Source organism: Amborella trichopoda, chromosome 2, assembly GCF_054954075.1.
Source record: "Amborella trichopoda isolate Santa Cruz 75 chromosome 2, AtrichopodaSantaCruz75HAP2 v2.0, whole genome shotgun sequence".
In the NCBI taxonomy this organism is placed as follows: domain Eukaryota; kingdom Viridiplantae; phylum Streptophyta; class Magnoliopsida; order Amborellales; family Amborellaceae; genus Amborella; species Amborella trichopoda.
The window spans coordinates 17,644,676-17,716,764 of NC_142337.1; the positions used below are offsets into that span (position 1 = coordinate 17,644,676).

General features: G+C 37.9%; 1 protein-coding gene and 2 long non-coding RNA genes across 3 annotated transcripts in view; all 3 read left to right on the plus strand.

The window, feature by feature from the left end:
- Positions 1-30,058: 30,058 nt before the first annotated feature.
- Positions 30,059-33,765, plus strand: LOC148783135 (uncharacterized). The gene is made up of 2 exons (XR_016050452.1): positions 30,059-30,359; positions 32,834-33,765. It is a non-coding gene; the product is annotated as an uncharacterized LOC148783135 (long non-coding RNA).
- A 6,835-nt stretch (positions 33,766-40,600) lies between these two features.
- On the plus strand, positions 40,601-51,177 carry LOC148783136 (uncharacterized). Its single transcript, XR_016050453.1, has 2 exons — positions 40,601-41,810; positions 45,491-51,177. It is a non-coding gene; the product is annotated as an uncharacterized LOC148783136 (long non-coding RNA).
- Positions 51,178-70,485: 19,308 nt separating this feature from the next.
- LOC18445725 (putative membrane metalloprotease ARASP2, chloroplastic) overlaps positions 70,486-72,089 on the plus strand; it is a 2,270-nt gene continuing 666 nt past the window's right edge. Inside the window, exon 1 of the mRNA XM_011629306.3 lies at positions 70,486-72,089. This exon is cut by the window's right edge and continues 666 nt beyond it. Within this exon, the coding sequence (XP_011627608.2) occupies positions 70,804-72,089 (1,286 nt within the window). The 5' untranslated portion in view covers positions 70,486-70,803.

Below are 72,089 nucleotides of genomic sequence, written 5' to 3' on the forward strand. Positions count from 1 at the left end.
TTCCAATCTGTTTTATAAATTATCATATGCCTTAAGGTTAGCCTATTTTATTATTTGTTTATCATTCTTTTAGAAATTTTGTATCATTCTAAATTTTGATCATTTATATTACATTGCCAAGTTTATAGCACAATTGTCTTTCATTAGTGGCCTTCTGAATCTTATCACTCCACCACCAAGTTTCTTATCGAAATTTTCTCCTTCTAGTTTCTTCTAAACTTTCCACATAACATTGACCTTATGTCTAGAGTTCCATTTTCCTTCTTTAATTATCTTATCCCTTATGAAGTTCATTTTCTCATTTTTTAAATCCCACCACCTAATTCTTGGATACCTATTAATTTCACCCCTTCTCTTTCATCTCTTTATGCAAACTTCCACAACCACAAGCTTATGTTGTGTAGCAAACTCTCTCCTGGGATAACCTTACAACTTTTATATGATGGGTGATCTATTTTCTTAACTAGGAAGAAGTCTAACTGACTTTTATATGATCCATTTTTATATGTTATAAATGTTTATCTCTCTTTTTAAAGTAAGTGTTTGCTATTAATAGGTTGTAGGACATAACAAAACCTAGAACAACCTCACTCATCTCATTTCTTTCACCAGACCTATATCCCCCATGTACCCATTCATATCCTTGACTATCCTTCCCTACATGACTATTTAAGTTCCCTCCTAAAATGGTCATCTTCCATTTGGTATTTCTTTGACTAGACCATTTATTTCCTTCCATAATTGTTTCTTAATTCTATCATGTAGTCCTATTTGTGGTGTATAAGCACTAATTACAATAACTATCTCTTTCCCTAATACAAGTTTAATTAATAGTAGCCTATCACCTATACTACGTTTTTTAAAATTTGTCTATTAGTATATATATGCCATTTTTATTATTATATGTTTCTCTATACTAAAGTTTATACCTATCTATTTCCTAAGATTTTTTCCCTTTCTACTTAGTTTTTGTAGACAAGCTATATTTACTCTCCTTCGTCTTATTGTATCTGCTAACTCCATACTCTTTCCTATAAGCGGTCCTACTATATGTGTGGCTAGATGAATCCTATTATCTTGAAATAGCTTCTTCACCCAGAGTGTCACAGGAACTCATACCTATGTTCACTACAATTGGGCGGTGTTGCAACATGTTGCTTTTGAAGAACACTTTAGCTAACCCTTGCTAATTTCTCACTATGCCCAGGTTCTGGTACCACATGTCAGTTATGAGGAAAGCCTAGCATAAGCAGATCACGTAGCATTTATACTCGAAAATACAGGCAAGGGACTCCACTCCCACCTTGGTTTCAGGTGCAAAAAAATCTCAGAGTTGAAAGAGAATGGGTCTCGTCAAATTACGTTCCAAGGGAGAATCGGGTCCTAAGACCTTATCCCTCTCTGACCGACGACAACTTCCCTCCTGTTTCAACCTTGGAACTCAACAAGAAGGTCTTTAAAGCTATTTATCACCTCTTATTAACGGGGACCTTGTCAAAAGGGAAAAAATAAACTTGAGTTAGAGCCATGTAATTAATGCCATAATAATGACGGTGGTTAGGTGCCTCGATCTCACCCTCCGGATCCAGATGATTTGTCGGCACGCATCTCAGGTTTTGGGGCAACTCAGGACTTTGAGATCACTCTCTCGGGAACCTTGCTCAGGAGCAAGAGTAGATATACCAACCGATGAGAGAGGAATTTAAGGTGGGTTCGGGACTTACTCGGGCTGGCTCGTGTGAGTACCCTCTTAGATCACGAAGAAAGACTCCCAGTCCTACAACTAGTTCGGAATCGCCTCCCTTGGTTTGTATTCTCTTAATTCTACAATCACACACACATGGTTAATTTTACAAGACAAGTGGGCCGAGGGACCCGACCTTATTGTTTTGGGTGAATGTACACAAGGTGTGCACATTCCAAGGAGAAAAGAGAAGAAATGATGAGATGACGGTTGGGAGAATGAAGAAAAAAAGAAAGAGACATTTGACCAGGTGACTAGCCTAGCACAGTGGCTAGATTGGTATGATGATTGACGTGGTAGCAAGACAGGCACGGTAACGAGATCAACATGACGATTATACTACTCGATGACAAAACACGAACACCAACCAGTCTCGCACAATGGCAAGTTCGACATGACAACAAGATGGGCACGGTAACTCAGACCGACACAGCGGTAGTACTACTCGACGACGAGACTACCATGATAGTGCTAGACTTGTCCCTTAGTCAAATGAGAGCAGAAGAAGAAGAAGAAAGAGGGAGATAAGGGATAAGAAAAGCAGAGAGAGAGAAAGAAAGAAGAAGAGAGAAATAAGAGAGATAAAGAAAGAAGAGAGAGAAGAGAAGAGAGAGAAATGAAGAGAGAGAAAGAAGTGGGAGAAAGGAAGAGAGAGAAAGAAGAGGGAGAAAGGAGAGAGAAAAGAGAGAGAGAACATGGTAAGAGAAAATGAGGGAGAGAACATGGATGGCGATGGACTTTCGTCATCCATGATAGAAGAAGAGACAGGAATGAGAAAGACGTGTTCTGAGAAGCGATGAGCATCACCGTGCACAACATGGGAAAGGGAAAATTTGGACAGAGGCCCAGCCCACCACTCAGGTTAAGGCCCGACTCAATGTGCATATTTTCAGAAGATAAAAGAAGGCTAAGAACGTCATATGCGGCTATGACCCTCGCTGTGCACGACTGGATAGGAGAGAGAAAAGAAATCAGAGTGAAGTCAAGAAAGACAATGAGGGAGAAAGAGGATTTTAGAAAAGAGGAAGAGGAAAGGAAAGTAGAGAGAGAAGAAAGGAAAGAAGAGATGGCAAAGGAAAGTGAGGAGAGAAATTGGGAAAGAGCCGAAGGAGAAGAAGGAAAGAGAGAAAGAGATTAGGAAAGAGAGAAGAAGAAGAAGGAAAGAGGAGACGAAGGAGGTATGCATGGCGCTGCCACCGCCGTGGGTGTCAGGAGAGAAGAAAACGGAAAGAGAGATTCGTGCACGGCGTTGCCATCATCGTGCATGTTCTGACATAAAGAAATAGAGAGAAAGATATAGCAGAGAGAGAATAAGGGAAGGAGAAGAGGAAGAAGAAGAAGAGAGAAGAAAATGCACATGATGTTGCCATCACCGTGTGTGTGAGATGGAGAAGAAGAGAGAAGAGAACGCACATGGTGTTGCCATCTCCAAGTGTGTGAGATAGATAGAGAAGAAGAGAGAGAAGAAAATGCATATGGCATTGTGATCACCGTGTGTGTGAACTAGAGAAGAAGAGAGAGAGGAAAACACAAACAGCATTGTTGTCGCCATGTGTGCGAGATAGAGAAGAAGAAAGAGAAGAAAACGCACACGACTTTGCCATCGTCGTGCTTGTGAGATAGATAGAGAAGAAGAAAGAGAGGAAAACTCACACGGTGTTGCCATCGTCGTGTGTGTGAGATAGATAACGAAGAAGAGAGAGAAAAAAAGGCACATGATATTGTCATCGCCGTGTGTGTGAGATAGAAAAGAAGATAGAGAAGAAAACGCACACGGCGTTGCCATCATCGTGTGCATGAGACAGAGAAAAAGAGAGAGAAGAAAACGCACACGGCGTGGTTGTCACTGTATGTGCGAGATAGAGAAGAAGAAAGAGAAGAAAACGCACACGGCGTTGCCATCGCCGTGTGTGTGAGATAGAGAGAAAGAGGTTCGTGCATGGCGCTGCAATTTTCATGCACATTCAGTCAGAGAGAAACAGAGAGAAAGATCGAGAAGAAGAAGAAAGAGAAAAAGAAGAAAGAGAGGGAATGGGACACACACAGTGCTGCCATCGTCGTGTGGGTTAGAGAAAGAAAAGGAAGAAGATGACATACACGAATCTGCCACAACCATGCGTGTTCATAAAGAATAAGAGAGAAAAGCCAAGAAAATAAGAAGAAAGAAACGAGAGAGGAAGCAAAAGTGAGAAGAGGAGAGATAAAGAAATGAGATGAGAGGAGAGAGAAAAAAAGAGAGATGAGAGGAAGAGAGAGAAAATTACTTTATTGAAAGGTATAAGCCTTTTTTCTCTCTCCCCTCTCTTCCCAAGACGCACCCATGAACTCAAAGCAAAAACATGAACTCTATTAATCAATTGAAAATCTGAGGGGGAATTAAGCTAGCCAGGGAAGAACCAGCCAAGAGCTTTTTACAATTAGATTTAACATGTATTTATAGAATTGGGTCCAAACATGGGTGGATGGCCAAAAACTATCTCAATTGATGATAGTTACAATTACCAATGATAACCCTAGACCTTACGCACTCAATGAAACTGGTTTTATGTCAATCTGATACGCGACCCCTGTGATTTGGCCGCTCTAGCGATGTGTGTCGCTGCTAATTTTCCTGCAACTTTCTTCACGGATCAACAAATTCTCTCTAGATTTTCTTCTCGCTCAGGCGTGGTCATGGGACGTGCCACTTATCAAAACGCTCGTCTTGACGAGACGAACACGATCACAAAATTTGAACATGATTTGACTCAGACTAAGTGAGATATGGCCCCCAAAAGTCACTATCCGAGACAGTAAAAACAACCACCTTTAATGGTATTTGGTGCAGGGAGGGCATACTGGAATAGTGTGCGGCCTACCCCTTTTTGGTCTTTTGCCCATAACTTTGGTCCGATTAAGCCAAACCTTGACCCATATGGCTTTTCGATCGTGTCGGATCTAATGGCAGTGGCCCCATAGCAATTTGAAGCACTGAAAATAGATATCTAGTTATAGGGTCCGTTTCAAGGTGTTAGAGACTAATTTTTTCGAAATTGTTTCTTTGTCTACATTGCCTTAAACATGTCAGATTGCAACGAAACTTGGAAGGTGACCTTTTGAAGTGCTTGAGAACAGTCTGACTCATTCTTAGGTAATTCTAAGACTATCAAGAATTCCACTTTATGTCAAGGCTTTATTGACCGGCTTCTCTCTTTATTTCGCATCAGGGACCAAGGTGCTGAAAAATGTCTTCAAACAACTTGCCCCGCTGAATGTTGTGCTTCGAGAGAAGCAAGAAGGACAACAGTCAAAAAATTTTCTTCAACTTTATTACTTTTTTTTTTTAAACCACATGACCACGTGAACAATGAGGAGATTCACGCAATGTTGCAACTATGATGCTCAGACGTTTGGATGCAATGTACAGGTCCATCCCTGGAGACTTTAGGGGAGAAAATTTTTTTTTGGGGAATCTTGTCGAAGTCCTCACCCTCAAGGGATTAATTGTGATTTTGACAAATGAGGATTTTGTACGGACCTCATTGGTTTGAATCAGGCCCGTCTGGTGGTCGACTGCCATGCTGAAGGGCATGTTTTCCTATTTTGGTCTGAGTTTGTTTGTTGAGGATGGTGTGCTAAAGGACCTTTGATTGGTGACCGTTTGCGTGGTGCACTAGGATTGTACTCGGTGGGTAGGGTACCTCAGTTTATCGAGTTGACCGCTGTGGGTATAACCCCTACCCCCTGCTAGCAGTGTTGTTACATAGCAGGTCCAAGTTCTGGCTGACTTTGCCCTTCTTGGGGTGTCATTAGCATTTTTTAGTGTGTTTGTTTTGTTGTTGGTGGTGGATGGTGTGTTGAAAGGTCTTTGGTTGGCATTCATCTGCGTGGTGCAGCAAATTGCACTCAGTTGGGCAGGGTACCTCAGTTTATCGAGGTGACCATTGTGGGTATAACGCATGCCCCCTGCTAGTAGTGTTGTTACATAGAAAGTTCAATTTTTGGCTGACTTTGGCCTTCTTGGGGCGTCTTTAGCACTTTGAAGTGTGTTTGTGACCTCATGGGAATAATTCTCTTCCTCATGATACTTGTCTTGCCTTCTTGGCGAGTCTTCTGCCTTTCGAGTCCTTTTTGTAAATGGACTCAAGCTAACGGAATCTTGCTTGATGCTCAAATTTTTTTGTCCAAGTATTGTGACACCAGGTATTTTCTCTTGAATGTGGGCTGAAGCTGCTTGTTGAGGCGAGTGCTGCATCAACCTATTTATTGATCCAAGCATCCTTTGTAGATTTTCACTTAGACTTGGGAAGCGGTGCCGTGGGAACGGTTTCACCAACTTTCTTTTAGTTGGGGCTCTTTTACCCATGACCTCTCGACCATGTCCACCCTTATCTTCCATTTTTACTCACGATGCCCTTTTAAGGTTTCACAGTGCTCGGGTTTTTATTTACGAAACTCTTTTACTCATGGCTTTGTGACCATGCATGTCCGTCATTTTTACTCATGGTGTTCCCTTGTTCAAGTATACACCATGCCCGTTATTCTTTTCTTTTTTTTTGCAAAGGCGCGTTTAAGGTCATACCTTCAGAACCTGTGCTAAGCCTTTTAACATCAAGCGCCTAGGACGTGCACTACAGTTTAAGGTCATACATGTAGACCACAGTGGTGATGATTGGTAGCTGTGTAGGCGATGGAGTGAGTATGATGCTGGTTTGACTCACTTTGGGGAGATGGCACGAGGCTGCCTATGAAAGATGGATGATATATGAATGGAAGGTGAAAAGTGGTGACCCACTAGCTGACGATGAGTATGGGTGGTGGGATGGCTCGTCTTTTTGTGAGCATGGGTGAGACTCACTAGGGAATGATGAATGGTAATGAAGGAAAATGGATTTACTGAGGAGGTGATGCATGCATAAGGACAAGTCAGTTTGGGAAGACGTACATGAAGACTCATGTAAAGGGCATGTGCACATGTGTGGGGGAGTGTTTAAGGTCATGCCTCTGGGACTTGTGCAAAGCAGTTTATCGACTTGCAGCCAAGACGTGCACTATAGTTTAAGGTCATATAGCTTGGACCGTGGTTATGCAGTTTAGAGTCGTGAGACTAGGACCACGCAGTTTAAGGTCGTGCAACTAGACCTTCGCTACAGTTTAAGGTCATATAGTTTGGACCATGATGCTAAGCCTTTTAACATCATATGGCCAGGACGTGCACTATGGTTTAAGGTCATATAGCTTGGACCGTGGTTATGCAGTTTAAAGTCATGCAATTAGAACTATGTAGTTTAAGGTCGTGCAACTAGACCTCCGCTACAATTTAAGGTCATATAGTTTGGACCATGCAGTTTAGGGTCCTGCAACTAGACCTCCGCTACAGTTTAAGGTCATATAGTTTGGACCATGCAGTTGAGGGTTGTGCACCTAGATCAAGGCTGTGCAGTTTAAGGTCATGCAGCATGGACCATGGTGTGGGTCGCCCAGTAGGTGAAGCTTCATGGAGGGTAGGTCTGTGGATAGTGATTTGACTCCCTGGGGGTAAACTGATAGCATGGGTTTTAGATGGGAAGCAAGCTTCACTGGGGATTAGGGGACAAGTATGACTCCCTAAGAAACTCCATGGGGAATCGGCTCATGGAAGGTAACCCAACTCCTGGGGATAAGATAGCTTAGTACACTACTGACCCACGGGGGATTGAAGGGGTAAGCACGACCTTAACTCCGTTAGGGATCAATGAGCTGCAATACATGTGTAATTCCTACTGGGGATGAGGGACAATGACTTGGTCTTGACTCCATTGGGGATGACTAGTCATGGCCTAGGTGGAACGACTTGGATGCAACTCCACTGGGGATGACAAAGGTTACGGCTTTGATGCAACTCCACTAGAGATAGTGGTAGAGTACTCACAGTGATGATCAAGCTCAGCGCTAGCCACGGACAGCAGCAACATATGCGGTGATAGTCATTGGTGCACATAACACTAGCACGAGCAGCGCTGGCATGCGTGAGAGTGGTCATGAGCGGTAGTAGTACTGGCGCACACAGCGCTGGTTGCACGTGGCATTAGTCACGCACGGTGATACAGCCAGCCTCTATTTGAGCCTCGGGTCTGAGCCGGATCCGGTCCAGCCCATCTGAAGGTTGGTGGTCGATGTTGCACGGTCGGCAGTACGCCTCTGTTTTGGGCCTCGGCTCTAGGCCCGACTCGGTCCAGCCCATTACCGCTTGGCCTTCAGGGACCTGTCTGGTATTCGTGCTTTGTGAGGAGTACCTTGGGGAATCGTCTTCTATATAAGGGGGAAAGACCCCATTTTTACTGTACTACCGAAGATAAAAGAGTGAGAGTTTAACAGTGAGAGAGAAGAGACTTCCGGCGACAACTTTCAACGAGTCCACAGATATTTCGGCAAGTTTATCAGCTTTGGCAGGGTGTCCACAAGAGTTTGCCGGGGAGCGTCGAAGTTTCTTCTGAGGAATAGAAGGTTCAGGTGAAGAAGGGAGAATTCTGGTGGGTTACAAAGGTATTCCTGCAGAGGTTCTCAGTCACCGGAGTGGTGGGGAAAGATGCAAGCGAGAGCTGCCAGACATTTCCTTGAACGTTTCGTGGTTCCCGGTGGTTTTCCATCACCAGGGAGTAGTGGGAGAGTAGCAGTGATGAGCAGAAGTGTTTTCCAGCAAGCGGGAGTGTTTTCCCAGTGAGAAACCAAAGGGTCGTGGAGGAAAGCGAGCAGTTGCAGGGAGACGAAGGTTGTCGGGGATTCGAGTCGTCGTAGGAAAATGAAGAGTCTCGGGAAAATGCACAGTTGCTATGGAGACGAAGGATCATGGGGAGACGAAGAGTCTCGGGAAGGTAAAAGGTCACTGTCACGAGCGAACACGTGCAGCGACAGTGAACACAGCCCGCATTAGCCTTAGCTGGTGCTACCCCTTTGTTCAACAAAGTCGGCGTTACCCCTTTAAGTCACAGCTGGCGTTAGTCCTCAAGAAGTGCAACAGGCACTGGAATTTAGAGAAAAAAGGGCTTTATAGCCTCATGTGCTAGCCTCAATTGTGCATGGCCAGCAAGATGATGCATACGGTGTTGAACACTTGGGGCGGTGGTTGTTCACTTTACGATCCTTTCATGATTGGCAGTAAGTTGCTCCTGATTGTGGTTATGCTAAGCGAAGAGTAACGCACGACGATTCTCACACATGGCAATGGCTTGGGTAGCCAAAGGGTGATGGCCAATGGTAAGGTTGGGCTGATGATGTCTGTTAGAAGCCATGTCCTCTAGCACAATAGTGAAGTCCATGTTGTTTTGTGGAAGGGCACTTACGACGAATAGGGTATCATCTCTATCATAGGCCAGTTCCTTACCAGATAAGTCTTCTTTGTTTGTCTGATATACTTGATCAAAGCTCTTCCACCTTCTACTATTGTGCGAACCACTTTGGCCTGTAACCATCATCTTTTCCTCAGATACAAGAGCAGCGTTGTGGTTAGCTATCCTCTTTTCTTCTGATGTGAGAGGAATTTTTTTTTGCCCTGTAACCATCCTCCTTTCCTCAGATGCAAGAGCGACGCTGAGGGTCAACCGTCTTCTTTTCCTCGGATGCAAGAGTAACGCTTTAGCACAACTGTTCTTTTTTCCTCAAATGCAAGAGATTTTTGACCTCCCTAATAATGAGCTTTGATTGTAACTTGTAACTCCTTCCAATGCAATAAAAATAGTTAGACCTTGTTTGAACTGTCTTGCTGGTCTTCTTTTCACCATCCTTTTTAACTCCTTGTTGTTGCCCATTGAGTCTTTTTTAGTAGGCATCATGGGTAGTATTTCTTTAGGTATCGCTCATTAATAGGGGGCATTGCCTCCTCTCCATCAGGATGTGCCAATATGTAAGCTCCATTTGGCGAGACCTTTTTTACTATAAAGGGACCTTCCCATTTGGGTTCAAACTTCCCTTTGTGCAGTCCTTGCATAACAATCAGCCTTTTGACAGCTAGAACCAAATCCCCACTGGTGAATGAGTGGATCTGACTGACTTATCAAAGGCTCTCTTCATTCTCCCATGGTTGAGCTCAAGATTCTGCTGGACTTGCAATCTATTTTCATCAAGTGCATCTAACTCTCTGTAACAGAGGTTGACCCTCTCATCTTTGGTTAGCCCTTGATGTATAGCGACATGCAGTGAAGGGATTTGAATTTCAAGGGGTAGAAGTACTTCACACCCGCAGACTAGGGAATAAGGAGTGGAATCAATGTCATTTCTTATAGTAGTGCGATAGGCCCACAAAGCTTCAGGAAGTTTCTCATGGCAGTTCTTCTTCATCTTCGATACCGATTTCCTTAAAACGTTACATAGGGTCTTATTGAAAGCCTCAACTAATTCGTTGGCTCGTGGGTGGAACATAGTGAAGTAATTCCACTCGAAACTGAACTGGTTAACCAAGCGATTGATGTGATGACTTCTAAACTGAGGGCCGCTGTCAGATATAATCCGATCAGGCACTCCAAACCGGTATATGATGTTGCTTAAGGGGGACCGTTTCAACCCAATTAGAGAAATAATCTGTCGCAGCAAGAATAAAGACATGACCCATTGCTGAAGGAGGGTTAATAGACCTTACAATGTCCATACCCCATTGCGAGAAGGGCCTTGATGCCACTATGGGGTGCAAGGGCTCTGGAGGCTGATGAACATGACTCAAGTGTGTTTAGCACACCGGGCACTTCTTGGCATAGTTTAAGGAATCAACAATCATCAAAGGCCAATAGTAACCTAATCTGAGTATCCGTTCATAGAGTTTGGGGCCTGATTGATGTAATCCACAGATGCCTGAGTGTATTTCCTCCAACACCTTATTTGCTTCTTGTGCATCCACACATCTAAGAAGAATACCGTCAAATGACCATCTGAAGAGAGCATCTCCTTCAAGGAGGGTATACTTGGTAGACATTCGACGCATACTGTTGCACTCGGCACGATCTTTAGGGAGTCTACCATATTTTATAGAATTAGTGATGGGCTCTCTCCAATCTTCTATCAATTTCAGCGCAAATTGGGTCGAAGAACTCCAGTTCTTGGTTTTGAAATTTAGCTCCTTGACTCTGTGCCATTTCGTGTTCAGTCTTGATAACTTCTTTGGCTGATACAAGTGCTTCAAATGGATAAGGAAGGTCACTCAGAGAAGAGATTTCTCTCATCATCCGCATTTACCTCGGTTCTCAGTTCGATGTGTCTCCATTCTGTCACCCAAATAGACGTGGGCCCCAGTGACGACAATTAAATTGTAGCCCCGAGTTTTGCAAGCATGTCAACATGTGAGTTCAACCTCCTCGCAATGTGACCTAGGGATACATCATCAAACTGAGCCATATATGATTTTGCAGTATCGTGATAATGCTTGAGAGTGTATTTTCTCACGTTATAGATTCCTTTAAGCGGTCGTATCACCAACTCAGAGTCGCCATAGATCTTGAGCTACTCCAAGTCTAAGTCAAAGACTATCTCCAACCCAATTATAAGGGCCTGATATTCTGCCTCGTTATGGGAACCGGCTTCGGAGGGAGAGAAAGAAAGAGGTAGTACTGCTCCTTTCGGAGTCATGAATAACACTTTGATGCCTCCCTGATCAGATTGAAGGCTTCATCAAACTACATCTCCCACGCGTGAGCAAGTTCTGTACATAATACTTCTTCATCAGGGAGGTCGCTTGATAAAGGAGATTTTGCTGGTACTGGGTGTGCTGTGGGAAAATCAGTCAAAGCTTGGCCCTTGATGGCCTTCTATGGGACATATGTGATGTCAAATTCCATCAGCAATAATGCTCATTTGGTAAGACGTCCTGACAAGCAAGGGCATGTCATGAGAAACTTTACAGGATCTGCCTTTGATATAAGTTTTACTTCATGGCTGAGCAAGTAGTGGTGAAGCTTTTGTACTGCAAAGATTAGGCCAAGCACATCTTCTCTATAGGGGGATAATTCTTCTCGGCCCCTTGCATCCTATGGCTGAGATAGTACAGTGCGGTTTCTTTCCCTTCGTCATTGTTCTGGGCTAATAATGCCCCGAGTGACTCATTGAGAGCGGTCACGTACAGGATGCAAGGTCTTCCCAATATCGGTGTAGAGAGCATTTGAGGATTGAGTAGATAATGTTTGATGTCATTAAAGGCTGCCTGACATGCTTCATCCCAGATAAATGGGTTATCTTTCTTTAACAGGTTCATAAAGGGTTTATAGCGACCTAAGAGGTTCGAGATGAACCTGCTGATGTACGCCAGCTGCCCTTGAAGAGAGTGCAACTCTCGTAGTGTAGTTAGTAACGACATTTCTTGGATTTCCTTAATCTTGGCTGGCTCAACTTCAAGCCCTCGGTGTCTAACAATGTACCCCAAGAACTTTCTTGAGCACAAGCTAAAAGAGCATTTCATATGGTTCATTTTAAGCTAATGAAGGCGTAATCGCTCGAACACCTTTTCGAGGTCTCTCATATAAGTGTCTTTCTCTTTGGATTTTACCACCAAGTTATCTACATAACATTCTACCACCTAATGCATCATATCTTTGAAGATAGTTGTCATCGCTCTCTGATATGTTGCACCAGTATTCTTCAATCCAAAAGGCATCATTGTATAGTAGAAGACCCCGTTTGGAGTCAAGAATGAGGTGGCTTCCTCATCTTCTAGTGCCATCGATATCTTATTATACCCGGAGTATCCATCCATGAAGGAGAAGATCTGATAGTGAGCCGTAGAATCAATGAGCATCTCCATGAACGGCAACGGGAAGTCATCTTTGGGGCAGGCAGTATTCAGATCGTGGAAGTCGATGCAAACCCTGATTTAGCCATTCTTCTTCTTGACTGGAACAACATTTGCCAGCCACTTTGGATACTTGACTTCGCGAATGAAGCCTGATTGTCTGAGTTTCGTCACCTCGACATCTATCTGCATTTCGAGGTCAGGCCTCAACCTCCTTGATTTCTACTTGACCGATTTCACAGTTGGATCGATGCCAAGATGGTGAACTGTGACTTGAGCATCGAAACCAGGCTTCTCTTGGTAATGCCAGGCAAATACATCTCGATTTGCTCACAAGAAGGCAGGGAAATTTTCTCTCTCTTGGAGACATATTCACTGAGATGAAAGTGGGTCGTGGGTCTGGAGTCGGCCTCATCTCCTAGATTTATCTCCTCGAGCTCATCTGTTGTGGCTTGACCGCCTTCTTCCTTCTCTTCTGGGGTCTCTTGCAACTCTTCATCATTTGCCTCAAAGGCTTTCTCATTAACCTCAAGTGTAGAGACCCATGATCTTGACATCTCTACTTCCAATAGAGCTTTGGGGTAGGTCATGATTTCTACACCTTTCTCGAACTGGGGCACAGAAGAGTCGACCTCAACTATGGACGGCATATCAGGCTGCAAGAGTTTGATTTGAAATTTACAGGAAAGTTGAGATTCAGCGATTGTGAGGCCAAAGGCACCCTCATATGAGTCGCTTGATCTTTGCACATGTGTCTGCGGTGTTTGCCCCGTGCTAGCTGATACTTCATAGACTTGTACCATGTGGTAGGCCTCCTAAGAATAGGAGCTCTACCCCCTTGATTCTCTCAATCTCTGCTCAAAGTCAAGCTCAGGAGGCCACTAGGGTTTCTTTGACTTTGACTTCTTGTGCTTCCTTGTAGAAGAGGATGGCTCTGACTTAGCTCGAGCTGCCAAGGCATCAGCAACTGTTAAGAATCCAGCCGCCTGGGCTAACGTCTTTTTTAGTCGTTTCCGGTGCGTCCTGCTTATATTGGTTCCTTCGAGCTCTTTGTCAAAAGCCCCAAAGTCTGGACATTTCAAGATTGTACCTGCAGGAACCATATAAGACGAAGGATAAGAAGAAGAAGAATAGTAAGAGGAAGAAGGAGAGGGGTCAGTAGGTGAGGGACTTTTAAGGTCGTTCCCCTCATTAGACCGATCTAGGCAGCCTTTTAGGGTCATCATCAGAATTGAATGTGTGCAGGGAGTATTTTAGGTCTTTCCCATGTTTAGATCATTGGGGAGTGCTTTTAACATCGTCACCCTCAGTGGACGTTCCTCAAGTAAGAGATGACTCAGAGGTATCCTCTTGATGAGACGAAGGAATGAGGTCGGTGGTGAATGGAATGAAGTCTTTTAAAGTTGGCAGGGGAGGAAGACGCCTGAGGAATTCTGGCTCGACTAGTGGCTGAGGAACCCTGTTCTTCCGGTAAGAAGCCCTTGGTGCTCGTCTTCTTCTAGTCACCTTTAGAGGTGCTTGGTCTGTCTTGCTACCTTTGTGAATAACCTTAACTTGACGAATAACTTCTTGCTTTAAAGGCTTAAGCCTGCTCTGCCCGTGATGGACCTTGCATGGTTGGGAAGTCAAGGGTTCAGTGAGATCGAAGGCTTCATCATGGGAGTCTTGTACTGGGACAATCTTTTGAGTGCAAGTATCGAATTGTGGGTGTTTATCATAAGCAATGTGAACTGCCTGGACTTTTTCCGCAACCACAGCTTCGACCCATAACATTCGTTCAGCTCATGTCCCCCTTATCTGATGGCATGGGCACCAGTGATTCTCAGTCCAGTGGGCATGGTGTTTGGGCTGTCTTGCCGGCTTAGGAGTGACGAGCCTTTGTTGAAGCATCGCCTCAAACAAGTCTAGAAGAGGGTCCGAATTATCATTTCCCGGGTCTTGAGTCGAGGGCTCCTCTAGTGGAGGAGAGATTTGAGGATCTCTCTCTGGAGCGTCATCAACTTCTTGGCCTCTCTACATTTTCTTCTTTAATAACTCGTGGAAGCCAGAGCATTCGCTCTGGTCATGCCTCGATATCTGATGGTATGGACATCAGAAACCCTCGACTCCTTGAGTCTGGTGCTTGGGTTGTCTTGTTGGTTTCAGCACGATGAGGCCTTCTTGAAGAATCATGGAAAACAAGGCACGAAGGATGCTGGGTGCCTTATCTTCATCCTAAATGTCACTGCGTGGGACGCTTCTGCTGCCCTGAATGCTTTCTTGAGTTCCTTGAGCTTGATCTGACCTTTTTGGATCAAAGCCTTGATGAGATCTTTAAGTGTGTAGCATTCTTTTGTGGTAAACCATTCGATGATAAGCACAGTATCTTGCATGTGTATCGAAATCGGCTTGATCAGGAAACTTGATCTCGGGTAGCTCAATCATGTTTTGTTCCAGCAATAGTCGGAGCAACACAGGAACCCATTCCTTTTCAAAAGGACAAATCTTGTTCTGATGTCTGGTTCAATAGTCATCTCAATTAAGGTTTGCGGGTGGGGGTACCCAGCTATATGACGGTTGTTGTTTGCTTGTCTGAGGTATTGCCTTTGCTGTGCTTACCCCTTTGGAGAGGTCAAAGTCTGAGAGGCAGCCTTCTTTAGATCACTGACGGTAACAGCTGCACTGATTACCCCTTTTTGTTTGCTGCCCTAGGTGTTGGTTCGAGAACTACCATTGCCCTAGTTGTTTCCCAAGCTTGAGGACTGTTGTCGTGACCCCTTCGTGGTGGCATGACAGATTCTCTATTGGAACTGACTTAGAGATTAGCTCTGACATGGAGGTCGGTTGGAGGCCTCGCATTGCAGGTTGCAGGTTTCGCACATAGGTCTGAACTGTTTCCTTCTCAGGCATGGGATTGGGATGACGAACATCCAAATCTCTCCACCTTGCTATGAATTGATCTACGGGTTCATCTGGATCTTGGGTCAAGGTGAGAAGCTAGATGGTTTGAACCTCTCTCTCAACCTCATAGAAGTGCTGGTGAAACAGCTTCTCCATTTCCTCCCAAGTATGTAATGAGTTTAGGGGAAGCTGAGCCTACCACTGAAAAGTTGGGCCATCAAGGGTTTCAACGAACTGACTGAGTAGGAGTCTGCCGTCAGCTACTGTCTCTTTACATGCCGCCTGGAAGTGAGCGATATGCTGGTGTGGGGAGGTGGTACCATTAAACAGGGGAAACTTCCCTTTCTTGTAGTCTGAGGGAAACAACACCAGATCAATGTATGAAGGGTACGACTTTTGATAAAACGTTGCACCCTGTATTGTCGGGATTTGCATGTTCTTTAAGTTGAGTTACCATAGCATCGATGTCATTTGACATTTGACAGAGTGACTAGCCTAGCACAGTGGCTAGATTGGTACGATGATTGACCTAACGTGGTAACAAGACGGGCACAGTAACGTGACCGGCACGATGGCAATATTACTCGACGACAGAACACCAACATCAACCAGCCTGACACAACGACAAGTTTGACGTGCCAGCAAGGCGGACACAGTAACTCAGATCGGCACGGCGGTAGTACTGCTCGACAACGAGACTATCGTGACAGTGCTAGACTTGTCCCCTGGTCAAATCGAAGCGAAAGAAGAATAAGAAAGAGGGAGATAAGGGAAAAAAAAGAAGAGAGGGAAAGAGAGAAAGAAGAGAGAAGGGATACGAAAAGTAGAGAGAGAAAGAAGAGAAGAGAAAAGGGAAAGGACGAGAGAGAAAGGAAGAGAGTGAAAGAAGAGGGAGAAAGGAGAGAGAAAAAGAGAGAGAGAACATGGAGAGAGAAAAAGAGAGAACATGAACGATGATGGGCTTCCACCATCCGTGATAGAAGAAGAGATAGAAATGAGAAAGACGAGTCATGCGCAGCGATGAGCATCACTGTGCACAACATGGGAAAAGGAAATTTTGGATAGAGGCCCCGCCCACCACTCCGGTTAAGGCTCTGCTCAATGCGCATATTTTCAAAAGATAAAGGAAGGCTGAGAACGTCATACCCGATGATGAGCCTCGTCATGCACGATTGGAGAGGAGAGAGAAAAGAAATCAAAGTGAAGGAAAGAAAGACAGGGAGGGAGAAAGAGGGTTTTAGGAAAGAAGAAGAAGAAAGGATAATAGAGAGAGAAGAAAGGAAAGAAGAGATGACAAAGGAATGTGAGGAGAGAAATTGAGAAAGTGCTAGAGGAGAAAGAAGGAAAGAGAGAAAGAGATTAAGAAAGAAAGAAGAAGAATAAGGAAAGAGGAGAGGAAAGAGGTAGACACGGCGCTGCCACCACCGTGGGTGTTAGAGAGAAGAAAACAAAAAGAGAGATTCGTGCACGACGTTGCCATCGTGGTGCATGTTCTGATAGAGAGAGATAGAGAGAAAGAAGAGAGAGAGAATAAGGAAAGAAGGATAAGAGGAAGAAGAAGAGAGAGAAGAAAACATATACAGCGTTGCCATCGCTGTGTATGTGAGATGGAGAAGAAGAGAGAAGAAAACGCACACGGTGTTGCCATCGTCATGTGTGCGAGATAGAGAAGAAGAAAGAGACGAAAACACACGCGGCATTTCCATTGCCGTGTGTGTGAGACAGATAGAAAAGAAGAAAGAGAAGAAAATGTATACGGTGTTGCCATCGCCGTGTGTGTGAGATAGGTAGAGAAGAAGAGAGAAGAAAATTCACACGGCATTGTCATCACCATGTGTGTAAGATAGAAAAGAAGATAGAGAAGAAAATGCACACAGCGTTGCAGTCGCTATGTGTGTGAGACAGAGAAAAAGAGAGAGAAGAAAATGCACATGGTGTTGTTGTCGCCGTGTGTGCGAGATAGAGAAGAAGAAAGAGAAGAAACACACACGGCATTGCCATCGTCGTGTGTGTGAGATAGAAAAGAAGATAGAGAGAAAGAGGTTTGTGCATGGCGCTGCCATCGTCATGCACATTCAGTCAGAGAGGAATAGAGAGAAAGATCAAGAAGAAGAAGAAAGAGAGAGAATGGGACACACAAATACGGCTCTGCCACAGCCGTGTGTGTTCATAGAGAAAAAGAGAGAAAAGCCAAGAAAAGAAGAAGAAAGAAAAAGAGAAAGGAAGCAAGAGAGAAGAGGAGAGAGAGACAGATGAGAGGAGCAAAGAGAGAGAAGAGAGAAGGAGAGAGAAAAAGAGAGATGAGAGGAGGAGAGAGAAAGAGAGAGAGGAGAGGAGGAGAGAGGAAATTACCTTACCTAAGGGTGCCAAAACGTTATTGATCAATTGAAAGTCTGAGGGGAAATTAAGCCAGCCAGGGAAGAACCAGCCAAGAGCCTTTTACAATTAGGTTTAGCATGTATTTATAGAATTGGGCCCAAACATGGGTGGATGCTCAAAAACTATCTCAATTGATAATAATTACAATTGTTTTGAATTAAAATAAAATCTAAAAATGGGTGCAAAATGACTATTTTGCCTCTGCCTAACAATTCATGGAATTCCAAAACAACCCCTATTGCTGCCCTAGAACGTACATGATCTTGCATAGATGGTCCGAGGTTGCTCTGGTGCCCATTTGATCGAAAGATGATTGTTTTCTTGTAGGTCTCGGCATGGCGATCGACTTGATACCAACTTTGAGCCATGAATCGTGTTTTTCAGCCACGATCATGCGACTTGGAATTTGGATGAATCTTGAAAACTTTGGATCGATAGTGTGCTTGTTTCTTGATGTTTTTCTATGATTTTTTCGTTAGATCACAGTGACCATGCCGTCACGGCCGCATTGCAACAAATGAAGCTCGATTTTATGCCTGGACGAAGATTTTCCAACTTTGGAGTTTTGGCCGAAATCTGAAATTTCGGTGCCGAAATCTGAAATTTTGGTGTCAAAATTTGTAGTCAATTTATTGACTTCGTGTGTAAAATTCGACCATTCATCATGTACGAGGTTCGCAAGAATGGTAGCCATGGACCTTACACACGTGATAGAACTAGTCTTATGTAAATCCAATGCGCAAGGGCGGTAATTTGGCTGCTCGAGTGAGGCATGTCGCTGCTGATTTTCCTGCAACTTTGTTCACGGATCAACAACTTATCTCTAGCTTTTCTTCCTGCTCGGGTGTCGTCACGAGGCGTGCCACATATCAAAACGCTCGTTTTGACGAGACAAATATTCTAACAAAATTTAAGCACTATCAGACTTGGGATAAATGAGATATAGCCCCGAAAATCACTACTCGAGATTATAAAAACAACCACCTTTAATGGTGATTTAGTGCAAGGAGGGCGCAAGAGAATAGTGTGCGACTTATCCCTTTTTGGTCTTTTACCGATATCTTTGTCCTGGAGTGCCTGATTAAGGCGAAACTTGACCTATATGGGTTTTCAACGGTATCGGATCCAATGGACTAAAAATAGAGCTCTAGTTATTGGGTTCGTTTTAGGGTGCTTAAAAAAACTTAGCAGGTGGCCTTTTGAAGTGCTTAAGAACATTCTAACTTGTTCTGAGGCAATTCTAAGATTGTCGAGAATTCTATTGTATGTCAAGGCTTTATTGACCGGATTCTCTTTTTATTCCGCATCAGGGATCAAGGTGCTGAAAAATGTCTTCAAACAAATTGTCAACGAATATTAATTTCTCATTAATGCAGTTGATAGGGTCTGTCAGTGTCTGATGCCATTGGCACTAGTCATATGATTTTAAACTTTTGACTAACTCATTTTTCAAAATCTTCCATTCTTCAAAATTTCATAATTTCTATTCCAATTTCATAATTTCCATTGATTAATTCTTGGCTTCTTAATTTTGATTAGGAGTAACTATGATTTGGTTGTTTCTAAAACTGTAATTGTCATTTTGAAAGCCTTTGTTATTTGGGTTTAAATTGTAACCCTACATTAGTATCTATTTCAAAAAAAATTCCTTATTTCCAAAATTTCTTAAACATATTTTTGAAAATAAAGGAGTTGGATCAGGCCCCGAAAATGATGACAATGTCTCATCTCCATAAGAAGTCTAAACTTGAAATCCAAGAGGATTGCCTAAACCAGAAGTCGATCAAGAATGTATCAGGAAGAGAATGCCCCCCCCCAAAAAATAGAATCCACCCTTCGAAATCTTAAAAATCCCTAAACCTTCTTAATGAAATTAAAGACCTTTTTTAATCTAAAACTTGTAGCCTTATAAGAAACTTAGGTGCCAAAAAGGGTTGGAAACTATGAGGTAAAGCTATATTCATATTTCATGTTTCATTTCTTACATTAAAACCTAGAATCAGGGGCATGGAGGGACCCATACAACAAGCCCCAACACGTCCTCTACCGAAAGCATCCAAAAGATGCCTAGATTGTAAACATGGGGAAAGATACCCAAGCTGCAAAATCTTAAGTAGAATGGCAATCGATATACTGATGGCCCTGATGGAACAACTACCCTCTGACCATATGGTTCTAAGAATTCAAATTTCCCTCGTCACTGGTGTCTACTTCTTTACTACTCACCTTTCCTTTGGAGCATTGAAAAAGGGCAATTGTAGACATCCCCTATAAATTTGGAATTATTGACACTCTAGAGACCACACTAGCTTCATAGACCATAGTAACATCAAACTACAGTCTACATCCCAAATCATAGTCTAGAGTTGGAAGATTCTTGAGATACTCCCAAATATCCTAATTTTAGGAAGAAATTGTTCTGTATCATTGAACCGTAATATGTGGGGATCAAATCTTCCAAAAAATCTCAAAAACACAAAAATTGGGAAAAATTCATAAAATTAATCAGCACAACCCGCATTGCTGACACGATCACTCAATGTTTATATTCAAATTTGTGTCGATCTCTGAGTGAGATCAACTCAAATCCTTGCACAATGAGTTAAATTTTTAAAATCAATAGCGAGTGGGGTCGCTCAAATTATAGGTTTAGAGGCATCGCAGATCTTTGCAGATCCAGTTTTCCTCTAAACCAACTGGTAGCGCCAGCTTTAGAATCCATTTATTACACCTTCAAAAGCTTTAGTTCTAACTATATCTAAAAAATCAAGAAACAACCAGAAAAATAAAATTGAAAAGTTAAAACAATAAATAAATAAATAAAAGAGAGAAAGAGAGAGGGAGAGAGAGAGAGAACATATTTGGAACCCGTAGTTGACGCATGTGTCAGGACCGTGAGATGGTTGGATCTAGGAGAGATTGTTTCTAAGAATTTGACTTAGAGAAATTTTGAGAGGATCTGCACTTAGGGCCTCTATCTTAAGTTTTCTAGGAATTTTCTATAATTTTCTAGAGGTTTTCCTTAATTTTCTAGGGGTTTTAGGATTTTTTTCTATTTTCTTAGGTATTTTGGACGAAGTTCCTAATTTCCTAGGGTTTTTTCCTAATTTTCTAGGTATTTTTCTAATTTTTTTGGAATTTCTTGAGAATTATTTAATATTTCTAGGGAATTTCTTAAGGATTTTTAGACTATGTTTGGATGATTTTTCTAAGAAAGTTGAATGGGTATTTACAAGCTTTAGCTAGGGTTAGACTTGAAATTAATTGATCTAATCTCCTATTTCTAATTTGATTAGGAATAAGGTAATTTTAAGATTTTTTCAGAATATTCTGGACTAAAACCAACTTAGGAGTTCTAATCAAAAGAGGATTTGGATGTCTTAGGCGCATCGAGCGGCGCAACATGCGGCCTATTGTGTGGCACGACTCGCCGGGCCTTGTGCCACAATGTATGTCCAGCCTAAGGGCATTTTTATCATTTTGACAGGACAGGTTCCTCAGGCTCTAACGTTTCAACGGTAGGTCCGACTTGAGTGATTCTTGGACTGTTGGAGAGCTCTTGAGATCTACTATGGCTTGGGATTGGTTTTATATGATTTTGGGACAGCTAAACTGTGTCTAAGCACACTATGCCTTACTAGGGTTTGTGTGACCATTAGGGTTCACAATCAACATGTCAAGGAATTCCCTTAGCTAGAATTTTGAGGGGGGTATCTACAGTTGTCCCTTTTTGGAATTCATCCGAGACACCCGATGAATGGAGTAGACACCTCAGACAAGGTGGAAGGAAATTGCAAGGTCATCCACTTGAATGACCAATACCCTCTGGGACGACAGTACATTGATGAATATTTTTTAACCGTAAGATATCGAACTAGCCCTGCGAACTAACACTGCTTTATTTGAGGTAGTGACATTGAGAAGTCTCTGTCAATTAGGATTCAAAGTGATAATTAGCAAGAATCGTTCTATCTCTATTGCCGGTAACTTTTCCTTGCTGAGGTCATCCCAGTTCTACCTAGGACACCAATGTAGTAATTTTTGGCTTTAGACCTTTTGTTTTTGGGCCTATTTTTCAATTGAATAGGGATTTTTTTTTTTTTAGAAGAAATATTGGCGGTGAATTTCTGGCTAACTGAACTTCTTTTCTCCTTTTGATTCTAAATTTTGAAGGACACATGTTCAGGCTATAGTTTTGGGACACTATGAGATGTTTCTCCTAAAAATGGGTTTCTCTAAAGATATTAGTCCATGCTTTAAGTACTTTTTAAAGAAGGTGGAAACACGTTAACATCATGTATGGGTTGTCCAACTCCTATTTGGAGAAAGAGTTTTACAAATTTTGAAAATAGAGAGAAAGATTTTTGAAATCCAGGTGCATGGGCATAGGATTTTAACAATAAACTACGATTTTAAAACTTTGACAAACACAAGGGAAAATTTTGAAAAGAAAGAGAATTTTGAGAAACAGGTTGGTAAACAATTTAGGCTCATGCTACCATGTAGGCTTGCCTAATAAAAAAAATTTTTCTCCAAGTACGTGCTGTCCTAGCCTCTATTTGGGACATTCAAGACGAGAAATTATCGAGTACTCTTTCATCTTGCAATCCTGGCTCTTGTGTCACAACTCTAGGGAGAATTTTCTGAAGTTTCTAAGAAAACAATGTCTTGGATAATATGAGATTCCTTGAGTACTCAAAATCTCCTTGGACTTCCAATTTCATTACTCCACCACCACTCCTTTGTATTTCAACTAGTAGATGCCTTTAGGTGGTGGGGAGGTTTTAATCTTGGTTTTCCTTGAATTTTTCTTAGACCTGGTTGATATCCCACACTCCTTGACCGTAGTTATTGAATTTCTATTGAATTTTTCCTCCTTGAATTGCTTCACTGGATCTTTTCATTTTTTTTTCCTTTATTTTTCTTTATTTTATGAATCCTTAGGCTATTAATGTTGTGGAGTACGGTACCTAAACAAAGTGTAAATGCTCCACTTGGCTTATTTGAGAGGGAGGAGCAAGCGATCACCCTACTCCTTTTTGACAATATTTTTCATTAAGAAATTTATGTCGCCCTGGGGGAGATGATGATCTTGTGGCATGTTGGGAGTCGTCAAATAAGTTGTGGGCCTCACTGATTTCCCTACTATATTTTCATTATTGAATGAAGGTGCCTCTATTAAGTAGTTTGGTGGGACTTGCCCCATAGGGTCTTCTTCATTGGATGAGACCGTCCATATCAGTATGTTGGATGGGACTGCCTCAATTATGTTTTCGTTATAGCTTGCGACTGGCCCCATTGACACATTGGATGGGACAACTTCTACAATGTTTTCATCAGATGGGGCGATCCCTATCAAGTTCGTAGATGGGATTGCTCCTATTGGATTTTCATTGATTCTTTCTTTTTTGTAGGGTAGTTCTTCTTGAATATGAGGTGTTGCAATCAATGGAGTCATGCCCTTACCCCTGTTCTCTTCTTGGGGTTCTTCATCCCATATCGGTGGATCATCCAGGAAATCTGGTAAGAGCAGACTTGGTGGTCCCCGTAGAATCTCTAAGGATTCGATTTCTTTCAACTGTCGCGGAGATGCTAAATCTTTGGGAATGGTCAAATCTAGGTTCTTCACTTATTTTGTATTGACTATTGGATCAACTTTAGAGGATGCTTTGATTAACTCCACTAGGCTCAACTCCATGTCCCAAGTAGGGAGGTCTGCCAAAAAGTCAAGTGAAGGTAGCCTAGGTGGGCCTCTTAAGATTTCAAGGTGAACTAGCAAGGAATATGCGGTTTTTAATTTTTCTCTTTTATACTAACTAGAGCACTTGCAAATGTCCAATTACAATTAAATAAACTCAACTCAAACAAATAAATAACCAAAAAAGATTCTCACTTACTGCCACTAGTCAAAACATCATTTATTCAATAAGCAAAAACCACATAATGTAATGAGCACAATAAATTATATGACTGCATTCCATAGAGCAAGATGTCAGAAGATTACCTCAATTGGACTTTTCACACCCTACTCCAAGTCTCTTCCTCCAATGGCGCACTGGATCAATGGTCTATCTCAAATATTTAAAGTTTGGGAAAGCCTAGGCTACTACTCTTAAACATATATGAGAACAATGGAACGATATGGAGCAAAGCCTAGACCTTAACGTGTAGTGGTAGGGGCATATATCCCTTCTCTTAACCTTTAATTAATATAAGGGAAGGGAGAGATCTTAGAAAGAGAAGGGAGAGAGAGTGACGTGCCACACATAGAGAGAGAGATTAGAGGTGTGTGTTGAATGAGAGAAGAGGGCCCATATTTATAGATTTTTCCAAGGGTTAGAGTTTCTTAGGGTTGGCAAACCTTACGAAGATTAAATCTAAACCATTGATCATAGGAGACCTATGGGGTGAGAAATATGAGTCATACAATCTTTAGATCAACCATCATGATTCAAAAAAATGTGCTAGAATCTAATCCTTCAGCTTCTTAAACCTAATCCCATCAAATAATAAAAATATGAAAAATACTTCACACTTTCATATCTCTTGTATAGATTTTTTATACATGCTTTCTTTGAATATCCAGACCTCCTTGAATCTCGAACTTTCCAAATATTCAATATGATTAAATGCCTTGAATTACAATGCTTGAAAATAAAATTTAGAAGTTTGAGAAATTATATCCTTTCTTTGGTTCTACAAGGGAGTCAACCTCAAGGTCTTTTCACAAGATCAAATTCTTTCTTTATTTTCTAAAACCATCTCTACAAAGAATATACATCTTCCTTTTAAGAACAAACTAAAAGGAATAATAAATAAAATAAAATAAAAATAGAAAACTGAATCGTATCTCTCCTTATCTCTTAAATAAATCTAGCATATCTTAACCAACCCAACCATACTAATCCCTATCTATATCGATCTTTTTAAAGAAAAATTAAATTTTCAATTATATCCCTTAAATCCCTACAACTAAACAAAACAAGAATAAACCTAAAGAAAACTAAAAATCCAAATAACACCTTTTCTAAAATTTAGAAAACATAAAATTAAAAATTAAAAATCTCGAATTTTTATTTGCATCATTCTCCTCAGGTTGGAAAAAAGCTCGACCTCGAGCTTATCGAATTCAAATATTTTTGAAGCCCTCTCAAAAGTTGATGATGCAGTTTCAATATTCTTTTATATACTTTTCTTTCTTCAAATAAACAATTGCTCAAAGACAATTTGTGGTGAAACTTAGAGATATCAAGCTCTGGAATACTAAACTGAATCTTGATTTTTCCTTCAGGCTTACAAGGTTGGATTTCTCCTACTGCATCATACATATCTTCTTCTTCAACAATGATTTTCAAAATTTCTTATGCTTTTGGGTTATTGACATCATCTTGTGCATTGAGATCTACTTCTTCATGTATGTGTTCCTCTTGTTGTAATATATTAAGTCGATCTGATAGATATTGTTGTATTACTCAATGAAGGTCTTCCATGTGTCTATCAAATTATTGATTCAATCGCTCAAATATTTGATCAAATTGATTCAAAATCTCCATATAATGTATGATTGTTGTTCTCAAAGCTCTGATACCAATTGTTGCAAGGGGAAATAATAAAAAACCAAAAAACCATCTCTACAAAGAAGGGACATCTTCTCTTTAAATACAAACTAAAATAAATAATAAATAAATAAAAAAATTATCTCTCCTTTATCTCTTAAAAACAAGTCTAACATATCCTAACCAACTCAACCATGCTAATCCCTATCCATATCTATCTTTTTTAAAAAAGAACTAAACTTCCAATTCTATCCTTTAAATCTCTATAACTAAAAAAAAAGATAAGAATAACCCTAAACTAAACTAGAAACTGAACAAAAATTTAGAAAATATAAACAAAAATTAAAATTTCAAAATTTTTATTTGCATGACCATTAAGCTTGAGGTCCAATTAAGTATTTGGGACTCAATTAGATTTCCTAAAGCAGGTCCATACCTTATCTTGAAAAGGTTTCAGGTCAAACTAGAGCTGTGGAGAACAAAATATTTATCAGTGAGGAGGATGGGAGGGGGGGTGGGTTGGTGGAGATTACATTAATTACAGCATCTTTGTCGAATTTGCATTTGTCTCTTATTATAATACCTGCTCTGATTAGTAAACAGATTGAGAAGAGTGCACACCTTATCCAATTTGGGTGTGTGAACTTAAATTTTGAATGGAGCACTTATGGCAATCTAAGCAGGGGTGGCAATGGACCTAGATCTGACCTGACCTATGACCTAATGACCGGATCCGACCCGGGTCTGGGTATGGCTCTAAAAATTGGATCCGGTGGGTCAGGTCGAGGTCGGGGTCCATGCAGACCTGACCCGGACCCGACCTAAATACAATATTTAATATATATAATTAAATAATATATAAAAAATATAACTCTATGTTTTATTTAAATGATACATGTATATATTTAACAAAATATTCAAATATATTTAAGTATATATATTTCTGGAATGTTTAGTCAGCTCCAATCGTATCAGGTTGGGTTCGGGTCCAATCGGGTTTGGTCAAGTCTGGGCTCGCGTATGATAACTTCAGGTCCGATCAGACTCGGGTTCGGACCGAGACCTGATATGCCCCTTTGCCACCCCTAAATCCAAGGTCGGCTGGTTTTAGTGGAGTACTTGGGAATTCTAGTTTAGCTGTAATTTGTTTGTTATGCAGGCCTGTGTGGTACTGCTACAACAGACCTAGCGCAACTTCAAGCTCTTTTACAAGGTTTGCGCTTGGTTTGGCATGGACAATGTGGAGGATTTTGCTATGTTGAAGGAGATTAAGTGGTGCAATAAGGTAGTCAAGCCACCTTGGAGGCTAAGAGGATTTGGATGCAGATAATGGGGTGTTGTGAGCATTCGGAAGTTTCCTTTAGACATATTTATAGAGAGCCAAACAATGTCCCGAAAGGCTTAGCTAAGAGGGGTGCTTCATTGGAGAGCTTGCGAGTGTCAGATGTTATATTTGATTGAGCATTTGTAATTCACTTTGACGAATAAAATTAAGTAATATTGTCAAAAAAAAGAAGAAGAAGTAAGAACGATTTAACTGCAACATTAAAGGGTTAAAATTATTTTTACAAAATTATTAAAATGCTATTTGTCAAAAAAAAAAAAAAAATTTGACGTGCTAAAAAAATCCCCTCTTACCACTATAGAGTATTTTTAAGTTCATTTCATGAATGCACCTTGTCAAAAACATTGTTCAATAATTTCCAAAAATATTAACCCTATTCAACAAAAAACCAGGGGTATATATTTTTAGTTTGGCCCCATTTAAGTGCCTTGAGCCAAATAGAATACATTCTCAATGGTAGGAACTTGATTTCATTGCAAAATAATAATTTAGTACAACCCTGAATAATAAGCGGTATTTTTGTTATTTTGTCAGTTCCATGATACTAACTCTGAAGAATAGGGGTATTATCATAATTTGGCTGTGCAAATGTCTTTATTTTTTCAAGGTTTCAAACCCTGAATACGGGTAATTTGGAAATTTATAAACAAATTCTTTGAGGAGATATTAAGTTTAAAAAATAAAAGTAAGACACATCTCAAAAACCTGTAAAGGTTTAGCACTAGAAAAACTTCAAATTGACATTCTCAACCTCAAGATGAATGGATAAGAGAAAAAAGAGATCGCATATCCTAAAATAGTGTATCTTGTTGTGCATTATCTAGGCCATCCATTTTTAAGATTTTCAAGTAGTTTATAGGACTACTCGATCTACACCATTTTTTAAACTTTAAATTTCGTAATCAGGGGTGGAAATAGATTTTCAAGTAATCGCATGGGTTTCTATCATCTGAACTGCTTGTTCGAGCAAAGTTTGGACATGCGCCTTACTTTGATTGTTTCGGATTGACGCTATATATAAACTATGCAGTAAACCGTGCAGTGATAAATATGATTTATGATCCGTTTAATAATTTTGGAAGATAATTTATACCTTTTACAAGTGGTTGGACTTTTAAGTTGCATTTTCCCTTTCCTTTGACAAGGCAAAGAGGTATTTATTAAGGACCCGGTTTCTATGCGGCCAAGCCCGCATATGTAGAAATGCGGATCTCTTAATAAATTTATTTTTGACATAGATTTTAACACTTAATTTTTATAATCTTTAACATAGAGATCATGAATATGAAAAAATAAATAAATTTTAAAAATTAAAAATAATAATTTAAAATAAATAAATTTTAAAAATTAAAAATAATAATTTTAATAAGAAAACATTTGGAATATTGGTTTCTATTATTTTTAGATGGAAGACCTACTTGAGATGGATGCATGACTTTTTTCTAGACCGCATGTAGAAATGCTGGTCCAACCCGCATGAAACAATTTTCCATTTATTAAAACAATTTAAAACGTGTGCTCTTGCAGGAGCATACCGTACAAAAATTCCCTCAGGCAACATAGCTACTTGGAATGATTTTTAATCCAAATGTTTGGAACCCATCTAAGTATCACCAGATGATTATTTTTGAAAACCAAGGCTTTTATTCTGAGTTCTTAAACATCTAGATCTTTCTCTTCAAACATTAAACGGTTCTTGTTCAAGATGTCATTATTATTTAGTCACATAGAGGGTGACAGTTAAAAATAATAATTCCCAGTCACTGGGTTAGCAAATAGAAGTATGCTCTTGTGGGATCATGATATCTTCTCATAACCATTTAACTAAAGATGTCTGTTGAGAGCTGGTTCCGTGGCGGTCCACGAGTGAAAAGACTGAGAGAATCTTAGCCTAACCTAACTTATGGATACAAAAGGTTGTGAGACATGCAAGCGTGTCCCCAAGGAAAAGTGGGGAGCAACTTCTGGACTTGGGGAAGTCTTGCTTATCATGAGTAGGACGAGCACCTAACTTTATCATATAACATCAAATTTCTTTCTTCTTGAAACGAAAGTTTTTGAAGTAGGTGAACAACTCTCTCTCTCTCTATAGTTCAACAACACTTTGGAAGCAGGTGAAGATTTCTTTTTCCGTTTTTCAACCATTTGAAGATTTGCTTTCTAGTTTTTCAACCATTTGTTTTTCAACCTTTTGAACATTAAATCTTTGATCGGAATATTCTAATTACATCGTCACTCTAACATTAATGTTTCTACCTATAAAATTGATGCTAGAGGCAGAAAAGTCGTTTCTTTTTTTTTTGTTTATTTGTTCTTTTTGTTATAGGTAGAAACAGTTTTTTGTCAAAAAAACGTTTCTACACGTAACAAAAAAATAAAAAAATAAAAAAATAAAAAAAATAAAAAAAATAAAAAAAAAAAAAAAACAAACATTGTGGTATTGTCTAGCCTACTAAAAAATCATGGGGAACAATATATAGAAACATGGCTCGATCAAAGTACTCGGGCATTGGAAGAGGCGAGTTACTCAGTGAGTCAAACTAACTCGTTCGAGTTTATATTAAGTAAAACAAATACAAATAAAGATTAAAATAATTATTATATATAATATCCCCCCTTTTTTTAACATGTTGAGTAGTACCTAGGCAATTGAGGTGTTGTCATTATACTAGATGGGATGATCTTTTCTTCTTTTTACTATATAGGACGATCTTTCTATGATCGTGCTGGACGCATTTTTTCCTGTTTGTAAATCATATAGGTTGTACAATGTAACCATCTGTGTATACATATATGGTATTTTAGCCACGGATTTAAAACAAAAAAACACATAACTTTCTCACATGGTATTAGAGCTTTCAACCTAAAAATATATCGGTCTTAATAGAAAAGCACTTGTTAAAATTGCTATCTTTTGAAGACCACTATGCAAAATAGCTTATTGAAACTACCCTTTAAAAAGCCACTATAAAACCATCTTTCAAACAAAAAACCACTGGAAAAACCATTATGTAAACCACTTATTGAAACTACCCTTCAGAAAGCCACTCTGCAAAACCATTTTCAATCCAAAAGCCATTGGAAAACCACTAACTCTTTTTGTGAACCGCCAAAAAAAAATAAAATTAAAACATCCCAAAAACCGCCTACACTTGGAAAAATACCAAATCTGCAAACACCCACCAAAACCACCATCTGAAACTAGATTCCGATACATATATGATTTCGACACTTTTCTTACAGATCCATTATGTTTTCTTTCAGCATTCTCTTTGACCCTGTGTTTGGCTTATCTGATGGTTTGCTGAAGTTCCTTTAGATCTGAAGTGATCTCCACCGTCAACTAACACAGGCAGATCTGTTCTGACATCTTTTTCTTCTAGCCTAAATCCTTTTTTGTTAGCCTTCTCTCTCAATTTTTTTTTGCTCCTTTTTGTCTGGAGTCTTCTTTTTCAATCTCTCTCTCTCCTCTTGTTCCTTTTTTACTTCTTTTTATTTGCTCGCTCCCTCCCTCTTTCCTCTTGTTTCATTTGGGTCCTCCATCTTTTTACTACATGTTTTGAAATTCTTAAGAGACGTGAGCCACTTGAAAAACCTGGCAAAATTTGTTGGTTAACCTGAGCAAATTTGTAAACCTTGAGTTGTGACGGACCATCATTTTGAGAGGGGGGTGCGCATAACATCAAGTTGTGACGGATCACATTCTTTGCACTATAGTTTTGGGTGGTGAGGACAATTCCAGATCATTCTGCCATAATTCTTTAAACTCAAACAGTTAGTATAACACCACAGACTGTTGGTGCTGCTTCCTTATTAGTCACTCTTACAATGGAATAACTTCAGTGGTTCCTCTCTTGATTGTCCAATGAATCTGCATCTCTGCTTTTTCAGATAAAAATGTTTGAGCTTCATGTCATAAAATGGCCAATGAGTCTATTCTTGTTGATTGCAAACCCTATTTGGACACTATTTGTATTGTTGAATCATTATGAAAGTTTCTAAGGTGGGCTCAATTAGTACATCCTCTTATCTTTCTGGTAAATTGAATGTTTTTGGTATTTATCATGTTCAATCCATTGCTTTAAATTTGCTTTATGGAGGTCAGATTATCCATTCCAATGGTAATGTTATTTTCACTCCTTTTGGATGCCATGTGTAGGATCAGCAATTAGAAAAACTGATTGGGACTGGGCAAAAAGTTGGTGACCTCTACTTTCTGAACCATCTTCATTTGAAAACTCCTACTGAAACTTATGCCTATGTTGCAATAGTTGATAAATGATCTTCGTGGCATCAACGTTTGGGTCATATTTCTCCTTCTCAGTTAGAATTTTTGTTTTCTCAGCGTTATTGAGTCTATTTCTTATAAAAGCCGCTCTACTATTAAAATTATGAGTTGTGCAAACTTTAAAAAATGCATGCATTACCATTCAACTTCAGCAATTCAATTTCTTCTTTTATGTTTGATCTAGTGCATACTGATGTCTGAGGACTAGTTCCTCTTGCATCAAAGAGGGGGTCACGATATTATGTCGTTTTCATTGATGATCACACTGGATATACTTGGGTTTTCATTATTAATAAACTCCAATAAACTATATTACACCTTTGTATGATTTTATTCATAATATTAAAACTCAATTTTCTACAAAAATCAAAGCCTTACGAATAGATTATGATGGGGAGTATATTAGTAGGATGTTTTAAAAATTTCTTTCTGACAAAAATATTCAACATAAAAAATCTTGTCCATATACTCTTTAACAAAATAGCATTATTGAACATAAAAATTACTACATTTTAGAAACTGCACAAGCTTTTCTCTTGTCAACCTCAATTCCAAAGGAATTTTGAGCAGAACCTGTTCACAGAACTATTTATTTGATTAGTAGTATGCCTTCTGCTATCTTGTCTGAGTGTTCCCCTCTTGAATGATTGTTCAATCAACCCTCATACTATTCAATTCTTCGTGTTTTTTGTTGCACATATTTATTATGTTGCCAGTATATGAATGAGAAAACTATTTGCCAAAGTAATTAAATATTGTTTCCTAAGTTATCCTAACTACCAAAAGGGTTATAGATGTTATAGCCTTGTAATTAGGGAACTTCTGGTGTCTGAGCATGTGGTATTTTTTTAGCATATTCCTTTTTATTCCCGTATACCTGTTGATTCTTCTTCCACTTCTTTTCGTGTCCCTTTCTCTAATGATATTTCTCTTGTGCCTGCAACCTCACCCATGCCTCCTATGGATGGTCCAATTGTATAGCACTCAAGTACTGCTAATGAACCATGTCATGCACCTGCACGTACTGCTCTTGTACAAACACGTGTTGTCCATCACAGTGCTAGTGTCCTTGTTTTACTTGTACATTTTGTTGATTATAAAACCTTTTTCCCTCAGCATGGAGCATTTCTTGCCTCTGTTCATTATTACTCTAAGCCATAGACTTATGAGGAAGTTGCCAAATAGCCTGAGTGGCAACATTCTAAGTAGAAGAATTGAAAGCGCTTGACAAAATGCATGTTTGGGATCATATTTCTTTTCTTAAAGATAAAACATTCATTAGCTGGGTGTCCAAAATCAAAACTAAAGGTAATGCAATTATTGAGCACTATAAGACACGACTTGTAGCTAAAAGGTTATAATCAACTATTTGAGATTGATTTTGCTGAAACTTTTACTCTTATTGCCCACATAACTACAGTTCTCAAGATGATTTTTGTAGCTACTATTAGCCGATGGCTTTTATATTAGCTTTATATAAAAAATGCATTTCCTAATGGAGATCTTGCAGAAGAAGTATATATGAAGTTAACTCCTAGGGTTTTCTAGAGTCTTGTCGACTATAATGCACACTTTATAGGCTTAAACAATTTCCTCATGGTTGGTTGAAAATTTTAATTATATTGTTGTCTCCATAGGTTTTCGACAGAGACACCATGACCTAGCCATGTTTGTCTCAGTCACACCCACAGGTCATGCAATTCTCTTACTTTATGATGATGATATGATCATTTATGGTAATGATAAGGCTACTATACATCTAATCAAGCAGAAACTTAATCAGCTTTTTGAGATGAAATATTTGAGATCTTAAAATATTTTTTGGGCCTTGAAGTTACTTATTCTCCTCGTGAGTATTTGCTCTCACAACTCAAATATGCCACATATATTGTTTCTCGTGCTTGTGTAGCAGATGATACAAAGCACGTTGCCATACCTACGGAGCTGAATGTCAAACTTCATTCTACAAATGAGGAACCTCCTTCTAGTCCTACATTTTATAAGCGGCTTGTTGGAAGCTTGGTGTACTTGACTATCTCTCGGCCAGACATTGCTACTATTCATCTTATTAGTCAATTTTTGAGTGCCCCGCATTTTGTTCACTTAGCAGCTATTTTACATATCATTCTTTATATTTGAGACACTCTTGATCATCATTTGTTGTTTTCTTTATCTTCCACTCATGAGCTTCGTGCCTATACTGACTTTGATTTTGTGGGAGCTACTACTAATCAAAAGTCTACTATAGGTTTTTGTCTTTTTCTTGGTTACTCCCTTCTTTCTTGGAGAAGCAAAAAACTCAAATGTACTGCTCAATCAACAGCTGAAGCTGAGTAATGAGCAATGCCCCAAACAATGATTGAGATTGTTTGGCTTTGTTGGTTATTAACTGACTCGGGTGTAGAGTTTTCTAAACCCACTCCCTTGTATTGTGATAACAAAAGCTCGATTTATACTGCAAAAAACCTGAAGTTCCATGAGCACACCAAGCATATTGAAGTAGATTGTCATTTTGTTCAACATGAATATTTAGCTAGGACAATCTCTCTTCCATACATCTCATCTTCTGCACAGCGTGCTAACTTCTTTATGAAGTCCCATAATGTTCCTTGTTTCTCATGTCTTGCTTCCAAACTCTCAGTGGTTCACTCCCGAACATCACGAGTTTGAAGGGGAATGTGAAATTGTGAATATTTACTTTCTTCTTTTTACTAGATTGGATGATATTTCCGTGATCATGAAAGATGTATTTTTTTCTCTTTTGTATATCACAACAGTTGTACAATGTAACCATCTCTGTAAACATATATAAGATTTCTAACAAACGACAGGTTCGATATAAAATAACACATAAATTTCTCACAAACGACAATTCTTAAGTTTGGATCCTCAACATGTTGGAAAGTACCTAGGCAAATGAAACAGTTTGCATGCTAGCCAGCAAATGAGGCAGTGTAGTGAAGGTTTTCAAACGTACCCTTGCATGCTACCCATCAAGTACTTGTATGTTTTAGAGATAAATTGAACATATTAATTTATATAACACACATACCAAAAATAACATACTTTCAATATCTTAAATCAATTCAGGAACATATAATGAGAGTTAAGTGGGGGAAGTGGATATGTGCAACTAGAGTTTTATGAGATCGCCACATATCAATGAAGTTGAAGGACACGTTTTGTAAGATAGGTTTGAGACTAGCTTTGCTTTATAGGGTAGAATATTGGGTGATCAAGAAACAACATACCCATAGCATGACTGTAGCTAAGATAACGTTGTTGAAATGCATGAGTGGTAAAATAAGAAGGGATAGAATTCGAAATAAATATATTCAGAAAAACGTAGGGTTGTCTCCAATAAGTGATAAGATCAATGGAGTAGACTTAGGTGGGCTTGCCATGTGCAACGCAGACCCAGTACAACCACCTATTAGGAGGTACAAGTTAGTCGAAGTGACATGCTCAAATAGGGCAAGGGATAGGCCCAAAAAAAATTGTTGGAAGTATTATGAAAAGATATGGGACTTATAACTTCAATGAGAGTATGACCCTTGATAGAGTAGAATGGCTTATCAGAACTCTTGTAGCTGACCCCAAATAGCTGGGAAAAGGCTATGATGATGATAACATACATAAGTATTTGTATAACAAAACTGGCCTCACCCATAAGCGAGGCGAAGTGGACTCGGCTGAGTTCCTGAACACCAATGCGGTAAAGAAGAGGAATGCAAACTAGGATACCATACACCAATGATGCACAATATATCGTGCAACATGGTCACATGTACTGGCTAGGTGTTCCACTTGATCACCAACATTCAGCTGCGCAACCAATAGTTTAAGGGAAAAACTGTGAGATATGATTTTAATGTATTAGCACAAATTGAAAGCATTTAGAAAACCTGAAATGTAAGTCTTATCAAGAAAAAATCATAAGGCCTATGGTTTACCTGTTGTTTATTTTAGCGAATAGAATATGTATCGTGCCATGTTCATTTGTAAATGGAATAAAATATTTTTTGTAAGTCAGAAATTAAATTTTCTTTTTATAAAAAGTTCTCGCAATAGGTTTTAGGACTCATTTGGCTCCATGAGTTAACAAACCCAGGTTTTGAATCAAAACGTTATTATGTCGATCCTTGACTCTATTAAGACCTGGTTACTCAGACATGACTTGTTTGGATGGCTTTGAATGATACCTCGGTTATGCAAATCTCATTTTTGGATCATCTTTTTGTATAACCTCGTTTGCTGTTAGGGGTCATTTGGTATATGTGAAAATTTGATTAAGAAAATATTTACACGAGAAATATTTACATATGCAAGAAGTTTATAGGAAAAGATTACTTAAGCATGCTTTTTCCATGTTTTGAGATAGTTTCTCTCTCTAAAAATGAAAATTTGATATTACTTCTCTCTCTAAAAATTTTGAGATAGTTTCTCTCTCTAAAAATATGAAATTTGAAATAGTTAACAATTTCTTTCCAAAAACTTTGAAATAATTTCTCTCTCTAAAACTTTTCAAAAAATTGCTCTCTTTAAAATTTGATATAGTTTCTCTCACTAAATTTTAAGATACTTTCTCAATCTAAAACTTAAAATTTGGGATAGTTCTACTCTCTAAAAATTTGGATATAATTTCTCTCTTTAAAAGTTTTAAGATAATTGCTTTTTAAGTTTTAAGATAATTGCTTTCTCTAAAATTTGACACAATTTCTCTCTTTAAGATACTTCCCCTCTCTAAAACTTGAAATTTGATACATTTGAGATAGTTTCTCTCTCTAAAAAATTTCAGATTGTTTTTCTCTCTAAATTTTGATATAGTTTCTCTCTCTAAAGTAGTTTTTTTTGTAAAATTTTAAGATACTTTCTCTATCCAAAACTTAAAGTTTGATATATTTTCTCTCTAAAAATTTTGAGATAGTTTCTCTCTCTAAAAGGTTTTAGGAAATTTCTCTATCTAAATTTTGAGATACTCTATTTCTCTCTTAAAAACTAAAAATTTAAGATGATTTCTCTCTAAGAAGTTTTAGGTGGTTTCTCTCTATAAAATTTGATATAGTTTTTCTCTCTACTTTCTCTCTCTAAAACTTGAAAATTGAGATAGTTTCTCTACAAATTTTGAGATAGTTTCGTATCTAACATTTTTAATATAGTTTATCTCTAAAAACGTTTACATTATTTATCTCTATAAGTTTAAGATACTTTTTCTCTCTAAAATTTAAAATTTTGAGATAGTCTCTCTCTAAAAAATTTCAATAGTTTCCCTCTAAAATTTGATATAATTTCTCTCCCTAAAATTTTAAGGTATTTTCTCTCTCCAAAACTTAAAATTTGAAATAGTTTCTATTTTTAATTTGTGGAGATGTTTTGGTAGACATAATTGTATTTCATAAAGTGGGCGGCTCTGGTGCGTGAAAATAGGATTATAATGAGTTATATTATATTGTATTCTCTCTCTCATACTTATTCACACTTAAAAGGAACTTTTGTAAAGAATCACCAGAATTACAATAGAGGGCAACATTCAAAACATGGAGGAAATTTTAAGTTGAGAAGATGCCCACATTTGGAAAAGGAAAATAGTCTAATCTGGAGAATCCAACTTCTCCATCCATTATAGTTGTTGGAGTAGTTGGTACCATGGGGCCTCACATGCCAACCAATCATAAACATTTGCAGTAATAGAAGTTTGGTTATTGCATTATTTTGTTTCCTTTTTTTTTTGTGGGGAAGACATGCCTTGCCTATTTTTTTAGTGGGGAAGACATGCCTTGCCTTTTCTTGCCTTGCCTAGCCTATTTTTTTAATTAGTTTTCTTGAAAATATTAGCGGGGTAGTGTTACTCGGATTAGAAACCATAATGTGATAACTAGAGTGTGGGGGTGCCACTACCACGACCCTAACCCCTCTCCTAGCTACATTTACAAATGTTTTCCCAGGTCTACTCAGACTCACCTGAATTACTTGGATTGCCAAATGCCTGATTTTTGTGAAGGAGCTGTGTTTCTAATCATTGATATAGATTCTTAATCACTAGCTGTAATTAATGTGAAATTCACGAGTTTGCGCTTTAAGTATTAATAGGATAACTTCCTGGAAAATCACTCTCGATTAAGTCTAAACATGCTATCAATATCAAGTGGCATATACACAAAAAAAGCCAAAAAGAAAAGAAGGAAAAGGAAAAGAAAGAAAGTTTATGCAATGTAAATAAGAATTTCTTGAAAGCTAGTGGTGGACAAATTCTACCATTGCGTTTTGTTTGACTTTAGAAAATAAGATTGTTTATCCATCGGATTCTCCCCATGTCTTGGCAATTTAATTTGTCTCCTGAACACTGTATATTCTTGACTAAATACTCCATTTGAATAGTTTCCTGGGGTTAGAGCACAGTTTTTTAGTTAATAAAGTAAATATGTGATGCTTGGCAATGCACTTCCTTTTCTTTTAACTTGCTAAGATTCCCTGACAATATTCCCAACATCATATGTGACATTCACATTCTAAAATAACATATACCGCCTCATATGACCGTAAATTTATATTTAACTATGTGATCCGTTAATGATTAAAAAAAGGATAATAGTTTGATAGAGCTGCAGCCTTATCAAAGTAAGTAAAGCCTCACCTCACAAGTCATCGTAAATTACTTTTCAAGTATTGAAAAACCTTTACATCAATCATCTCAGCATGACATTATGGTTGTGAAAAGAAATTATAAAAATAGTGTATATTATAACAAACTATTTGGACCATCTATTTCACCCTAAAACAAAGTGTTTATAGAACCACAAGATTTGTACCATTTTTTTAGTTTCAAATCTTATTATCGATGTTGGAAATTGATTTTAGATCTATCATGGACATTTCCATTACATAAAGTACTTTGTGGACGAGGATTTGAGTTGAGCTTTTATTTTGTTTTCATAAAACCAACGCCTTCTAGAAACTGCATCATTAAAAATAGAAAAGAGAAACGATTTTGATCTGTTGCATATATGGGAAGTGATTTCAAGATATATATATATATGGAAAACACTTTTGAGCGCCGATAGGCGAAAATGAACAGTAATTTTACCTACTCTTATCACTATCAAAACTTCATCTCACTGTCACAGTTGTTCGGTAGTGTTTTAATTTTCATTTTTTTTCTACAAATTGAAATTACTTGAAATTTGGAGCGTGTGTACATTTTAGTGAGGCGCACCTAATAAAAATATGAAAAAAATAATTCTCAAAATATAAATTGAGCCAAATACCCCCCAAAACATTCGAGGGTATTTTGATCAATTTATATTTTGTGAATTAAGTTTTTCATATTTTTATTAGGTGCGCGTCACTAAGATGTATACATGTTTCAAATTTTAGATCACTCTGATTAGTAAAAAAAAAAGAAAAATGAAACACTATCGGACAACTGTGACCGTGCGATGAAGTTTGGATGGTGATGAGGGTAGGTGAAATCACTGTTCATTTTTGCCTATAGCCATTTTGTAGTATCTTCATATATATATATATATATATATATATATATATATATATATATATATATATATCCCTCCCACACCCATGTGAGTAGGACCCCAAATGATCGCCATTAAATTTTGACACAGATCTCTAGACAAATTATCAATAACCTCAGTCACCCAAGTCTCACACCCATATGATAACTTTTTTAGATATTTGTGTCAAAATTTAATGGTGATCCTTTGGGGTCCTACTCACTTGGGTGTGGGAGGGTGTCATAGTGTCATTATTCATAATATATATATATGATCCTGTAGGACCCTCTCCTACCCATGTGTGTAGGACCCCAAAGGATCACCATTAAAGTTGGCATACATCTCTAAAAAAATTATCACATGGGTGTGGGACTTGACTTTTCAAGATATCCATGCCAACTTTAATGGTGATCCTTTGGGATCCTATACACATAGGGGGGGAGGGTCCTATAGAATCATTTCTCATTTCTCATATATATATATATATATATATATATATATATATATATATATATATATATATATATATATATATATATATATATATATATTCATATATGAATATATATATATATATTCATATATATATATATATTCATATATGAATATATATATATATATTCATATATATATATATATATATATATATATATATATATATATATATATATATATATATATATATATATATGTATATATATATATACACACACATATATATATGTATATATATATATACACACACACACATATATATATATATATATATATATATATATATATATATATATATATATATATATATATATATATAAAATTCTTCCCAACACCTATAAGAGAAAATTAATAGTGATTTCGCCTACCCTCAATACCGTCAAAATTTCATCGCGTGGTCACGATTATCCATTAGTGTTTTATTTTCATTTTTTTTTTACAAATTGGAATAACCTGAAATTTAAAGAATATGTACATCTTACTAAGATACATCTAATAAAAATATATAAAAAAAATATATCCATGAAAAACAATTGACCAAAATACCCCTGAAATGTTTCGAGGGTATTTTGGTCAATTATTTTCATATAAAATTGTTTTTTTTATATTTTTTGAAGATTATCCTATTTTTAATGAATACACGTTTCAAATTTCAAGTCATTATGATTTTTAGAAAAAAAATGAAAAAATAAAACACTACCAGACAATCATGACCGCACGATGAACTTTGAACGATGATAGGGGTAGGCGAAATCACTATTCATTTTCACCTATAAACGTTGCGTAGTATTTTATTTTGTATATATATATATATATATATATATATATATATATATATATATATATATATATAGATATATATCTTATAAATTTATAAGCCAAAGGATATTCTACTCACTCAGGAGTATACTATCAATTTACTCTCTCGGATAAAATCTCATTTAGGATCAGTTTCATAACCCAAATTTTGAGATATAACCTCTATAACATAGATTAACCTCAATAAAAATAATTTCTTAATTGCACCCTTTAAACACTTGAAAAAAATAATGTTTCAAAATTGAATATAAACCGTCTTAAGTTTTAGAGGTGTGAGATCTAAGTTATAGAAAACTCAAATTTCAACTTTTTTTTTTTTTTTTTTTTGAGAATAATTATCTAGTGCTTTAAATTGGTTAGTAAGACTTAAAAAACCCTCCCAATCAGGTCAACTGGCTGAGGGAGTAAAAGTAAACTATGCTCCCCAAGAAGTATAATATAATATCATTACCTGCAGGGGAGATGTGTTATAATCTTTCATTCACATTCCTCTTGCTAAATATATGCCACCTATTGTTAGTAGTAAATGATTTAAAAAACAGCGGGTTAGCATGGAATTATCGGTTTGACTCGAAAATCGGTCGTCCCGTTTCGATTCTTTGTATATATTGGAGAACGATGGATTCTAGAAGGGAACCAACGGTTATACACAATAAAACGGCGATTCTCTACAGTAAAATGGTGTTCACTGTCGATTCACCAACCCAAATCAGTTTTTAGCCGGTTCACTATTTTTTTCACATGTTATTTCATGGGTTTATTTATTTTTTGTATAGTAAAATGGCAATCCCGATCACCCATTCACCGATCTAGATCAGTTTTGAGATGTCCGATCAGGGTCACTTATCTGTATTTTAGATCCCTCGTTAAAAGAGAAAAAAAAAAAAGAAAAAGCAAAGCAGTGGAGCCGAGAGAGGATGCAGCTTTAGAGAGAAGCCAAGCCGGTCATAATTGTAGAGGGAATCACAAAGTCCAATCTCTAGAGTGGTGCAAGTATATGATTATAGGACCAGGCCCCTCTCTCTCTCAATACTGAACACGAGTTTCATCCTTTCTAGGCAATAATAACGTTAGCCCCACCTCTCTCGCACACAGATGAGTACCCATTTGTGCTGCCTATTTCTCGTGCTCCTCTCCCTCTTCTCTCTTTTGAGGAGCGTGGTGGATTATCAGAACCCACTTATGCTCTCTCTCTCTGATACAAGCAAGAAAGGGAGGGTAGTGCATGGGACAATCGATTGCAAGAGGGCCTGAGCTTTGCGGCGTTAAAGAATCTGCACGCCTCCTGACATTCCCCATCACCACCCACTTACTTTCCCTCCGTTTCCCCTTTTCTCTCTCTAAACCTAACCATCACCCATTCCTCTCTCTCTAACCCACTCAGTCTCCGTTGAGACCATCTTCAAAAACCCCAAATTCATCAAGCCTCGGTATAGGAAACTGGGGATTTTGTTTGTGGGAGTATCTCAATCAAAGAAAAATGGGGGTTTCAGTTTTGCGCCATTTTTCATATTTTTCATGGACCCATACTAAATTTTAGTACTTTCTCTCTCTAAACCATTCTATATTTGTTCCTTAGGGGATTGTTTTTTTCATTTCATTCCTACCTATGGCATGGTTTTTTCATTTTCTTTCTCTAAACTATATTGGTTCCTCCATTTGACTCCTACTTTCTCTCTCTAAACCACTGTATATTGGCTCCATGTTTTAGGGGATTATATCTTATTCTGGTTCCAACCGAAAGAAGTAATCCCCTAAATTGGTTTATAACTTCTTCATTTCATTCTTATTTTATAGCATAATTGTTCAATTTGTTCTATACTGTAGGGAATTATTTCTTGGTATCGATCCCGACTTATGTTTCGAATAAGGCTTGGATGATGATGATCAATCCCAGCTTGAAGATGAGGAGAGGTGTAAAATTAACAGGAGGTATTGATGCGCCTCAATTCGAAGACATGGTTAAAGGCAGTGCGTAGCCATGCGATCGGATTGAGCCGCGTCAATATCTCCTTCTACCGAACAACAACTCATCTCACCTCACTAGGGCTTGCAACTAATTTTCAGGTATCCATTTTTTGTCCATGAAATCCTTCTCTTTGGTTAACAATACTTTTTTTATTGAATTTCTTTTTTTCATGAAATATTGGGCTTCATGATTCAATTCATCATCATAAATATTGTAAAGTTTTACATTGTCTATCTACCTAAACGCAATGCACCACCTCTGCCCGGGCTTAGACGGGTTATGGGATGGGGTTTACTGTTTTTGATTAATTCATGAGAAGTTTATCATATAATAAATCAGATTGCACTTCAACTATCCATAGATTGTATTTGAGCTCCATGCACACTGCACAGCTCATGATGATCATGGATTGTTCTTCATTTTGTTAACTAGTAGTTATGCATTTCTTAGAGAAGCCCCTGTAGATATGAGGTTAGAAGAGCTTTTAACAAAGTAGAAGAACTGCTCTACCTAGAGAGAGAGAGAGAGGAAGAGACTACAAAACCAATAATGTAATGGGGCGGGTACGTAAAGAATACACCAATTTCCTTGAAATGTAACTCAAATGTTTATTTTATTGTATTTTATTTTTGTTTGTATTGTAACGTAACAACAGATTTAATGATGCAAATTTATGCACTACTCTTTATCACGATATTATTTAAGGTGTTTGGTGTAAATATTTGGTTGCCAGTAATCTGTTAGGGAGTAGCTGCACCCGCTGGTTTTATTATAATGGACCACAGAGGCCCATACTGTTCGAGCATTAAATTCGTATCAGAGAGCAGGTAGGCACCTTGTGACCTAAGACCAGCAAATGGGCTGGATGCCTGTACTGATACCTCATGTATAGACTTTAAGTAACTGCCACCGCCAAAAAATAAATTCATACACTGAATTTGAACTGCATTATCAGGCTCTTTTAATACGATTTTAAAGGTAAAGAGACAAAGACGACCAGCTTTTATAACAGAATAAAATTTTTAAATAGAAATATAGGGGGAGTATATATATATATATATATAATATCTTAAAAATGCGGTAAAAATGAATAGTATTTTGCCACCCAACGGACTTGCTATGGCCGTGGCGGTTTATTGAATAGACCCACGATGGACGCCGCAATGTCACTCATACTTCCACGTGAATTTTTTACTGTTACGAACATAGTATGCCCGTAATAGTATATGGCGGTCGTTTTATCCACCCCATCCGATTTTCTCGGACGTTGATGAGCCTATAGGCGTAATGAGAGAGAGAAACGGGGTAAATCTCAAAAAAAAATCGAATAGAGGGTGTTAGATAGAGAGAGATTAGTTTCTACTAATCGATCGTGAAGATGATTTAAATTTAAGGGAAACCTAAGGCAAGTTGAGAAATCTATGAACAATTGAGTCTCCTAAAAAGACAGTAAGGCATGCGTGTGAAAAAGAGGAATAGAGTGATGGAGTTTTTTTATGTATATATTTAATCATGAAAACCTTATCTCTCTCGAGGATTTGGGTTCATTGTTGGGTAGAGAAAGAAGACGTCACAATGGCATCAGCAAGCAAGTGGGATTTTGTTTTCATGTATTCTAACTTCTAATAAGTTGTTGGGGGGTTCTTATCCTACCCCAATCGCTCGTACCTGTCGTGCCCGCCTACGTCTTAGGGTTTTTACGTGGGTTTTAAATTAGGTTGTGGTTTGTATAAGGCTGAGGCCATGAAACAACGAAAGTAAGGTGCATTTTTAAATAGTGTCCAAAGATATTGCTTTAGTATAAAAAATCTTTATGATGGCTTCAAAATTTATTTTCATTTCTAACTATGAAGTTTAAAGATTCAAAAATAGTATAGATCAAGCAAATTTATAAACACTTGAAAAGTTTAAAAATTGATGAACTAGATATTGCATTACAAGATGCACTCTTTCTAAGATTTGAATCCCGTTTTTCTTTGCATTCATATATCTCAAAGTCAAGACGATCAGATTTGAGGATTTTTTAGCATCGAAACAACTTCTTCTAGTAAGTTTTTGAGGTGCACCTTAGTTTGATATATATATATATATATATATATATATATATATATATATATATATATATATATATATATATAGTGTTGATATTAGCCCACTAGCTCATATGAACATATGAGTTCATATGAGCCCAACGGCTCAGATTGAATCTGGGTCACAGTCACAGCCTCATTTCGTATTTAAATTTTAATTTTTTTCTACAAATCTAAATAACTTGAAATTTTAGGCGTGTATTTTTCAAAAATATGAGAATTTAATAAAAATATCAAAAAAAATAATTTGCAAGAAATAAATTGATCAAAATGCCCCAAATGTTTTTGGGGCATTTTGGTCAATTTATTTATTGCAAATTATTTTTATTAGGTGCGCTTTAATGAGAAGAATGAAAACCTAAAATTTTAAGTTATTTTAATTTTATAAAAAAATTAAAATTCAAACACGAAATGAGGTCATGACCGTTAGATCGGCCCATATTCAATCTGGACCGTTCGGCTCATATGTTCATATGAGCTAATAAGCTAATCTTAGTAATTTTCTATATATATATATATATATATATATATATATAGATATGGGTGTAGTTTCTATAAGGTTCTTCTTCTTCTTCTTCTTATGATAATCACACGGCGTGTACATATGATAACCGTATGAAAAGTAAATATCATTGAGGGTGGTGCATGTACATATACGACAGATAACCTCCAGGCACCAATTGTTATGAGTGAGAACAATCTGTTGGACATAGACTTGTCTCAGGGAACCTGTAGTCCATAGACTAGGATTATGTTTCCATCACCTATTAGTTACCTTTGGTAGTCTAATCATGAATTCCTGTGATGGACTATGGGTTATGGGAACTATTGGGCCGGTTTGAGAAAGTGAGTGTAGGACGTAGCCATTAATAAAGATGAATTGCTTTAGTATATTCACATATTCCTTAATGAAGTTGGATTTGATTCCCATCAAATTAATTTTAAAATAACTAATTTTGTCATAAATGATTTTAAGAATATTAATATGAATTTTTAAATCCTCCAGATATTTTATTTTATCATAATTAATTTTTAAAATTAGCTAAAATTGAATTTTTGGGTATTTAAATATCCAGAGAAAAAAATTAAATATTCAATGTTTTCTAAAAATCAATTTAGTTGTTTTAGAATTTAATTTAGATTATGGGGGCCCAATATCTAATGGGCCTCACCATATTTGGCCTACTTATGTGGGGCATGAGGCCCACTAGTGCCATTCATAAGTGGAGTGCCCCACTCCTTCTCATTCCTTGTATGGTCACTTAGTGATTTGAAAATCAAAAAGGAATGTTATGTGAAACAAGGATGGTTGTTTTCAAAATAGGAAGGGGTAGAAGATTGATTGAAAATAAAAAAGAAACATGCAACATATTTTCTTTACACTAAATCTTTGATGGGATTAGGTTAACACAACTAAGAGATAAGGTTCTAGCACGTTCTATTAAATCATGATGGTTGATTTATGGATTGTATAACTAAGATCTATCATCTCATAAGTCACCTTTGACAATGATCTAGATGGAATCTCATAAAGATGGCCAAACACTAAAAAACCATAAAATTTGACATATGGGGGTCTTCTCAATAACTCTTAGACTTGAGATCAATTTCTCTCTCTCTCTCTCCCCCTCCCCTTAAAGGCAACACACCACCCTCTCTCTCTATATAATCTTCTCTCTCTCTCATAGAATCAAAGAAAGAAAAAGTGGAGCTCGCCCCATATAGTGTGAGAAGAAGAGGCCCCATCTTATATGCATGATATCTGGTAACAAAGTAGGGATATAACCTTACTTCCTATTTGTTGAGATTCAAGAAAGATCTAGATCTCGTACACCATCTGTGGAGGAGATCCAATGGAGTGTACGAAGTTCTTGGGAGAAATCTGAGACAAGGTATTGGGTAATTCTAAAGGCTCCATGTTTCTTGATTCTTTATGCAATTTTTTTTTTTTGTTTTTTATTGTAAAGAACTATAATGGCTTGCAAGAGAAGATGTTGGATTGTATTATAGTTCATTTCTATAAATTAAAGTTGTATTTTTGGATAGATGTAAGTGATCTAGCCGGTGTTGCAAAAGAAAGAATAAAAAATTTTAAACTATACATATTGTGCGAGATCATCTTTCATTGGTATCAGAGCTAGTTCGTTTGCTTCAGTATTTTTTTGTATTTTTCTGTTTTCTTATGAGTTTTTAATCAGAAACTTGAGAGCCAATGACTTTGTGGTCAAGTGATACACCTTCGGAATAACCATTGGCATGTTTCCAACATCAAGAGGCACTATGCTGACTGGAGTTTTTGTGCTTCTTTGACGCACTGACATGAACCACATGATGAGGTACTTTTTGTGGGCATACCCTAGTGATATTTTGTTTTATTTAGATTAGTATTTCCTTGCAAAATTTCTGTGGAAGATCATATGAGGATTAAGCGTTATGGACTCATTATCGAGGGGTGTTAGTTCTAATCCCACAAAATCCCGGAACTATATATTAAGATTCGTGAATTTTTCCACCAAGTGAATATTTTTATTTTAATATCTAACTATAAGTCACCCAAATTGAGTCTACTTGCAAACAAAAAATATTTCATGGAGAAAACACCCCTGGGTTGGAAGATCTGATTATTTTATTGAAGGATGCTTAAAAGTTGTTTTCTGCAATGAAGATTGTTTCTATGATGTAAATCCCATGATTTTATATCCCTTTGTAACATAATGTTTTGAGGCCCACAATGAGTTGTTATATTGCTATTTTTATTTTAAAAAAAAATATTTGAGAGAGAAAATTGATGGGCATTAAGAGAAATATTATTTTATTAGAGAAATATTATTTTATTAGAGAGAAGTCATCCTAAATTTCTATAGTCTGATCCTTTTTATTGTTACATGAATGTCATTTATTTATTTCCTTGCTGAAAAACAATAATTTTGTTTTACACCTTGATGATGATTTGTGGTTTTGAGTCTAGTTTTAACCGAAAAGGCTTGAGGAAGAAAACCTCTTTGGATTGAGAGAAACATTTATTTTATTGAGGGATGTTCATTCGGCAATCAGAATGAATTGTGTTGTGATGTGAGTGTCACTAGTTCATAGGCTCACTAAATGGTATGAATTGGGGCTTGTATTGAGTATTATTTTAGATTTATGTGTCAATTTTTCAGACTCTGAAAGTTGGAGAGAGAATCTGTTTGAGTTGAGATAAATTACTTTTTTATCAGACAATGCTCACTTTCTTTTCTATAGCAAATCCAAAGGTGTGACATGTGAAGTCACTTATTGTATTCTCATTGATCGGAAAGATTGAAGGCTCACTCTGAGTCCTATTTCTGCGTTATGTGTTTACTTTATTATAATAAATTTTCAGAGGGAGGTCATGAAAGATTGAGGAATTATGAAGCGACATGTGAGGGGTATTCAGCCGTAAACTGTAGAAATTTAAAGTGAAGAATTACGTGATGTACTTGTAAAAGGTATATTGGTTTCTATCCATTTTTTGCAATGAAAGGATCTGTAGAGACAGACGTGGCAATCTAGAAACCTTAAGATCAGTGGGAAAATCCAATTTATGACCTTTACAGTGATAGCATGGAGAAGAGTATTTCTTCATTGTATGTGTAGGGGAGAATCCAATGGCCAAAGAATTGAATACTTACCTGATACGTGCAAATGATGACCAAGTGATTCTCCATCAGTTATGTGATCTTCCAAGATCATAAACATTCATCCGCAAGTACATGCAATGATCGAGAAAGCTCCAGTACCACATTATACGGTTTGAGGTATGAAAATCTATCCCTCGTTACATGGTTAGGTCATATGGGGAAAGAGGATTCAATAACTTATAGTCATTTTGAGTCTAGCTTGACCTTTATTCTTCTTTGATTATATCTTGGCAGAGTAAGAATACTAGTTGATAGGCGCTACAATTTTGAAAGAGCCGGTTTTGGTAACCTTTAATACATGTGCCTTCTTATTCTTGTGCTAGCCACTTAAGGTAGTAAACACAAAGGATTTTATTTTGGTGTTTTGATCAAGGTCAATGGCCTAAGTAACATATATAAGAGATGGGTATGGCTCATTAAAAAATGTGTACCACTTATAGAGTATTGCACCCATACCTATATGCTGCGATTAGACCATTTTGTTTTTTACGTTTGTCCTCCTGGTAATGTCCAGTGATATGATATGTTGCATGAGATAAGGATCTCATCTTAAGATGTCCCAATTGCCAAGAAAATATGTGTTTTGGACATTTGTCAGGTTTTCTTAACCATCTTTTAGCCGTGCTTTTGGTTTCGATAAAATCATACATGGATTTTATGACTCCTTTTGTAGCTATAAAATGACTTGGTAAACAATTAAAGGTGAATGCAGTAAAATAATTTCAAAGACAAAGTGTGTGTCTTGAAATCGAATTAGACCTTTTGTGTTGAAAAATCTAGGTCTATGGATATGGTTTTAAGCAAACCCCATAGTCTTACAAGCTCCACCAAAGTTTTTTTTTATGAATATCATACTAAATTATCATACTATTTTCCAACTGTTGCTTGTGAAAATATACCAAGTCAAGAGTTTTGATAAGCAAAAGAAAAACATTCAGTCTTGAAATATTTTATAAAAATAGGAGAAACAGTCATTTATCTTTGCACTGGATTTAAATACCCATACGTCTTGACTCATTTTTTTAAATACTGATTTTGTGACCTGATAGTTAGTTTATTAGAATCACCGATTATCTAAGACCGTGAACTACACGGAATCTCTTAGGATGCTTATCTTGTTAGGCTTCCGTGACACATATTGTGTGGATAAGATCATTTGGTTTGTATAGATTTATAGCCATGACACTAGTGTGGTTGAACCTTATAGTTAAAAAAAGGATTGCATATTGTGAGACTGCGGACATTGAGTTATTTTAGCATGAGACTTGTTGTACTACATCATGGCATAGGCATGAGCATGTTGAGAGAGTATGTGTTCTATGTAATTTGTTTGAGTGGGAGTTGCTACAGTCCTACATTTGTTTTAATTACATCAATATTCAGATATACAAGTATTTTATTACAAACTGCCAAAGGGATCCAGATAACTTAACATTCCAGTAGGATTACCTACTTCTACTTAGCCGACCAGCTAGAACAACATACTGTAATATTGTCCACCATGGAACCCAGATATGTAGCACTAGTTGTTTGGCGACAAAAGGGAGTAGCATGATTGAAGAACTCCCTTGAGCTGCTGAGATACGACCCCATAGGATGAGGGTGCATGAAGACCGTCGGCGACAACGAGTCCATGATTCACGATGCTAAAATTAAGGATGTAACTATGGACTACGACCATGATCGAGACGAAATACGAGCCGCAGAAAGAGATCCCAAAGAGGCTATATTTATGAATCCTTAGTGAAAAAATTGATGGCGAAGGAGTTCGTCAGGTTTCGTAATGGGTATGAGAGAGAATAAGTCACAAAAGCTTGAAAGAGATATTATAATTGAGGGATGAGAATGTGAGGGAGTGATTGTAAGGCCTTCAAAGGCCATGTGGGAGATGTTTGAGTTATGTGGACATTTAAAAGCTTTTATGAGAGCATGTAAAACTATGACTATAGTTATATGATAACTACAATGGGAGTACAATCCAGAGACACTAAAGGATTATGGTCTAGAAGGCTCGAAGTTGGCAATCTTAGTATCATGGCTTAAACTAGGTTTGACGAGCTAGGCGGAGTTGAGTTCTAAAACCCTATGATACCTGGTCATATAGCACATCCGAGAAGGGTTACCCGGTCGAAGACATGCCCAGGGTAGCTAGCCAAGGGACTTTGTAACCTTTATGTATAGTTGGTAAGCCAGAAGGGATACTAGCCAAAATCTTCATCGTGACCATCACAAGTCATGTACATATGTTAGTCATATTGGGAGGTAGACACCATTGAGGGTGTTGCAAATACATCTGCGAGAGATGGACCCCATCAACCAATTGCGATGAGTGTGCTAAAGTTTGTGTGAGCTAGGCTTGTTCCTAAGGGGAACCTGCAGTCTATAGACGAAAATTGTGTTCTCATCACTTGTTGGCTAACTTTGGTACTTCAATCATGAATCATTTTGATGGATTGTAGGTCATAGAAACTATTGGGTCAGTTTAAGCATAGTCACTAGTAGAGATGGAGTGCCTCAGTACGTCATATTTTTTTTAACGATGTTGGATCCGATTCCCATCAAATTTCAAAATAAATCATTTTATGATAAATCATTTTTTTAAATATTAATATGAATTTTTAAAAGCCTATGGATACTTTATTTTATCATAATTAATTTTTAAAATTAGATAAAATTGAATTTTTCAAGTATTTAAATATCTAGAGAGAAAATTTTAAATAATCATTGTTTTTTAAAATCAATTTAATTATTAAAACTTAATTTAGATTGTGGGGGCTCAAGATTCAAGGCACCCACCACAAAGGCCCACTTAACGTGGCCCACTTGTTTCATCCATATGTGGGAAGCCCCATTGTTTCCTATTCATTGTATGGTATCGCTTGTGCATAAAGCCACATAGTGATTTGAAAATCAAAATGGAATGTTATATGAAACAAGGATGATTGTTTTCAAAATAGGAAGGTATAGAAAATTAATTAAAAACAAAAATAAAATATACAACATATTTTCGCTACAATAAATATTTTATGAGATTAGGTTAAGGAAGCCAAATGATAAAGTTCTAGCACATTCTATTAAATTATGACAGTTGATCTATGAATTGTACGACTAAAATCTCTCACCTCACAGGTCACCTTTGATCAATGGTCTAGATGGCATCTCATAAGGATGGCCAAAGCCTAAGAAACTCTAAGCCTAGCCTTGCTTCTATATAATATAACATATGAGGTTCATCTCAATAACCCTAAGACTTGAGCGCTCTCTCTCTCTCTCTCTCTCTCTCTCCTTACAGGAAGAATGCCACCCTCTCTCTCTCTATATTCTCTCTCTCACTCATAGAATCATAGAATCAAAGAAAGAAAAGGTTGGCAACACCCCTTGGTTTTGTGATACATAGAAGGGGCATGCTCCATATAGTGTGAGAAAAAGAGGCCTCATCTTGAATGCATGTCCTCAAGTACCAAGTAGGATTTGGCATTACATCATATTTGCTGAGATTCAAGAAAGACCTAGATCCCATACACCATTGGTGGAAGAGATTCGGTGTGGGGTGTACAAAGTCCTTGGGGGTAACTTGAGACAAAGTACTAGGTAATTCTATTGGCTCCATGTTTCATGATTCTTTGTGCATTTTATTTTTATTTTTTATTGCAATTAATTGTAATGGCTTGGAAGAGAAGATCCTAAATTGTATTAAGGTTTATTTTTGTAAACTAAAGTCGTATTTTTGGACACGTATAAGTGATCTAACTGATATTGCAAACAAAAGAATGAAAAAATTTAACCTATATATACTGTGCAAGATCACATCATCCTCTTTCATCGAGTTTTGCAATTTTTTTCATTGATCTAGTCTGTTTTTTATCAGATTTGGTATTTTGAACAAATTTTGGCGATTTTGAGAATATTTGTGGACTATGGATATGGTGTATTGGGATATTACAGTTCTTACAATCCATGGTTATAGGTTTTAGGGAATTTCTAGCAAAAACTTCCTTCAGGGGGACCAGGGGATGGGCTGATGTCGACAATTGCCCCTCTTTGGCATTCACCTAGAACAACGGATGAATAACAAATAAGTAGACACTAGTGACACAATTAAAGGAATAAAGGGCTTGAATGCCTAACACCCTAGGGAGTGGTGGGAAGCCATTGGGGGAGATCCGTAAAACATCAACACGAACTGTGTTGATTGTTGGGCAATTGTAATTTGTTGAGAGCTCTTTGACAAGCGAGGATGATCTGTGCGACTTCAATCAGAACCATTCTAGGACTGGGACAGTTATATGTTGTTGAGAGGTCACCGATAATCAGGTTGATGCGACCCATGGCAACTTATATACACCTTTAGCTTAAACCTTTATTTTGGGGTATTGGTTTCAATTGAATGGGAAATATATCGGTATTAGAAATGATGATGATAACAATGATTCTGAAAAACTGACCAATGGAAATATTTACCTTTCACCCTTAATTCTAGAGTCTTTTTGAGTTTTGTTCTAGATAACGTTCTAGGACTTGTGGCTTCTATTGAGAATATAAAATAGTTTTAGAATTTTTTGAAAATAGACAAGAGGTTTGAAAACAAAACCAGGTGTTAGGCATATATTTTTAATAAAGAAACCAAAGCATTTGAAATCACAAGACACATAATTTGACATTTTGAAAAAGAGAGACAATTTTGAAAACAGCAACATCGGCTCATGCTACCATGGAACATTTTTTGAATTTTCGTCAAAAAGGATTTTGAAAATTTTTGGAAGGAAAATACTTTTGAAAATACTGATCTTACAGTTTGGCCACTAATAACCCATTCAGAAGAGGCTTTTATGAGCTTGTCCCATACTTTGCTGGGCCTTTGGCACCATGAACCAACAAGTACGCTTTTGTCTTCAAATATTTGGCCCTTGTGTTGCAACCTAAACAGGGGTTCTTTAAGATATTAAACAAATCCGATGCCTTGTAGAACATGAGAAATTGCCCCTAAGTTCTAGGGATCTTAGACTTTCAGTTTCAACTCTCTTGCTCCCAATCCTTTGAAGTTCAGATGGATGGTATCCTTCATTGGGGGAATTCCATAACTGTCAAACTAATTCCCTTTGAAATTTTTGCTTTATGCACCAAGCAAAACCAAACTTGGTCTTATGGCATCGTTTATTCCTTGAGATATGAGACCTATTTTTCTTGATTTTGGGCGCCTTTCTTTCAATTTTTGTAAGCCTCTTGTTTGATTTTTTTCCCTTTTTATTCTTTTTCTTTTTTTTTTTGGTCCACTATGTAATTTATCTTTAATGAGTGGTTAAGGCTTTTGACTTGAAACTTTTCAGGCATAGTTTCCCTTATTCACTTTCTTGTTTGAAGATTGGGTTCCCTTTTAACTTGTTCCTTTCCTTATGAGTTGATAGTGCTTATACATTGTGACACTTTCTATTAAGACTGGGCTTAAGACTTCCCTTTGTCCTTTCGAGAACTTGATCATCTTTCCCTTTTCCAGGCAGTAGGTAGGTTCTCATCTAGTTCATCCTCAAATTTCATTTGGCATATGACATCTCCTTCTACAATGGATGTCAAATCCTCATTGATTTCTATTTCAACTACTTCACTTGGACCTTGAATTTTAGATTGGAATAACACTTAGTTTCCTGGTCTTTTTAATCTTTTGGTAGGATGGATAAATGCAGACACCCAATTTGAAATCAATGTTTTACCTGAATTCCTGAATCCAAGGTATAAAAAATGAACAATAAACTATGGAAAACAACCTTAGCATAACTTAATCCGTAAGGACCACACTAGTCCAATCCACCATAATCTTTAGTGATCTATAGTTAATCTAGTTATAGTCCTACCAAATGCTCCCAAATATTCCCTAAATCCCACAAATCCCAAACTTAGGAACCCAATTGCTCAGAAAAGGTAAGTTTTATAGTAAATCAGATGCAAAATATTATGTGGACTGTTAAACCGCATGATTTTGATAAAAAATGACAAGGAATATCATTAGAACTAAAATCTCGAGAAAATATGCCTAGAACTACCTTAAATAGCTGATTATGCCACAATGCAGCATAAGAATGAGAAATTTAGCGCAAAAAGGTGCGGCCCAGGCACGTGTCAGTTCGAGATATGAGTTTTTTTTCTGATTAATTGTTTCAAAATAAGGAGCATTGTGGTCTTTAGGGACCACCCTTCTTTGAAGCTTACTTTGGCACTCAACTTTTGTTTTCTAAGTGCCATGTTTTATGCTCTAAGTGACTTGTTGAAAACCCCCTTCCTTTACTTTCTTAACACCGCATTGAGGTGTAATGATTGAGCATCTCTCTCACTAGAAAAGAGAGGCCCTTACGGGCTTCGAAAAGTGAATCGGGGCTTCTTGTTTACAGGAAGCCTTATGGTGAACTCTCTCTCTCTCACATGTTAAGTGTTTGAGGTCTCTCTCTCCATAATCAAACTCCTCGCCCTCACGCATCTACTCTCCATTGGCAACCTAGCTGAGGAGGCACAGAAGGAAGAGAAGTTGATAGGATTTGAAGTAGATGTTTTATAATCTTACCCTCGTACGAGTTTAAGGTAACAAGTATTAATACATTTAATGCGCGGGATGATCATATATCTGCTTCTATTTCCCAATCGATGTTAAATTGATGATATTTTACTGATTGAAAGATTAATTTTTAGTGAGAAAGACGATATTCCCAATCAATGTTTTATTGTATTATACTGATTGGATGATAATTTTTTGTGAGATAATGAAGTATGGCACCTTAATCGATGCTTATATTATACTGATCAGATGATGATTTTTGTAGTAAGACAAATGTTTATTTCCAATTGATAATTTTTGTTTCATACCAATTGAAAAGACATATCAGTTTTTTAGACTGTAGTTTTATATGGATCTTCTGAGTGTGCAACTCAGGGACTCAAGAATTTACTTTCAATCTGGCTGTATTATGAGATTAGTCGGGACCCGTTTTCACCTTGGTATTTTATCGAGACAGGTGCATTTAACACTTCGAAGAAAGCGAGGTCCTCTAGTACCTCCAGATCCCCTCTTTTTATGTTTCTTGTTTGGGAGTCCATGTCCACCATGATGTTTGGAAAACCACGGTGAGACCCCCATAAATCTAACAACTTCAAAGTGCTAAATTGCAGTTTCTTTTTCTGGGGATGTCTATTGATGAGCCACTAAATTTAAGGACCAGGATAATGTGAGGTTAGATCCCCGGGTATTCTCTACGATGTTGCTTACCTCCGAATCCTGCTCTGATTCCTATAGGAATCTGACAGGTACTTGGAATGTTTTAGTTTCTAGATATAACCTCTGAAACATGCTTTTATTCGTACGGGAGTCCGACTTGTATTCATATGGTTCTGGTTTTTCCCTGACACTATCTCGAACAAGGGGAGGGGTGGTCAGATGCCTCGATCTCGCCTCCCTGGATCTAAGTGATCGGGTGACATGTGTCTTGGGTTCAGACGACTCGAGACTTGAGACTGCTCTCTCGGGAACCTTGTTCACAAAACAAGGGTAGGTGCCCAACTGGTGAGAGAGGAATTTTAAAACGTGAGGTGGGGACCAACCTCACCTGGGTCTGTGACTTACTCAGGTTGACTCGCGTGGGCGCCCTCTTATATCACGACGGAAAGCCCCGCAACTTCTTCAGCTGGTTCAAAATCGCCTCCCTTGACCTGCAATCTCCTTGTTTTCTTCACAACACTAACATGGTTACTTTGCAAGACAAGTGGACCGAAGGACCCACCCTTGTCTTAGGACGATGCACATTCATATGGCGGAGAAGATGAGAAGTCAGGATGATGAAAAAGAGGGTGCGAATAAGGGGAGAAAAGAGAAGAGGACTTGACAAGGAGACAATCCTAGCCTGATAGCTGGACCAGGATAGTGACTAACTCGGAGTGGTAGCAAGATGGGCACGGTAACTCAAACCGGCGCGACAACAAATCTTGCGAGAATGTTCGTATCGTTAAGAAGAACATTTTGATATGTGGTACGCCCCATGATGATGCCCGCGCAAGGAGGAAAACTAGAAATAAGTTGCTGATCCGTGAAGAAAGTTGCAGAAAATTCAGCAGCAGCACGTCTCACTTTGGTGGTCAAATCACAACACTCGAGTACCCGATCGACACGAAACCAATTGCATTATGTGTGTAAGGTCCGAATCTATTTCTGATCCGAACCCCGCATACGATGAACGGTTGGATTTCACATACAAAAGTGTCAAAGTTGCTATAAATTTAAACCGTCGGATTTCAAGATTCTGGCCAAAAACCCAAGACGACGAAATCTTCATCCGGACATAAAAGCGAGTTAATTTGGTTGCAATCTGATCATGACGATATGCTCGGTGTGATTTAGCGAAGAAACTGAAGAAAAAATAAAAAAACAAACACATTATCGATCCAAAGTTTTCAAGATTCAAGCAAATTTCAAGTCTCATGATCAAGGCTTGAAAACATGATTCATGGCTCGAAGTTGGTATCAAATAGATCGTCATACTGAGCCCTACAAGAAAACAATTATCTTTCGATCAAACGGGCATCAGAGCAACCCTGGATCAATCAAAGAAGATCACGCAAGTTCTTGAGCAGCAGCAAGGACTGTTATGGAATTCTACACATTGTTAGGCAAGGGCAAAACAATCTTTTTGCACCAATTTTTAGAATTTATTTTAATTCAATTGAATTGCAATTATTTTCAATTTTAGGTAGTTTTCGGGCATCCACCCATGTTTGGCCTAATTCTATAAAAACACGCTAAACCTAATTGTAAAGGACCTTCGGTTCACTTCTTCAATCAATCAATAAAATTTCAATTTTTGTCTTGAGTTCATGGGTGCGTCTAGGAGAGAGAGAAAAGAGAGAGAAAAAAAGCACTGGTACCTTTCGATAAGGTAACTTTCTCTCTCCTTCTCTTTTCTCTCTCATCTCTATCTCTTCATCTCTCTCATCTCTATCTCTTTCTCTCTCTTTTTTCTCTCATCTCTATCTCTCTTCTCATTCTTCTCATGACTGAGATACTGGTTTGAGTCCCTTTCTAGGCGGCAAGCCTCGTATCAGGCACGAGCGGTAGGGACAGTTGCCATCTCTTTCTCTCTTTTTTTATTTTTCTCTCGTCTCTTTTTTTCTCTCTCTCTTCTCTTTCTTTCTCTCTTCTCTTTCTCTCTTGTTCTCTCCTCTTTCACAAACAACAAAGGCTCATCGCCGTCTGTGTTTCACGATCTTTTTCCCTTCTTCTCTTTCTCTTTTTACCCTTATGGTCCTGCATGATCACAAACCTCTTCTTCCCCCTTCCCAATAGTCCCTCACGACCACAACTTTCTCCTCTCCCTTCTTACGGTACGGCATGACCACAATTTCCATCTTTTTTTACTCCTTTATCCCTTGCACGTCCACCTGCTCCATGTACATCTTCGGGTCTACCTTCTCTATTTTTTCCTTATGGTCTTCGTGTCTACCTTCCTTTCTCATCTTTTTCTGTATACCTCATATCACTCTTTTTGGTACACCTACGCGTCCTTTCTTTCCCTCTCATGTTCCGTGGTCTCGCGTGACCACCATTTCCAAAAACTCTTCAACTTAACGCCACCCTACTCCGTCAGGGTTAACAAATCTTATTGCCGCCTATGTACTCTCCCTTACCGACGGCATTGCGCTCCTCCTCCACCTTGCTTAGCAACTCCACATGTTGTCACCCTTTATCGCCGTGCACCATAACCGAGCTCTTTCCATCTTTGCTTCCACACCACAACCCCACTGTTGTGCGCTTTTGCCCCTCTCTCAATCTCAACCACTGTTATCTCTCTCCCAAACCTATTGCCCTTCGCCTCTCTTTCCCATCCTCTGCAATACCAATTTCTCATTGTTGCTGCCCCCTCTTCCTTCCATTATCCCTCACTCTTAGCTCCCAATCTCTCTTTTCCATAACTCGTACCCTCCGATATCAAACACAAAAGCAAAAGCCAGTGTCCCCCAACTTCTTCACTACTCTCCACCTGCTCTGGGGCCACCACTGTGCTCTCTCTCGTTCCCTCTCTAAAACTAAAAGAAGGAAAAACTCAATAGGCCTCCGGCCTTCTTCACAGCAGCTGCAACCAGCCACTTTCCAGCTACACTATCTCAACCACTCTCAAATTCGGCCTCATCTCTCCCCTCTCCACCGAGTCATTTTCTCCACCAGCTGCTCCCCCTCTCAGTAAGTACTCTTTGCTCTTTCTCTCTATAACTCCTTCGCCATCTCTGCCCCGCTCAGCTGCGGCCCGGTGCCCCTTTTCTTCGCCTCTATCTAACGCCACTGCTGAGCCAACCGCATCACCACCTTCCTTCGCCATCACCTACCACAGTCCCACCTTTTCGCCGTCATCTTCTTCAGTCACCGCTCTCTAACCCTCAGCTGCAGCTCACGATCACATTCTCTGCAACCATTCGTGAATGGCTTCCACCCACTTGCAATCACTCGCGGACCCTCTCTCCCTGTTCCTCAATCGTCTCCTCTTATTTCCGCCACCTCACGCAGTCATCTTTGCCACCTACCTGCCAACTTCGCTCCCTTGCAGCTGCTTCTCCCCTGTTCTCAGCAAACCTCTACCTCTCTCAACCGCAGCCCTCTGTCATCATCTTCGACCAGTGACCAGTTGTCCTCTTCTGACGCCTTCTTTCTTTCCGCTACGGAATTCACTCTCTCATTCCAACAACTCACGTCCAACTCTCTCTCTCTCTAAAATAATTTTTTTTTAATGAAAACTAACTAATTAATTTATTTTATCTTATTGAAACATTCTCTCACTCTCTTAACCCAAGTGTTGTTTTATTCTAATACTTTACCTTCTCTTGTGAACATAAAGTCCAACAAAAAGCTCTCCCTCTCTTACCAAATTTCCAAATTTTTTTTTTTTATTTTTATTTTACGTAATATCACTTATTTTATCTATTTCACCTTAATTTATTTCATGCGATTTTCGTTTATGCCATTTATTTTATCTTCTATTCCTTTATCTTATTCTATTTACTCCACTTATTTTAATTTATCTTTATCCTCTTTATTTTATTTATCTTATTTATTTTATTTTATTTTATTTTTCTCACCTCATTCATTTTATTTCATTTTCTTTTATGCTATTTTATTTTATTTATTTTATTCCACTTATTTCATCCTACTATCCCTTACTCTATTTTTATTCGTTTATTTTATTTTAATTATCTCATCTGATTTTATTTTCTTTCATACCTTTTATTGTATTTTACTTCATTTTATTTATTTCACTTCACGTCATTCCATTTTAATTCTAATTTCATTTTCTAATTTTATTTTATTTTTATTTTTATTTTAATTTATCTCTCTCTTTTTTATTTTGTCCTGTAACAAGGTAGGGACCTTGCCTCAGTTGTCGGTACTTCTAATGTGTGTGTGTGTATTTGCAGGAAAGGAGAAACAGGTCAAGGGAGGCGATTCCAAACAGGCCATAGGCCAGGGGGCTTTCTAACGTAATCTAAGAGGGCGCCCACGTGAGCTAGTCCGAGCGTATCACGGACACTCGTGAGGTAAGCGCCGCCTCACGACCTTAATTCCTCTCTCACAAGTTGGTACTCCTGCCCACGTCTTATTTACGTGGTTCCCAAGAGAGCGATCTCAGGTCCCGGTTCCATCTCGAACCCCAAACCATGCCACCAGGTCAACCCGAGCAAGGGCGAGATCGAGGCGCCTAACCAGTGTGTGTATACCAGAGTTTATAATAATACAATATATTTGCATGTATATAGATGAATGCTCATATTAAGCAGCAATATTGCATGAATCAAGGACACAAATAACTTATTGTCTTCTGAATTTAATATAAAAGACATGGGATTAGCTGATGTGATACTTGAAATTAAAATAGTGAGACATCCGACTAGGTATGTTTTAACCCATAGTTAATATATAGAGGAAGTGCTCAAAAGTTTTGGTCACTTTAATTCCAAGCCAGTTTCAACCCCTTATGGTACTCACATTAAACTCAAAAAGAACTGTGAAGGTTCGGTTTCCTAATTTAACTTTGTTAGAGTCATTGTATGTATGCAATGTCATGTACTTGACAAGATATAGCTTTTGCTATAGGTAAACTGAGTAGAAATACCGGTACTTTGGTTAAGAGCAATGGATGTGGTCATGAGGGTCTTAAGATATTTGAAAGGAACTATAGCAATGACTTACATAATGTGGGTGTTCCACTGTATTTATAGGAATAATGATGCTTTCGGGATTCTTATGAATCTATGTGTGCATGTCCACTTGTGGTGTCGATGTATTTTTTGGATTCCAAGGGGTAGACGTGTATCTCCATATGATTGGAGAAAATTACCATAGAACCCATTGTAAGGAGGCCCTGGCTAAGGACATGATGGTAGACATAGTACTTGTTCAAGGCCCAAGCCTACAACCTCATAAGGTGTGATTGAAAAGTTTTTATATATCAAGCGAATGGATAGGGATTTTTTGTATCAAATCCAGTTATATTCGCTTGAGGCATAGTCAGTTGAGACTTATGCATGAGATGGAGTCATAATAGAACTCCATATCAGTAAGACCTAGCACTTGGTAGAATTTTAAGAAAAACCTTACAAGGCACCAAGTTTAGAAGAAAGTTAGAGGGATGGGATTGAGCCCAAATCTATTTATTCCATAGGGCGATGGGAACTCTACCTAGGATAAGGTAATCTCAAGTCCAAGGTTCAAGGGAAAAATAAGTATGATTGTTGTGGGTACCACAAAATATTATATTGTGGAAATTTAAAAAATATTTGTACCAAGTCTAGAAGAAAGCTAGAGGGATGTGATTAATCCCAAATGTATTTATTCCACAGGGCTACCTAGGATAAGATAATCCCAAGTCCCAGGTTCAAGGGAAAAACAACTCTGATGGTTGTAGGTACCACAAAATATTATATTGCGAAAACTAAAAAACATTCTGCCCCATCCCTGGTTGTATGATATTATTACTACAATGTTTCGAGATAATGAGCTTCGCTCTTAGTGATTCCATTTGACTAAATGATGTAAGGCCTAAGTTGAGGTGTCTCACTGCAGGACATCTTCCATGGATTCACCTATATGATTGTGGAAGTGGAGGCCGCTTCGTATGGGAATTGGGCATTATCTAAAGCGCTCATGAAACAGGATCGGCATAAGGCTTTTAAATGTGCAAGCCTTTTGGAAAACCACAGTTTTTTAAATAGATTGTGTGGTATGTGGGAGGCTTATCGATAAAGGACACAGTTCAAGGTGTATCCACTCACTGTCTTAATAAGCGTTCTGCATAACACTACGTAAAGATTCAAGTCCAAAAGATACCTTCACTTATGTATTCGTCTTTCTCAATTTGTTTGGAGAGAAGTTTTGTTATTTTAAAATAGGTGGGGGATTGTTAGCTTTTTTACAAAGTAATTGTTTCAAAACAACTCTAATTTTGCTGGTCTTTATGAATATTGTGGTCCTTAGAGACCACCCTTCTTTGAAGCTCACTTTTGAACTCAACTTTTGTTTTTTGAGTACCACGTTTTATGCTTTAATGACATGTTGAACCCCCTGCCTTTATCTTCTTGACACGTCATAAATGTGTAATGATTAAGCCTCTCTCTCTGTCTCTCATACACACACACACTAGAAAAGAGAGGCCCTTACGGGCTTAGAAAAGTGAATGTGGGCTTCCTGTTTACAGGCTTACTGTGAACTCTCTCTTTCATGTTAAGTGTTTGACGTCTCTCTCTCCTTAATCAAGCTCATCGTCCTCATGTATCTGCTCTCCATTGGTAACCTAGCTGAGGAAGCAAAGAAGGAAGAGAAGTTGACAAAAATTTGAAGTAGATGTTTTATAATCCTAGCCTCGCATGAGTTTAAGGTAACATGTACTATTACATTTAATGATTTATTTATAACGCGGGATGATCATATATCTGCTTCTATTTCCCAATCAATGTTAAATTGATGATATTTTACTGATTGAAAGATTAATTTTAAGTGAGAAAGAAGATATTCCCAATCAATGCTTTATTGTATTATATAGATTGGATGATAATTTTTAGTGAGAGAATGAAGTATTACACCCTAATCGATACTTGTATTATATTGATTAGATGATGATTTTTGTAGTAAGAGAGTGATGTTTATTTTCAATTGATGATTGTTGTTTTATACCAATTGGAAAGACATCTCAGATTTGTAGACTAATCTTTTATACGGGTCTTCTAAGTGTGCAACTCAGGGACTCAAGAATTTACTTTCAATCTGGCTGTATCTTGGGAATGTACTGACGGAGACCTATTTTCACCTCGATATTTTATCGAGACGGGGGCATTTAACACTTCGAAGAAAGCGAGCTCATCTGGTGCCTCCGGATCCCCTGGTTTTTAGGTTTCATGTTTGGGAGTTCATGTCCACCGTGGTGTTTGAAAAACCACGATGAGACCCCCATAAATTTAACACAAGATTGGCTAAGATTAATCACCTTTTAATTTCTAGGTACATTTTACCTATAAATAGACCGCTTTTCGACCCTCTTAGGGCCAAAGGCCATTAAGAAGATTCCAAATTTTAGAAAACCTTAAGCCTTAGAAACCCTAACTCATCATAAACTATAATTTTCATTAAGGAGCCCTAACCCTAATTTTCTATAGAGCCATGACTTAACCCTAGTCATTCAAACCTAATTCATTTATCTCATAGTCTAAACCCTAGTTCCCTTTCATATTCAAAATCTCCAAGTTCAAGGAAGGCATTTTTTGAAGGGATCAAGGGATTCTTTCAGTCAATCTACTCCAATCGAGGCTCCTACTCCAGGTTTATTTCTTTATTTTATTTCATAGTTTATTTCTTTTAAGTGTTTTATTTTCTTAAAATAGTTTTATTCCATTTTCTCTTTTGATTTCGATGAGATTATAGCAAGTGCTACCAACAATCCATAGAAGGTTTCGTCTCTTCGTGAGATTTGAATGTTTTTTTGTTAGAATTCAACTAGGACCCGCATTTTTTTAGTTAATTTAGTTTAGAGCAAATTGTGTTCGACCTATCATAAATGAAGCCCATATTTAGCTGTAAATAGATGGTTTAACCCATATCAGTTTCAACAACAATCTAAAGCTGCTCAGAGATGACTTAACCCAACTCAGTCTCAATGGTAATCTAAAGCTGTCTAGAGATGGCTTAACCCATCTCAGTTTCAATAGCAGCCTCAAGCTGCCCAGAAATGGCTTAACCTATCTCAGTATTCAATAGCAAGTCTCAAGCTGCTCAAAGATAGCTTAACCCATCTCAATTTCAAAAGCATTCTCAACCTGCCTATAAATGACTTAATATATCTCTGTCTCAACGACAGTCTCAAACTACCCAGAGATGGATTAACTCATCCCAATTTCAATGCTAATCTCAAGCTGCCCAAAGATGCCTTAACCCATCTCAGTCTCAACGGCAGTCTTAAACTGCCCAGTGATGACTCAACCCATCACTATCTCAACGGTAGTTTCAAGCTGCCTAGAGATGGTTTAACCCGTCTCAGTCTCAAAAGCAGGCTCAAGATGCTCGAAGATGACTTACCTCATCTTAGTCTCAACAGCAGTCTCAAGCTGCCCGAAGATGGCTTAACCCATCATCATCATCGACCTATAGTGAAAGCCTTAAAAGTTTTACGTATTTTGCGACATTAAGTTACTAAAGGGGATTTCTTCCTCAGAACAAGGAATTCTCTCATAAGATCAGCATCGTTGAACTCTTGGCTCCTTGTTTTATCACCCTTAAAAGGTATAGCATGGATTGAGTTGAACAACGTAAGTGGTTGCAGCCCACTGACAACAACGACGATACTAATAAATCCTTGATTTTGCTCCCGCAAGATCATGAGGTTCGAATGTTTGGAATTCAAAAACAAATGTCAGTGATTGTATCTGCGTGAACAACTCAATAGTGAGATCAACAACGTGAAAAGTTAAACACAAGCGATAAACATCATCACGAAGATAAAGGCTACACCCTGCAAACTCTATGATTCAAATCAATGGAAAAATCCAAGATGAAGATGCAGGGTGAAGATTCGAAGATGAGAAATGTGTGGTTATCCTTTGAAAACATAATTTAGCGATATAAAAAGGGGACCTCTCGATTGAAGAGTGTTCGTACATTTTGATAGACACAGTTCAGTAGAGATAAGTGTTCTTGCAAGGTTTTATCTCAGTAGGATTTAAGAGTGGAAAAGATAGTAAAATATTCAAGACATGAAGAGAGAGATAATCGTCTCTTATGATTCATTTGAGACCCATTCTCATAGGAAGATTAGACTCAAAGGATAAATCCCCCGCGTACATTCACATGAATGAGGGATGATATGCCCTCGATGTTATCTTTTCCCTTTTGATATGTATGTGTATTTTTTTCCTTTAGAAAAAAATGTGTAGGTTTCAAAGCCAGAATCAAAACTTTTTAGCTCATTTTCTTTATTTCAGTTGATGTAAATTGTAACAGAGGATTAAACCTCTGGAATTGTTCAGTTCTCAATATAAATATAATGCATGTGCTTTTGATATGAAGTGCATGGGTAAATTTGGCCCCGAATGTGATGCCCTTTGGTTTTCTATTTGTAGTCAAATGTTTGTCTAAACATTCTGCATTTTGGAGCGTCCACTACTATCACCTCTGTCTTGTAGTAGTAGCAGCCACCGCCACCATTGCTTATCAGTAGCACTAGCCGCTTTGCAGTAGTAGCACTCACCCCCTTCTCTCAACAGCAGCTGCCTCCACCTCTGCCTTGAGAGATAGAGAGTCTACGCCCAGATCTCGTCTCCTTTGAGTTATATCTAGCCTCTTGTGGGCCAAATCAAGACTCCAGCAAGGCAGATCTAACTTTTGTTTCTCTTTCTTAATATATCTTTACTCCTCTCTACCTCTCTCTCTCTCTCTCTCTCTCTCTCTCTCTCCTCTTCCCAGATGCTTTTTCCAACCTTTTTTCTAAGACTTTTCCTTCTGCTTTTTCGCTTTTAAGGTAGTACAAAGCTTTTTAGTGTTTTGGGGGATGAGTTCCCCTCTCCCACTCCTCTCTCTCTTCTCTTGTCATCTCCTCACTCTATCCCTTCCTATCTCTTTCTCTTCCCATCTCCAACTTTCGTCCTAAATCTTTTAACTCTCTTGCACTCTATCTCTTTCCCATGTTTTAGGTCAGTTGTGGTTAATGCTCAAGACAGGATAGGCCTTGTTGAGGTTGCCTTTCTGTCCCTGTCATGGAGGACTTGGCTCCTTGTGGTTAACGTCCAAGACATGATTGGCCTTACTGAAGGCAACTTCTCCCCTGTCGTAGAGGATTGTTTTTTTTAACAAAGTAGGATCTTCAATTCTGACCTAAACAGCTCCCTAGATGAATTGTTAGTGACCCCTTTCACTTTCTCCTTATATTGGTTCTTCATCTACCCCTTTCTCTGGTTCTTCTTCCCTGCCTCTCCCCTCCTGCTCAATCTATTATACCTTTCTTTTGGTCGCTAGTCTTGTTGACTCCTTTTGTCACCGCCATCTTGGGCGTCGTCTAGGTGTCGCCCCAACTCCGACATGTGTGACTTCTACAGTAGTGTTGGTGCTTTGGTGTGGCATTGCGTTGGTGAGATTTGGGCTCAAGGACTAGAAAGGAACAAGCTTTCTTGCTTCAAGTGGTCAGCAGGATTTCCAATCTTCTTGATAAAGTAGGATCTTTGAGTTTTAGTATTTGTTTGTATTTCAAGAGTGTTGGTTGGTCTTTCTTTGAAGTAGGGTTCCTTCCCTATTTTTCCTCTCTGTAATTGTATTATTGAAGTTTTTCTCTTTATATTAATTAATACTCACCTATTTCCAAAAAAAAAAAAAAGATGCATGGACGTGAGAAGAAAATGGATTTCAAGTTTTGGATATAGTGCATCTTGTATCGTATTTTTGGACCACCAATTTTCAAGATTTTCAACTTTTTATAGATATGCTCGATCTACACTATTTTTTAAGATTTAAATTTTATAATTAAAGATGAAAATATATTTTAAGGCTATCAAAAATATTTTAAGTGTTGAAACCACATTTCTCAACGTTATTTGAAAATGAGATTTACTTTGATTGTTTAGAACCTCGGCTCGATACAAACTGTACCCTTTATTAATTGGAAAGTTAAAAGTAAATAGACTTGATTATTCGACACCTAGTTCAACAAAAAAAGGAGGGCATATATTGTGTTCCTGTGGGAGCATATGCTGAGCATCTATTCCCTTGGTCAAAACACCTAACTAGGTTGAATTTTTTAGTCTAAAATTTTGGGAACAATATAAAAATTACTAGATGATTATTTTTAAAAGAAAAAAATTTGAGTTTCGAGTTTTGTGATACTTAGATTTGGACCTGCAAAAATTGAACACTCTATTCAATCTATTTCCACAATTGATTGTGAAATTTGCAACTAAAATAATGGTACAAATCTTGTCGAACCGTGAACACTTGAAAATAGATGGTCTAGATAACGTGTTAAAATATTTATTCTTTTAGGGCTTGAAATCCTAATTTTTATAACAAACCATAATGATCGAGGCTAAGATGATTGATTTAAAGGTTTTTTGATGACAGAACTATAACTTTCGGTGAGCTTTGAAATGATGCTCTACTTTTTTTTCTCCATACAGCCTTGGCTTTATTTTACCTTTTCCTATGTTTATATGCAATAGTTGTATGGATGTGTGAGGGCCACATTGAAATTCTAGAGCCCAAGTATTAGATGTATTAAGTATGACACTAGCATAGGTGTTCATATAGCATCGAAGGAAACCCTGTTGAAAACCCTAATTTTCTCAAATCATGTAGTGAGACCCCTGAAAGTTGTTCATTTGGACAAAAGTTGGGGGATATCCTTGAATTTTTTAAATCCCTTGCTAAAGAATTTGGTTCATTTTACTTTGGAAAGCCTTAAAAATCCTATATTTCTCAATAGAAACCCTAGATTGATGAAATTACTGTCAAAATGAGTTCTAATCAATTAAGATGGTTAAAAAATGGCAAATAAATAAAAATTCAAAAATAAAATGCCCAAAAAATACTCTTACTTGAAGAAGATTACCAAAACATAAATTTTATTAACCAAGTAATTAAAGAAGTGTCAACTTATTTTGGATCCTTAAGTGAAAACCATGAATGTTCATGCCTTAATTGAAAATAAGAGAAACCCAAGTTTTTCAAGTTAGGGATAAAAGAAACCAAGATATTCTAAAACAACTTTAAACAGTAGATTGGAAGCTGAAGTTAATGAGGACCAAAAGGTTTTTGCCGATTCGAAAATTCCTATTTGTTGTGTAGTAGTGGTAGGAATCGAACATGAGATATGGTGTTGTTAAACATAGGAACCTAACTACTCAAGCCTAAACCCGAGTTCAGGATGGGGACAGAATTGGTAGGGAAGAGACAATTGTTGAGTTTTTCTAGCAAGCTTTTACCTCCCAATCCAGACTTCCTTTCTCCATAAAGGATCTCCTCTTCAAAAGATTAGATTTATCTATGGCTCAGGACCTGGAGACTCCTTTTTCCATAGATGAAGTGCAGGCAGTGGTCTTCTTCTTGTTGGGAGACAAAGTCTGTAAGCCTGACGTGTTCCAAGTGGCATTTTTCTAGGAATTTTGGGATGTATTCAAAGAGGACTTGATGCTTTTCTTCATAGAGTTTTATTCAGATTTCATATTCAACAAAGCCACTTATTCTCAAGAATAAGCAATTGGAGTCTTTACAAGATCTCAGGCCTATCAGTCTCTTAACATTAGTCTATAAAATTTTGGCCAAAGTCTCAACTGGATTCTTTACAAGATCTCAGGCCTATCAAACTCTTAACCTCAGTCTATAAAATTTTGGCCAAAGTGTGGTGGAAGGCCCTCAATCTGCCTTTATCAAAGTCCCACAATATGCAGATGATAGGCTGCTTCTCACTTTAGGATCCCTGGACCAAGTTCAACATATTTGGATTTTCCTTAAGTGCTATGAGCTCATCTCGGAGGAAAAGGTCAAACCTTGGGAAGTCCAAACTCATTGGGATCAATTTCTCTAATAAAGAATTGACTTATTGGGTACAATGGCAAATCTGCAGAGTGGAGAAGCTACCATGTGAATACTTAGGAGTCCCTCTTGCGGATGTGAGACTCCCTAAATCTGCATGGGATCCTATTATTGAATGGTTCGAGTATAAGTTAGATGGCTGGAAAGAGAAATACTTATAATTTGGGGGAAGAATAACTTTGATCAATTCTTCTTTGACTAACACTCCTGTCTATTTTCTCTCTATGTTTCAACCACCCATGTCAGTTCTTAAAAGATTAGAAGCACTGATGCGGAACTCATATAGAGTGGTTCTGCTAACTCCTAGAATTATTGCTTCGTTAGGTGGGATAAGGTTTTGCCCTAAAAAGGATAGAGGTTTGGACATTCACATATTAAAGTACATGACTGGTGCCCTCTTAATTAAATGGTGGTGGAGAGTTAGTCAAGAGCCTATGAGGGAATAACAAAAAGTGGTCATTTCTAAATATGGGAAAGACTAAAATGGATCATTCCCAAAAACACTCAGTGATTGTTCTACTTTAATGACTTGGAAAGGCATAGACTTTGTCAGGAACTTGTTCCTCATGTTCAATAGAATGAAGGTTGGGTCAAGTAATAACACCAAGTTTTGGTCAGGAAAATAGATGGGCAATGCCCCTCTCAAATTGTAATACCCAGACCTTTAAAGATGGTCTTCCTCTAAACAGGCTTTTCTCTCAGAGATGGCTATTGGCATGGGATCTAATTGCATATGGAACGTTGATTTGAGGGTGCGAAGAGTAGATGTAGTCACTGAGCAACAATTATTATCCCTAATGCACAAACTTTATTCCTTCTTCTATTTTCCTAACAGACAGAACTCTATTACTTGGGAGCTCATACCACCTGGATCCTTCTTGGTTAAGTCTTTCGTATCAGGAGATCAACTTTGATAGAATTATCAAGACGAGCAATCAAAATACAAAAGTTTGGGCCATTAAGGACCCTGAAGGGTTAGAGCATTCCTTTAGCTTCTGGAACATGATAAAGTGTTGACGGAAGAGTAATTGCATAAGAGGGGAAAACGTTTAGTCAATGTTTGCATCTTCTAGGATGCAAAAAAACAGTAACCACCTGGTCCTTCACTGTCCCTTTGCTTCATCCTTAAGGAATTGGATTTTAAGCATTTTGAGATAGCAGTGGTTGATGCTTGAAAACATTCACCAATTATTTGCCTTTATTCCATGCCCACCAGAATCTTAATTGTTACATTGCTTTGGTCTTTATGGAAGGAGAGGAATTCTAAAGTATTTGACAGCCTCTCAAAAGAACCAGCAGATGTTTCTTGCACAGCCTTGAGGTTGCGAGTTCATTGGTCACAAGCCGCTCTAAACTTGAATAGCTACCCCAAAGAATTCTTCTCATAGAACTTTGCTGACATCCTCTATATCCATAAAGAAGAAGTGGAAAACACCTCTTGAGGGATCGCTCAAACTGAACTTTGACGGAAATGTTCCTTCAAAAACTAAAAAAGCGCTATGGAGGCATTTTCAGGGATTTAAAAGGGAATGTCATCTTTACTCACAATGGACAACTTGACTTCTGTGACATTTATGAGGCAGATTGATGGTGGTTAAAAGAGCCCTTAATCTTCTAAAAGACCATGTTTGTGTCATAATCGAGAGAGGTTAAGCAAATGCAGTCAATTGGTGTGCTCACCCAAGCCTCGTCCCATGGCGTGTGACCTCTATAATGGATGAAATCGTTTTATCTACACAAGACAGGAAGTTGACTTTCTGCCATATCTAACGGAAAAAAGAATAAAGACATTGACAACCTCGCTAAACTAGCCACTATCTTAGGCCCTCTTGTTCTGCTTTGTTATTTTTGCGTTATTCTCTCCCCCTCCTCTCTTTCTCTCGCTTCTTCTCTCTTTTTTCCTTTGTTCCTTCTGTGCGCTTTTGTAATATTTCATTTACTCAATGAAATATTTCCTTAAAAATGTTAACACTTATTTTCTTAAAAATATTTCCTTAAAAATGCTATCTTTGTCGTAAAGCAATATTCTTTGCCAAAAATTTGGGGGTTGGAAATCTATCCTAGCAGAAATCCAAGTAAGTTTCGTGAAAAGCTTGCCTTGTCAAAATATTGAATTAATGGTGAAAGCATTCGTATAACCAGAGGACTATCATGCAAGTGAACTTATTGAATATAAGTGAAATATGGTTGCTTCTCCACTCTAAAAACACATTAAGTTCGTTTGAGATTGGAAGTTCTGAATTGAATTGTCTTTTTACTTCTTTTTTTTAATAAAAAGTAATTTATACGCTGGTCACATCTATGCCCACCTTAAAAAAAAAGGGATTGCATACTATTACATCATTCACTTTTAAGTATAAAATATTATTGGTTAACTTGGGTATTTAAAAAAAAAAAAAAAAAAGGAATATATAAAGTATACATGATCCCAACGTTATAAATTGGCTATTGATCACCATGTCCTCATCGGCTCAATATTTTATTTTAAATTTATAATCATTACATAATTAAATTTGGAGCTGATCTGCCAGAGATGCATATGATAAAATTAACAAAAATTATTTTATGTGATAAACAAATTATAAAAATACCCCAAAAACTTTTATAAGCTTTTTCATTATTTATTTTCATCGAAATATATTCTGTTATTTTTGCTAGGTGTGTTGCAATAAGATGGGACATCTTAAATTTCACTAGAAAAAGAGTTTTGTAGAAAAATATAATAAAATCAAACAGTCTTTGACATGTCATTGTGACGTAAACAATCCTAACCATCCATTCGGATAGAGCGGTTACGAAGTGAGGTGGCCTGCATATGGCAGGCGTACAAAGCTTTCCCTATGTTCAAAACCAATATAAAGCTTTTCCTCCTAAAAAAATAAAAAATAAAAAATAAAAAAATAAATAAAAAGGACCAGGAACACTGCGCGATTGGATAAGTAGGTCCCTTAATTTTGAAGCGCACGAAACTGGAATCCTAAAAAAACTCTCTCTAAACCATCTCTTTCTCTCTCCTCCTTGGTAGTGAGAGGTCACACACTCTCCCAAGGACTCGTTCGTATGAAGACAAGCAGTTCAGGGAGATTGCGGGGGCTGAAATCCCCTCCACAAATCAACAAACATCTCAAAACTCCTATCCACTGTCCACATGTACCAATTCCCCATATTCCTTACTGTCATCACACCACCCATTACTGAATAACCCTCCTCTCTCTCTCTCTCTCTCTCTCTCTCTCTCTCTTCCCCTGTTTAAGAAATGATTAACTTATCCAGACCAACTTCTGGTTTCTCATTCGTGAAGCTCGCTTCTACAAAATCAATTCCGGAATGGCCTCAAAAGCCCAAATTCCTCTTCTCAAATCCCATTCCTTCTTCCTCTGCAAATTTTCTCTCAAATATCAGGCTTTTCCATCACTGTTGGGCTTCAGATACGGCTCCGAGAAATGGGTTTCAAAGCAACAGAGATTTGAGGCCCTCGGCCGTTGCAGGCCTCTCTCTTGGAAGCTTAGAGGGTCCCCAATCTGTTCTCGAAGCAGTTGCAGTCTTGGCAGCCATAATCATAGTCCATGAGAGTGGCCATTTCTTGGCTGCATATCTTCAAGGAATCCATGTGAGTAAATTTGCTGTCGGTTTCGGTCCTGTGTTAGCGAAATTCAATGCCAAGAATGTGGAGTTCTCTATCAGGGCCTTTCCTCTAGGTGGTTTTGTGGGTTTTCCAGACAATGATCCCGAGAGTGATATCCCAGTTGATGATGAGAATTTGTTGACAAATAGACCCATTATCGACAGGGTATTGGTTATATCAGCTGGAGTTGTTGCCAACATAGTCTTTGCATATTGGATAGTATTTTTTCAGGTTGTTTCAGTGGGGTTGCCTGTTCAAGAAGCTTTTCCTGGTGTTTTGGTTCCTGATGTTCGATTGAATTCTGCTGCTGCCAGAGATGGATTACGCTCTGGTGATATTATTCTCAGTGTAAATGGTAATTCTTTGTCTAAATCCAATTCCTCTGTTTTTGAAGTTGTTGATGTGATAAAGAAGAGTCCTGGTACGAGCGTCGCGCTGAAGGTAGAGAGAAAAAATGAGATTTTGGAAATTGGGGTCACCCCAGATTTGAATTCAGATGGAACTGGAAGGGTTGGGGTTCAATTGTCTGCTAATTCTAGAGTTTCAAGGCTGAAACCCAGCAATCTCGCACAGGCGACGGTCTATGCTAGCAGGGAGTTTTGGGGTCTTTCTATGAATGTGTTGGATAGTTTGAAACAGACCTTTTTCAATTTTTCACAATCAGCAAGCAAGGTGTCAGGGCCTGTAGCCATTATTGCTGTAGGAGCAGAGGTCGCAAGATCAAGCACTGATGGCATCTATCAATTTGCAGCCATTCTTAATCTTAATCTTGCGGTAATAAATTTGCTTCCTTTACCTGCTCTTGATGGTGGGTCATTGGCTCTTTTACTTGCAGAAGCGGTAAGAGGGGGTAGAAAGATCCCCCAAGAAGTTGAGCAGAGGATTATGTCATCTGGGATAATGATTGTTGTTCTCCT